Here is a 60,948-nt window from a genome sequence, read left to right as displayed (position 1 = left end):
GATTCATTTCCATTCAATCATCCTTTTAAGTGCTAGTCGTGAAAGCAAGCACTTCATGAGCACTTAATTTTTGGTCCTGCTTTCTTATTAGAACTTAGCTTTTAAGGGACATACGATCGTTACCAACCCCTCCAAACAAAAAAACAAAAAAAAAAAAGGACTGAAAGTATATGTGCTCTTTAACTGTTGATTATGAGCTCATGTGTATCTTCAGTACCTAACCTTCTCTCTATCTCCCAAACAAACCAAAAAAGAAACAAAATACTGAAGAAGATAAAGCAAGATAAGCTTTCCAGATTATCACAAAGAGAGAGAGTTCTCAACTCAATAGGTCCTTCGCTCATCTACCAGAAAACCCCACTTTTCTTTTTCTTTTTTAACCGAAAAAGAAAGAGCAGAATATGAAGAAGATAAATTACCTTGAATCTTTAAAATTCAAAATTTAGGTGGATTTCATATTCTCCCCCTCTGCACACAGTGAACTAAATCTCGCAAATAAAAAGCACAACAAATGAAAAAATGGGGGAAGAGGGGGGGGGGGGGGAGAGAGAAAAAATAAAGCAGATAAAGAACCCTTCAGTGGTAGGAGATTCTAAAAAGAAGGAAAACACCAAAACTAAAAAGTAGAAAAGAAAAGAAAGGGATATCTGGAATCAAAGAAATTTGTCTTTGTAGATTAGATACCATCACGCATGGTTTTGAGAGCTTCTTGAAGTGGATAGAGTTGAATGCGACATTAGTGGTAGGTTTCAGGGTATTTGAGATCATTTAGCTAATCTCCATTGTTTTTGTCTTTAAACTTAAAAGGAGTAAAAAAGAGAGATTGTGAGAAGAAACTGACACCCATGAAGATTTAAAAGTGACTGAACATAGATGATTGTAGTAAGACAAGTAAGGCACTATATTCCTCTATCCCCACGGCTCTATGTGAAGAATTGAAGATAAGATATCATGTTATGCACTCTTTTGTGGTCCACATATATTTAATATTTTGATCAAACAGAGATGGAAAGCACACCCCCCATGAAACTAAATCATTTGAAGCCAGTAGGGGCGGCAGCAGACTTGGTTGACTATTGACCAGTGCTAGTAGGGGTAGCCATAAGTTGTGTACTACCTCATTCATTAATTTTGTGATTTGTCACTAATCAAGTATAAAGTAGCCATCATGATCTGATTATCCAAAATATCAAGTTTCTTTCATGTATAAGAGCTAATATTCAGCCTGTAATGAAAATTAATACGAGATTTCTGATGGAAGTCTATAAAGAAAAAGGAAAATTAGAACCAACATAAATGAGATTTTTCTTTTAATCCTGCAACAAGCAGAATTGTAACTTCATCTGCTTGAGCATCTGTGCCGGAGCTACAAAACAAACTGCAAATGGGTGAGAATAAGTGTCAGCAGACAATCTTCCTTAATTCAATGGTCCTTTCTACTACAAAGTCTACACTACCAGATTCTGGATGATCAATGACCTAAAACCAGCATAAATTCTTTAACAGATGGCCAGACCAAAATCAAACATTTGATTTCTAAAGCTAAATTGCCTGAGTTGGAGTGCAACTTCTGTGAGATATTCCTACTCAGACACAATCTCTTTATACATGGTCTCCATACTGACAACTTTACAACTGAAAACAGAATCCACTACCAATCTTCATTAAGCTGCAGAAATAGCTTATCCAGAAAAAGAAACATCAATTTTCACATTTCCTGTCTTCCCTACAGTAGAATTCATGTCCTAAACAAGAACTACCAAGCAACCCTTTTCTCTTGTTAATGATAGCAATCACTATGTTCAATCTTGGCTACACCCTTGGTAGGGGCAGCATTCACCAAGGTTCTAAGTGTGAATATGTTATGGTCCTGGCATATGGGTAGGTCCTGGCATGTGGGTATGACCATTAAGATGGTGAATTGTTACGGAATATCAGGATAATTGAGGGTAGAATGGCAATTCGAATAGGAAAGAGTTTAGCATAAAAATGTAAGTGAGTGTAGCAGTGGAAAAGTGAATGAAGCATATTATTCCCCAAACTCCTAAGTCTCTCTACTATGCATTTTTTTTTCTTCCCCAATCTCCTATCTTTTGATTTCTACTCCCAACTTCCTCTGAAATTCTTGTGGTCTTCACAGCAGAATATAAATGGTCTGTCTTTGATACCAGTTCCATATCACGGACACGGCATGGACAAGGATGATCTAGTCAGAAAACTCTTCTTTTTCCCAAATTTGTTCTCTGGCTCCCTGTGAACCTTGAAGGAAACCCCTGGTCTCAGACTCTTGCACAACTTGAAACACAACAATTCATGGAGGCTTTAATTGAGGTTCTACAACACTCAAGTTTGCATCCCAATAATGCAGGTCTCAAATCCCATTGATCATTGATAAGCATAGGCTTGACACTTCCTTGAAGTTTGTGATACTCTTAACATGAGAAGGAAGAATAAGAAATGTAGTATAGTCTCCTAAGGATATTAAAACCATGAACATTAAGACTCATCGATTCTTCTTGAGCAGTAAAAGGAGGCTCCATGAATACAATAGGCTTCTCAGATGCTCCAAGAGGCAAAGAAAGTGGAGGCTGATTCTATTGTCTGTCCAAGGTAAGACTATATTAACCAAGGTGAATGAGGGGCTGGACAGCAAAAATCCACCGAGGTCCAAGAGCAGCAGTTGGCGAAGGCATAGATAATCTCTGCTGCGAAGAATAAAGAAATCACCCACATTCAAAGAAACTCCGAGACACAAACTCTGAACTCAGACACCCAGGCAAAAATACTTGGTTATGCACAGGAAAAACTGCCCACGGTGTATTGAACTTTTTCCATTTGCTCTGCAACCGATTAAATAAACCCAATTCATTACAGTTTTCTTATACTACAGCTACTCGTAGAGGAGGACACATAGCTACTTCATACTGATTCCAGATGGAACCTAATCACAGAAGTGCAAATCATAAGTCTTCACCAAATGAACGAATAACAGGAATGACAAACACAGGATCCCTTCTTGGTGCACTTTTCTGCCTCGGGGAGGGCTTGTCAAGTAATTCTAGACTTTTTAATAATGACATGCCAGGTAACTTCTACCAATCTTGATCGGAGGAAGCCTGCTAATTGTCACCTGGTAGGTGTTGAAAAACTTGTCATGAGGACTGGAATACAGGTACAATCGCCACAATACCAACTAAACAGAGAGAGACACATTTGATCTATTATAAATGTTATCCAATACACTGTAAGCATGAGGAATAAGGATGAAGGGGAATAGAATGAGAAGCTAAAAGAATTATGTGGGGCTAAAGAAGATCTACCACTCCCCACATGATTATTGTTTTCCAGTACAAATTGAATCAGAAAAGAAGAAAGTACAATGTCAACCACAGATGAAGCAGGCTACACTTGTGAGGTCTATCGTCTTGGCTCATTCCATGTCTTCCCCTCGAAAAATTCGCCTAACATTCGATCAAGATCTTCCGGTGTAAATTTTACATACTTCGAAGGGTTCTTGCCATTATCGACCAGCGGTCTGTAATGCACGGAAATCCCGTTTCAATCACTGCAAGTCAGGGAAATAAACGAACTACATGGCCAAAAAGTTCAAATTGAAACATACCCAAAACGTTTAACGAAAGATCTGTATGCAGGCAACAAAACTTCAGCAACTGCTAGCCTTAGTGATTCTCGCAGCTCGCTGTCAGGCACTGTCCACTGGCATTGTTTTTGATGAAGCTCCTCAAACATAACGTTAAATGTCTTGAATCTGATAAATTATATGGCTCCCATTAATATTTCTAATCACAGAACAGACAATTGAATAAAGTTTCATAATGCATGCAGACTTTAACCTGTCTTTCACCACTGCTCTTGAAACCCCACTCCCACTTCCCCCATCACCTGCCCCGCCGCTACCACCCCCTTGAACAGACACAACTTGTAAAATCTGCAGGTAAAACAACAATTTACAGTCCACAAAAATCTCTGCATTATTTGTTCTTAATGGGCAATAGATGAAGCCTAAAGTTAAAGTTACTTCTTAGATGCATTCTGGCATATAGCAGTAGATAAAGAATTCAACTATGCTCATCAGCTATAGTAAAATATTTTTGAGAAATTAACGTTTGAGTCACTTGTTCTGGACTGAAACTCATGCTTTGTCACTGATGTGCCCAAAATTACGTGCGTTTGGATCACAAGGGAAACTAGTGTTGTTAAGCCCAGTTAACTTCAACGGTTAAATGACCAAAATAGCCTCCTATAAAATTAGAAGAGATAAATATACTAAAATACCGTTGTTTCTCATACCATACCCAGCTCTTAAGGTGGGAGAAAGGACTCCCCTTCAACCATCTTCCTCCTACACATTGTCCGAACTTACCCACCACCTCATTAACCAACCCCCTCCCCCAGGGAAAAAAAGAATCCGATGGTGCTCACCACCTCTACTGGATTTATGTTTATTGTTTGGCTTCAAAAGTTCTGGCCAAAAACCAGAGTAGAAAGGGCTTAGCAATTGATCAGTGACTCTGGCAAGCTCCCGCTGAATCCATTCCCAGATAGATTCAGTAACTCCAGATAATCGGTGAAGGTGAGACATCCTTTATATTGGATCTAGACATTTCGCAGATAATCAGTGAATGAATAACATATCAGAAGAAGAATATCAGAAAACAAACAAATTAGTTATTCAGAAAACCATAAGGTTATGACAGAAAAAGCATGACTAACAAAAAGCTGTTACTGGTTCAATCAATCATTCAAAGTTCATTTACTTTAAAGCTGTGTCTTTCAATTTGGATTCAACAATGTTTCAAAAGAAAATGCAGATAAATGGGCTGAGACTAAAATTGCTGTTCTTTGTTGATTGGTCCCAAATCTGAATCCTCCATCTTTTCTTCCTTCAAACCACATTTAGGATTGACGATCGACTGCAAATTTAAGGAAAGAAAACCAGGAAGGGAAAGACGAGAAATTAGAACCTTTAAAATTGTAAAGTGAATAGTGGTGAATTGACGACTATTTTGGTTTAGGGTGAACAATTTGCATAGGTAAACACTAGAAGAAGAGCTGTGGTGGAAGAAAGCAAGAAGAAGAACTATGGAATTGTGAAAAAACCCTAATCAAACAGAGGTGGTGAGCACCATTGGGTTTTTTTTCTTTATTCCCCCCCGGGTGGATTAATTCCTCCAACTTGGGAACAAGCAGATTTCTGGAACCATGGCCACAACTTGATTAATCTTAAAATTTTTATATTTACAAGAACCCAGAGAGAAGTGGGGAACCTGTTCCTTCACACGGGAACAGGCCTGACGATGTCACCAGAAAGAGATGGAAGAGGAGTTGAGGGTCTGTGATGGTTTAGGGTTTTGCTTTGATTCCTAACTTCTAATCCAATTTCTCAGTATCAATTTATTTTTTTGTGAAAAGAGAAATAAGCCCATCTTATTTTTCTTTTAATTGGTGGTGCATGGTTTTTGCAGGGGCCGGTGATGGTTGATTTCCGGCTGGGTGAAGAAAGAAGATGGGTGAAGGCCAAATCCCTTCACCCACACGAAGGGTTGGGAAAGGTAAGGGTATTTTGGTCAAATTGCATTTATCAAACACTTGGGGTATTTTGGTCCTGAGGATTATTTTGGTCATTACATGGTTCAAGGGGTAATTTCATCCTATTAAATTCAAATTTTGAATTCTACAAACGGTCTTTAACTCCAACTTAACGGTTATGACCCAAACATAATTTTGGGCACATTAGTGACAGAACAAGTAATGAGTCCATCATAAGTGATTCAAACATAAATATCTCAATATTTTAAATATGACTAAGACAATGCCAACATATAAGAAAAGACAACATAGTGTACACAATCATATCCACAATAACACAACATATTCAGACGCTTCTCTCCACTTCTTATTTGCCTTCTCTTGGCATGTTTAGCATTCTTGCTTAATAAAGCTAGAACAAGTGTAGTCACATCACTTTAATATATGATTATAATTTTTTTTTCCTAATTCCATCTCCACAGGGCCATAAACAAAGTCATTCTAGGTATGTGCAACTAAAATATATCTGTTGAAGCCCAGTCCCAAACTGAATGAAATTGTAAAAGCGGGTGCAAAATCAATTTAGTCGGGGAAAGCTCAATTGAGTTCATCAGATGGGTCAGAATGAGCGTCCACACTCACATTAATGTCAAAGTAAAGCAAGGTTCATATGAGTTTCAGCCTAAAACCTCAGTAGCAGTTAAACGGTTAAAACCTGAAATCTACTTTGTCAACAGGAACACCCAGTTCTGATATATAAAATAGATGCATCTAACCGTTTCACTACTTAAACAAGTTAATTCATTTGGACTCACGATCAAAATCCAGCAGTTCTCATACTTAGGTAATTGGGCTAAACCCAGGATTGAGAACCAGGTCGATTACTATGGGTTGGCTCAGATATACCGCAAAATGCAGCATGTCATCCTAATCCTGCATTCCTGCTTGTCCACAGTAACCTTCTTGAGATGATTCAGACGCGGCTACGCAAATAGATTACTGGATAAATTTGTCATTTATTGCCCATGCACAATTGAACTCCACCAATGTTAGCTGCTGGTCCCAAGCGCGAGGAAAGGAGGCTTGATGCATCAGGTCGATGGCCAGCACCTGAAAAAATATAGGCAAACCCTTTTACATCGATTTGATCTTATATGATAAATGCTACGATTGGGTGTTGGACAAAAGAAGCGACACACTACACTATGGCCCGGGTTAGTTAGGGAGTCCCCCGCAAGCAACGCGCTTCGTCGGAGCCCCGATGCGGTGATAAGTAGGCAAAGGTTCCTGCACCGTGGACGAGCGTAGGTAAAGAAGCTGGTCTAGAAACGTACAATTAGATTAACACCTTGGAAAATATGATCTTTTAATAGATAAGAGCTTAAAATTAGAAGATGTTATGAGAAAAAAGTGATTAATATAGCTTGCATTCAAGAGATTAAATGAAAGGGTAGAAAAGCTACAGAGGTGGATGACCATAAAATTTGTTTTTTACTGGAGATAAAAGTAATAAAAGTGACGTAGGTATAATAGTGGAAAGATTTAAAGAACGATATAGTGGATGTTAAAAGATTAGATGATATGATTATTGCTATCAAGCTTGTAATGGACAAAAAAATTATTAATATAATTAGTGCATATGCACCTCAAGTAGAAATCAATGAAAGCCTAAAGTTAGAATTCTAGGAAAATATAAATGGATTGATGCAAGGAATTTATCAAGGAGAAAAGATTATCATAGGCGGTTGTCTAAATGGACATACTGGGAAAGATCAAATAGGCTATAAAAGTGTACATAGAGGATATGGTTTTGGAAGAGGAATGAGGAAGGCCTCTCAATTTTAGATTTTATTGTTGATTTTGATCTATCTTTCGTAAATACTTACTTCAAAAAAAGAGAGGAGCATTTAATTACCTTCAAAAGTAGACATCATGGAAGCCAAATAGATTTCTTCCTAACTAGAAGGTCCGTTAGATTGTTGTGCCAAGATTGCAAGGTGATACTAGTGGAAAGCTTAACGCACAAGTATAGACTAGTGGTATTGGATATGTGTCTCACTCCATAAACTCATAAAAGGTGTGAAGTTAACTATCCTAGGATAATAAGATGGTCAAATTTAAAAGGAGATTGCTTGAAATCTTTCACCAATGAAGTAGTCAAGCAAGGAAAGTGGAACCTTGAGGGGGACTCTAATGCAATGTGTAATGAGATGCCTACGTGTATTAGGAAGGTGGCTAAAAATGTCATAAGAGAGTCAAAAGGAAAGTTCCATTCCTATAAAGAGACTTGGTGGTAGGATGGTGAGGTTCAAACAACCATTAAGAATAACAAAGCTTGCTTTAATACATTGAAAAGGATTAAGGATGTAAAGGATCTGTAAAAGTATAAATTGACTAGAAATGAAGCTAAGAAAATTGTGGGAAAAGAAAGAGAGAAGACGTATGAAGATTTGTATAATAAGAAGCTAGGCACGAAGGGGAACAATCTATTTATAGGATAGCTAAAAATAAGGGACAATAAGAGCAGAGATCTAGAGCATGTTAGGTGTATCAAAAGTGAACATGGTAAAGTACTAGCACGTGATGAGAACATTAAGAAGAGATAGGAAATCTATTTCACTAGTCTACTAAACGAGCATATTTCATGCATTTGTGATTCGGAGGACTACACCATTCACCATGGCACCAACTCTCAAAGATATATACGGAGCATTTTGATGTTCGAGGTAAAAGAAGCTCTAAGGCGGATGAAAGTAGGCAAGGCACAAGATCTAATGAAATCCCAGTGAAGGTATGGAAGAGCTTAGGAACCTATGGATTAGCTTGTCCGACCAAGTTGTTAATAAGATTATAAGCAAAAGAAAAATGGCAGATAAATATAGGTAAAGCATCATGGTCCCAATTTATAACCACAAAAAAAGGGGGAAAAAGAAGAAGGAGATATTCAAAGCTGTAATTACTACAAAGGCATCAAATTGATGAGTTTTGCTATGAAATTATGGGAGAGAGTAATTGACGCCCGTTTGAAACAAGTAACACAATTACAGAGAATCAATTTGGCTTTATGCCGAGAAGATCTACAATGGAAACTATTACCTTATTAGGAGACTCATGGAAAGGTATAGAGAGTGTTGGGAAGATCTTCAAATGGTCATTATTAACCTAGAAAAAGCTTATGATAGCATCCCTAGAGGGTTAATTTCGCAAGTACTAGAGAAAATAAATGTTGCAAGTAAATATGTGGACACATTTAAGGATATGTACAATGGATTAGTGACAAGTGTAAGAATGGTGAGGGGACAAGGTAGTGAATTCCCAATTAGAGTTAAGCCCATTTTTCGTTGCCCTTATAATGGATGAAGTAACCAAAGACATTCAAGATGAGGTTCCTTTAAGTACACTTTTTGCTGATGATATTGTGTTGATAGATCAGACACAAGTAGGGATTAATACCAAGTTAGAATCATAGAGAGAAACATTGGAATCAAAAGGCTTTAGACTAAGTAGAACAAAGACAAAATATTTAGTTTGTAACTATGGTCATGATTGGGTGAACTATGAGATGGTCAAACTTGATAATAAGGAGATTCCTCAAAGCGATTGTTTTAGTTACCTTGGTTCAATCATAATTCATAAATAAAAAAGGTGATATAAAGGATGATATTTCCCAAGGAATTAAAATAAGGTAGATGAAACGGAAAGGTGTGTTTGGGGTATTGTGTGATCGACATATTCCTTTAAAGCTCAAAGGGAAATTCTACAAGACCACTGTTCAACCAGCAATGTTGTATGGGGCAGAGTGTCAGGCTATTAAAAATCATCACATGGATAAACTCAATGTAGCAAAAATGAGAATGCTAAAATGGATTAATGGTAAAGCTAGGAAGGATAAGATAAGGAATGATCATATTAGAGTTGGTCTAGGAGTAGCTCTAATAAGTGCTAAGCTACCAAAAAGTCACTTGAGGTGGCACGGCCACGTTCAACAAAGGCATATAAATGCCCCTGTAAGGAGAAGTGGTATAATTAAGGTTGAAGGAATTATAAGAGCTAAGGGCAGAACTAAGATAACCTTAAGAAAAGTGGTGAGAAAGGATATGCATAGCTTAGGCCTTGTATCTAGCATGGTTTCAAAAAGAGCTAATTGGCAGGCAAGAATCCATGTAGCTGGCCCCATTTACAAGTACTGATCAGGAAAAGGCTTGTCGTTGTCTTTGTTGACTAACGTAGGATTGTGAAGGTCAGCTCATCACAGACCATCACTGTTGTATCTGGAACATTCAAATCTAAAAACCCTAGTACAAACCATACAGATTGTGGGTTTCATTTAAGAAAGGAACAACATAGCTGCTCCCAAGGTATAAGATAGAAAAATGTAGGATGCGTTTATTTGATGGAATAAAATGGGGTGGACAAAAAGGGGTGGGAAAAGTAGACTGTTTCTAATAAATCCCAAAACATGGTTTGGTACACTGGGGTGGAAAAATGAGCAAACAAGGTTCGTTAATTTAAGGATGTTTGTTTGTTGACATGGCGTCCAACTTTTCCCACCCCATCCGTTTAAGAAGTCCAACATCTTTAAAGTGGAACCTTGTGGAAAAGGGAGGGAAATGAAAAAATATATATTTTATTAATTGTGAGACCCACACGTTCAATTTTCCCAGAGATCATTTCCTCTCTTGTCCCCCCACCCCACTACTAGTGGGTCCCACCTGTTTATTTTTCTCACGCCTTTTTATCTTGCAAATAAACAAATTGGTAGAGAATGATTTGCATATATAATGCTAGTCTAATGTCTCTGCAAATAAATTTATAGCAATAAGCCTAGTTTTATTGGTACCAATCACCCCTTACAACATTCGTTGTCCTTGGCCACAGGCTGCCCCCAAAAACACTCACAAGATAACCGATGCCTCCCCTTATGTTTTCTCCTTTTTTATACCCCATCAAGTGATGTCAATTATGGTAACCACCTATCTCCTTCACATGTCCTGCTCTTAGGGGCCAATCATCATCACCCCTTTGAAAGTCACCTTGACCTCAAGGTAAGGTAAAGTTAGAAGTTTAATCTTTATATGCCACAGTCATGCCAATTCTGCATCCTTAAAAACAAACTTTCTGGGAAATGTCCCTTCCCAAAGCTTCTCCATGTTCAAGTGATGCCCAGTGAGCCATAACTACTATTTCCATAAGCTTTAAAGTCAAAGACACTAAAGCTACAAGCATGTTCTACACCTTCAACACCCACTATAAAATAAAAAATGCACTGAAAAATGTCATACACAAGCTTGGGAACAACAAATAAAAGCAACTATGGCGTAAGAAAAATAAAGACTATCTCAAATAACATCATTCCAATGTATTGAAATAAAGTTTCCAACTTCACTTTGGACAATCTGAAAGCACCGAAGATGCAAAAAAAGTGCTGTCTCTCTACAAAGAGAATCCATATTTGAGCCTGTAATCAGTGGTATGCTTTCCCTTGTGTTTCAAGCAGCGGTCTTGCTTTTTTTCTCAGAACCATCAAGTACAACACTTGGATCTTGAATACCAGACCTCAAACCTTGAACAGAAATTCTTGTCTTCAATACATGATTCTCTCTGAGACTTTGTTAGTCGTCCAACCAACAGCTGGAAGTGAATCAACCCCTAACTTCCTCACCCTTGGATTCGAAGCATCTTGGACCCATGCATCATAGAGGATGAATCGGTTATGGTAGAGGCCACGCCAGATTATAGGTGTCTTTCTTTGTAAACAGCAGCAACCCCCGAGGCACCACCATGGCCTGAAAATTTTCAGCTTGAATCCTGTCAGATTTCCGTCAAGGAAATGCAGTCCCCAGCTGTTGGCGTTAAGCCACTGTTCCCTCCCCCGTCGGTTGCGCTCTGTGGTGCACAGGTTTGGTCGAAAGGATGGAGGTAGGGGATGAGTGAACAATGTTTTCCCCTAAATGCCCCTGGTCATAACTTCTTAAGAGTAGACATATGCTTCTAGGCCCCTGTTTTCGAAACCAATAAACCACCGGCTAGGCTGGGTCTATCAATCCTCTATAGAGCCCAGTTAAGGGATCCTATTAAATAAGCCAGATGCAGCAACTTTAGGTGGTAGGCTTTAATTGGGCCCCTTAGGACCCATTTCCTTGTTTTATTATGTTGGACCAAATATATCGATGAGCACAAGATTAAGGGTTCAACTGCCCCTGGTTCTTCCCTGTTTCTTTTGTCACTCCTCCAAAACCCTAATGGTCTCCCTAAATCTCTCCGCCAACTTTGATGTCACCAGTTCTTTTTGGTCATGGGATAATGATGTTGAAGCACACTCTTTGGCTACTAGCATGATGCAATAGGATCCTTCATTGTCACCCTCAGCCAAGGTGGTTTGGCCAGAGTTCTCGCCACCCAACTACTCTTTCTCTAGACCAATGAGATGTCTTCCACTCTACATACCAAATGTCCTCCATAATAGCCTCCATCGGTCCAAGCAGCCATGTCGATGGATCATACTCTACCAATTCACCTCTTCTAGACGGCTTTCCTCTAGACAAGAAAGAACTTGGGGAATCATTTGAAGAAACCAAGCTCGATGTATGGGGAAGTTTCACTCATGTTGGAGTGGGACTTGGTGTTGGGGGCTAATTTATTCTCCCACTATCCTGAGCGGAGTCTCCAATGTTCTAGAGGGAATCTCCAAGAAGCAGCTTCATTTTTTTAGTGCTGAATGGGAAGGGCTTTCTCTGTTATCTCAGTCATATCTTCAGCCCCTACCTCTCTTTCTTCTCTGTCGTTATGCGTGGGATCCCCGTGCATGCCCTGACGTTGCACCCCACATTTCACCTCCTACGTAACATAGGAGATTGAGAGTTGATTACAATTGATCTTCCTCGTGCCTCCTCATACACCCTTAGTTCATAAAAAATTCAGATCATTCTAGTCCCATTTCTACTTGTTGCACTAACGAACCAAATTTTGAATCAAGAGCCGTGACTCACCCCTACAAATGCTGTACAATCCCTTGTAAGGCTTGAACATCCCTTTCCAAATCCTCCACTCTTCCGTCCATTTTTGTACTCACCATTCTCCTAGGATTGTATGTCTTCCGATACCAACTTGATAGGAATGTCATATCTGATTACCAGAATAATCAATGAAGAACACAACAAGTTTACGTAACAAGGAACATAAGCAATAACCCTGGTTTTAATGGTGCCAGTCACCCCCTACAGCATTCACTTTCCTCAGCCACATGCTGCCCCAAAAAACACTCACAAGATTACCAATGCCTCTCCTCACGTTTTCCCCTTTATATCCCCCATCAAGTGATGTCAGTAATGGTAACCACCTCCCCCTCCACAAGACCTGCTCCCAGTGGCCTATCAGAAACTAACATAATGAATGAAAATCAGCTGTGTTAATAAGGTCATGCTGCTATCCCACAAATGTCTTTGACAGAGTAATATCATTATGAAGAAAAATGTTTCTCACACCAGCTAGCTACCAAGACAATTTGAACATAATCAAGGATTAAGACAGTGAGATTTCCTGCAATGTTCCTCCATTGTTTCAACGTTGAAGCCTAGAATAATTAATTTGGAAGTAACAGGGAAAAGGAAAAAGATGAATGCACAATACAGCAACACCGATACGAAAGAATGAATGTAATTCACTGCTGATATATGTATGTTTGTGCTCATAAGTTCGGGTATGGGAATGTAGAGGGAAACAAGAAGGTAGTGGTGACTAGTGAGCATGGTAGAAGATATTGATCGAGATCTTGCTTTCCCAAGGCCTTGAGATGAGACCAAGGCAATACCAAAATAATACACCAACTCGACCGAGATCTCAGTCGTTTACAACCTCTTGCTCGAGTTGAGACAAGATAGGAAACGTTGTCTCGACTCCCTCTCACTCCTCCCGGTTCTTCTCTCTATAGCAACCTGAAAGACCCTTCTACGCCATTTTTTTAGTGTGCACCACTCCTAAGGACTCTTTAGCACATATACATCAAGAAAACAACATCAACCAAGGCCATTTGAAGGTGTTCTTCAATCAAGGTGAAATTTTTTTCCAAATTCTATGTTCTAGAGGTCTTTGAGTGTGGATTAGACACATGATTAACATCTTTGTCTAATCTACACTTTCAATGGAAAAAAAATTAATTTTTTGCTACTATTTTATTTTTTGAATTTTCGGATTTAAAAAAATACATTTCTAAGAAACTAAGATTAAAAAATATTGAAAAATACTTAGGTTATAAAAGTCATTCTAATATATGTTAGACTCCATTGGAAGGGTTGCAAACTCATTTATATCAATTAATGGCTCTATTCTATACTTCATGTTTTATAACATTGCATATTCATTCCTACAACATCTTGGTTTTAAATTAAGGGTTGAATTGGAACCCATACATAGGGTTGTTTTCTCACAAATCTAAGCCACCAATGTGTTTGAAGGCCCAAAATATGATAAATACCAAGTTTATGCCCAGTTTGACCCTCAAACCCCCCCCCCAAAGATGGGCCCTTGAGTTTACTCAAGTTGAGCCCCAAAAATTAAAATATCTCGACCAAGATCTCATGTTTTGCAAAAGCTCGAGTTTGCCCTCAAAAATGAGATCTCCTACCATGATAGTGAGAAGGTTTCAAAACACCTTAGACTGAATAGATGGTCTTCAGCCTCCGCAAAGATTGAAGGGACTCTTGTAATTATCAGATCTAGTTGAACTAGGAATGTGCTAGGACTTAAAAGGATAACATTTTAATATGTCAGCATTATCAATTGGGTGTTTTCTCAACCCTTGGCTCCATATTCTTATTTTGGTGCAATCCTATAGTCAGTAACCTATGATTATACCAGCCTATTCCCATATAAAGAAAAGGAAAGCATGAGACAAAAGAAGGAAAGTCCAGAAAATGGTCATGGAGGAAAAGAATTTCAAGGTAACTTCAGTGAAACTTCATGACTGAGACAGCGGCATATCCCAGTTGGGTGAAATTAGCACCTTAGTAAAATTGCATGTTCAAGAAAATGCACCAAGAAAGAGATAAAATGATAAAAGAACTCCCCTTAGAAATGACGGATGAAGTTCTGGGAAAAAAAAAAAGTAAGATAGTGTCCCCCACCCCACCCCAAAAAAAAAAAACAAACAGAAGAAATTGCGACAATGGTAACATAGGAGGTATACCATAAGGCTCATCATAACCCAAAGGTGAATTTAGATAAATTTAAAGAGATAAACCTTTCCCCAAGCAACTCTTTTGTATTGATTCGCATGCTGCTGCACAACTCTTCGGTGTCGTTGCACCCAATCATCTCCTAACAAATCCTTTGCTTCTGATCTGACAACAAATAACATATTATTGGTATCATTATGAATATCTCATAATAAGCCTGCCATATTTCAATTACCTAAACGAAAATATACATACCTTCGGACAGATCTGACCATATAGTGAATATTGTTCATAAGAAAAAGTTGGGTCAAAGCAGGATCCTTATATTGCTTGGATTTTCCATCCAGATTGGTCATAAGAGCCTGCATTATACGCATTGTAACAGATGCCAGCTGAGAAGTTGCTTCATCACCACTTTTAAACTCCTCAAAAAGTTGTGTCAGTGTTGATTGATAGCTGCACATTTTAAGTATAACAAAGTCAGACCAATTATACTTCACTGAGCATGATGAATAAAACTTATAGAAATGAAAAAAATAGATCATGGTATCTTTCAACATTTGATGCTGTGGTAGAAAGCAAAGTTTACACACTAACCAAAAGCTAATTATAGGTCATTAATAAATGCATCTAGAACCAAAGAAGTTTAAGAAAATGCAAGATAATACACGGAATCCCTAGAATTGGTTAGACTCAGACCAAACATTAGTGAAAATTGCAGGAATAATGAAAGAAAAAGAAGAAGAAAAAAGGGCCTGAAAGGAATGGTAGAGAAAGGTCTCACTCAAACAAAAACTTCACATAGTTGATGACATAGCTTGTCAAGGGATGCACAGTTCCATCCAGGACAGCTGTTTTTGTAGCATCTTTTTCAACTGCCTCTTCAAAATCACCAAAGGTCTCTTGTGCTGTCTGGGCAAGCCGTTTCGTCAAAAGCAATGCTGATTCTCGCATCTCCATGCAAGCTTTTCCATTAAAAAGTATTTGCATCTGCTTAACAAACCAGTAGTTGTGTAATACAGGCAAACATACTGTTCAAGTGGGTTAATATTAAAGCAATGAGCAAGAAGTTAGTGGAACAACCAATAGACAGGTACATCATTAATCAAGGAAATAAAATCAGAGGTCCAGTTCATATGTTACTTTCAGATGTTAGACAGGAAAAACTAGCTCCACATAAAGCTAAGTCACATTGCGTATTTCCCAAGAGGATTTTTTAATTCAGACAGGTACAGGGAAATTCCCATCCACTTGTCTCTATATATTCAGCAGAAAACAAAATCTTAGTCAGCATGACTCTTTCCAACCACCTAAGCCAAAAGCTTGAGGCACACAACAATGTATATCAACACAACCTCTCCACCCCCACAAATAAAACACACACACACATCCAAGCCCACACACAGCTCTGCATGTAATACCAATAAGTGATGGCACCACTTTGTGGCTCTGAGGTACAAGGTGTAGGGACACAACAGCACATAACACAAACCCATCACACATACTAGGGATTGAACACTCAACCGCCTAGCTCAAATACTTTGTTACAAGTGCTTAACCCATAAACTTGAGCCATTAGGAAAGGAAATGACAATATATCAAAAATTCTCAAAATAGAAAATTTAATAGTTGCTGCTGTACCCCATGCTCTAAAACCCAACAGCAAAAAGAGTCTAAATTAGGATTCTACAAGTATAGACCTGTTTGGAATCAGTTTCCTCATTTGATTATGAGAAGCCAATGAAAAGAAAATTGCCATTCTCTTTCTCCAAAGTTGATGAATTCCTTGGGTTCAAACAAGAATCTCTGTGGGTTGATCAAGGCTGGTTGGTGTTCAATCCTACCAAACCACCTTGTGGTATTGAAACCTAGGTTTTGTTCTTAGTCTTTCTTCTTTTCCTTAAACTTCTCCATTAAAAAGCATTGCTTCTAGAAATTCCTGAACTTCACTACTCTAAATAGGAATTTAGTTGCAAGCCCCACCACTCCACCTACCCACAAACCCTTCCTTTTTTTTTTTTTTTAGGGGGAATTTGACCTAGAAGAATCCAACCAATAGAATAGCTTGAGATTTTATGAATCAGTTCTTTACTGTAGCAATGATTCATTTAAAACCTTCATCAGATCTGACCTGTGGATATAGAAGAAATGCCTATTTTTTGTCACTTAAGTGAAATTCTGTTCCTTTTAGCTATCATCCGATTTACTGGTTTCTCTTATCTGACATTCTGAGATTTATGGTACAATCAGATAGATTACATAGTGCTGAAATTACCATTCAGACCCTCTCCTAGTCCAACTGGAATTGTTTCATATCTTTTGACAGCCTTAGATTGATGCAATATCACTAGATTTGTTGGACCCACAGCTCCACTGTGAAGGCCCAAACCAACCCAAAAGAACTAGTCCCAAGGGTTTATGGTCCAACAAGGGTTATGACTAATTATTTTTCTTTTATTTGCTTGGGTTACCTATGGTAGAGGATGGAGTTAGACTTTTGAGTTACATAATTTAACTAGGAAAGGTGTAACCCCCCCCCCCCGAAACATAACTCTGGGGGTTCTGTTAGTAGGATTGGGAGGGTTTGTAGAGGGTGGTCTGGGTTTTGGTTTCCCAAAGAAGGAAAGGGCTGACAATAACAGCAGTGTTTTGTTTTTTGGTCGCAGAACTATAATGGAAAAGAAGGATAAGGGGAGAAGAATGCTGATGGGGAAAAAGAGCATCTTTCTGCTCTAATACCAAGTTAATGGTGGGCCTACAGGGAAAAGGGGACAACAATCACAAAACTGCACAGGCTCACACACTCAAAGAACTAGCTTGTAGGTCTAACCAACGTAATGATACTGCAGTCTGGATTGATCTAAGTTTTTCAGAAAGCAACCATTCCTATATTTGTTGAACTCTATTAATACATGTAAAAGTAATTGGGGATTCCCCACATTGTGTTTTCTTTTACTGCATTACATCCTTTGTCATTAGTGTTCTAATTTAAGTAGATTTTTCCTTTTCAACTTTAGGTCTAGTTAGGTAAGACTTATACTACTTTAGTAATTCTCTCACTACCTGGAGAGCTTTCACCCTTTGTCTCACCACCCAGTCCTTTCTTCTGAACCGCCACCTTAATGTTAGCCCCACCTATGTCCTTTGTTGGAACAACCCCGAAGATGTTAACCACCTCTTCTTTCTTTGTCCCTCTCTCGCTCCCTGTGGGCAACTACCATTGCCTCAATTTGGCCCTGCTCCAGGCGCTCCTTGGGCTTCTCTCAGGATTGGACTCGGTTTCTAAGACACTTTGCAGGTTCCTCTATCCGTGATACTGCAGGTAAGTTGGAGCTCAATGCATCGATCTCTCACCTTTGGTGGAAGCTTAATTTGAGAAGATGGACCTCCAAACCTAGATAATTAGATGCGATTTGGCATGCCATCTACTTTGATGCATCTTCTAGACTCCAGTCACTTCCCCACCCCCAAGCTATGGATTCCCAAGGAATAGGACTACTGTTGTCTCCTGGGGATTAAGTTCCACATTCCTCCCGGGCAGTAGATTGTGATTGCTTCCCCCCCCCTCTCTTGCATCTCTCTTTTGTACATTCTCTTCCCCCTGTTTGGGGTTTTTGGTTAATGATTATTTCATTCATCCCCGAAAAAAAGAAGTTAATGTAAATGTGTTGGCTGGCATGGTAAAACATACATTCTATCGTCCCAGCCTTATTCCCAATTGTTCTCTTACCCTTCTTCCTCAATTTCTCCCATTCTATACTCTTTACCAGGCACTGGTTACAAACTATGGGATTGTTACAAACTTAACTAGAGCTTAGTAGTCATCAGACAAGATTGCTTCAATTAATTATTCTCTTAATCTGGTTTCTATTCTATTCTCTGGGAGAAAGTCCTACTCCGGTACTGTTTTGATTACTAAAATACAGTTCTACATTAGCCTCATCCAGTTCTGATTTCATAAACCTCGTACCAGTACTTCTCCAGATTCTGTTTTCAATTTCTGAATCTGTTAACTGACATGCTCCTACCGCAAGACTCAAGTGGGATTGATCATTGTAACCTTACATGCTGAAAAAGATAAATGCTAATAACTATTCTGTTGGTTTTACAATTTATAGCCAAATTAATATGCTGCCAACAAGGATCCCTATAATTTCTGATCCAAATCAATCTGACATTTTCAGCTAGTTTTAAACCCCCCAAGAGTAACTTCACCACAGACCTGTTGATTTTGTTATCAGTGTGACCAGATCCAGCTACAAATTTGGCCTTTTGTCCTAGGAATACTCCTAAGTTGACCCACATAGCGATTAGGCTTTTGTTCCATGGTTGTTAAGGCAACAAGGCCAGGCAAGGCAATAGAGGGCAACAAAAAACAAGGCAACAATGCGTCGCCTAGGCGACACCAGGTCGCCTTGACCCAAAAATGGGCCTGGGCACCTAGCTGGCCACCTGGGCTTTGACAGCCATGCTTTGTTCCATGGGTGATGGGTCTACTGGGTAATGCCCCCTACATACCTAATACATGAGTCCAAGGGTGAATACAAATTTAGGTCCACTTAATTAGTTTAGTTTCTGATCTGGAGGTTGACCTGGTTAATTCTAGTTCAATTTAAGTCCTCTTTTTTTTTTTTTTTTTTTTTGTGTGTGTGTGTGTTTTTGTTTTATATAGAGGTCATGTGGTCTAAACATCACATAACTTAGAATGTGAATAGGACACTCACACCCCCAAATAAACAACAAAGAGGTGGTGTGAAGTTTCAACTTTGACTATTAGTCCCCCTTTTTTAAACTGGGACTTTGTAATTAGCTGTTACAGTCCCATTAAGTACCTCCCACCATTGGACACATAGAATTAGATGAGATTAAACAAAAGCAAAGCTGCTGCATGAGAATGTCTAGTGTTTAAAATGTAGGCTGAAGCTCGGTGTTTAGAATCCAAGTTGCATGTTTATTGGTACTTCAGTCCCAGTCGCAGGTTTGGTGTTGGTGTTTAAAGCCAGCTCCTGAATAGACCGTGAAATCAGTCTTCTATCATCATCGGTACAAGTTTCTGTGTTGAAGATCATATCCTAGGTCAGCCTGGAGGTCCATTCATCCCTTCCCTCTCTTTTCTCCCTTAAAGTTCTGGCCTTCTTGAACCCCAATTCATTCCCCAAGCCCCGGCCCAAATTCCAGACTATACAACCACCAGTTTAGTTCTCAAGTTCAACAATAGCATGCTCCCACAGTGTGCTATATTCTCCCTGTAGGTCACATTGGAACGCTATCCTCAATCAAAACCTAGGGGGCAAAATTGATGCTGAAGGTTTCCACACAAGTCTTTGATTTTTTTTTTTTTTTTGTGTGGGGGGGGGGGGGGGAAGGAGGGACGAATTTTGCTGAGGCCCACCCCTTCCATCAAACCCTAGAATCCTTCTAAAAACCTACAACTTCAACTTCCAGCAAATCTTCAGAATTCATCAACATTTTGAGGATGTTATTCTTGCAATGGATCCTAAACTCAACTCAACATTCAGCCTCTAAATCTCATTTATCTAAATCTCATTTAAACCAATTGACCAACTACTCCAAAACTTTTCTTAACTGTGCTAAATTTTAGGACTTTCAGGCATCAGATTCAACTCTGATCAGGTCCAAATAAAATTCTACATCCCTCACCCTTGATCTTAATGTGCCTGCCCAATTCCTATTACCACCTTATCTACCCAATTCCCCCAAATCCAAAAACCTAACCCTAGATCTGTGCTACCTGGGTTGGTTCATTTTTTAAGATTCCATTTCATTGGTCCTTGGATGATACTTATCAATTATCAATCCGAGGCTAAATCAAGGCGCTTTTTCCCAAATCTAGTTCTTTGTCTCTCTAATTTCAATTCTCTAGTGGTTTAACCCTTAAATCAGTACTACATTATCCAGGCAATTACAAACTCAGTAAGTAATATATATTTCATGAAAATAGGATACATACCTCTGGCTGAATCTCTCGCATAATCTCATACATGTCTAAAAGCACAAACAACTTTTCTGGTGACCTTTTGCTTTTGGCAATAGCCTCTCCAAAACTTAGTAGCATCGCTACAGAGTTTCCAGTAACTTCAGCAAAACATTGTTCCCTGAGAGAGTCAAAGCCATCAAGTATTTGGTCACAGACCTTACGTTCCCCTGCAAATAGCAGTTTCACCTGTTTCAAGCACAAATAGATGGTTTAAAGAGCAGCTTTTAAACAAAAAATACTAACAAATGCCTAATGACCCTTACAGCAATTCGCATGAAATGGATCCAGTTCCCAATCTTGGCCTCCAAAACCTCCCATTGCATCTTTTGTACATCATCTTTACTAAGCCTCTCCACACCCAACTTACGAAGGCTTTGTTCCAAAACAGAAGCACGGGTATCCCTGCTTGTCAATGAATAATGATACAGTCATATAGTTACAAATAGTTCTGAAATTTGGGAGCATGAATAATAATAACTACAGAAATACAAACCACTGTACCCCTGTTCTGGGCCCATATAGGAAAGTCCAGTACAAGATTAACCATGGGATCAGGGGTCCAACCCATACATATCCCATCTATCCCTAGGCTTAATCCACTAAAAAGAAGCCCAAGTTGGTTGTGGATCTGCACCACACTGTCTATACCCCCATGTATCTTAGTAATGGAGATGTAAACCATGGGGTCAACCCAAGAGATTTTTTTTATTTGGTAAAGAACCAAAGAGAAATGACACCGAGAGACATTAAGTTTCCTAATCTAGATAATAAATCCAGGACATGGTGGTACGATTATTATAATTAACTAGAGAAAACGGGTCAGATGTTCCTATGAGCTTTTCATTTTAACGAAGTCATAATGAGCATATCAAGCAACAGAATATATATATGACACCAAGGGACATTAAATTTCCTAATCTAGATAATAAATTCAGGACATGGGCATGATTATTATAATTAACTAGAGAAAATTGGTCAGACATTTCTATGAGCTTTTTGTTTTAACGAAGTCATAGTGACCATGTCAATCAACAGAAGAATATATATACCATCCAAAGCCAAAAAAAAAAATTACCAAGTCAAGCTTGATGAACTAGGATTTCTGCAGGCGAATCACACAGACTGGTCAAAAGCCAACTATAGCTACAAACCTACCAAAACTCCAGGGTAAAGTCATCAACAGACTGAGGTCCAAACCCCATGGCTGAAAATGACAATCTGCCCTCAGTTATAGTCGTACGACACTTAATTTAAGAAAATTTACTATATCACTTGCATATTTTCTAGTTCGAAATAGCATAATATATTACATGGACATGGAAGTCAAAATAAAATAAAACATGCATAATGAAACAAATTTGAGTAACCATCAGTCAGTAACTAATGAAGTGAAGATGGTGAAAAGCTTGAACCCTTTTTTATGGAGGAAAGCTTGATCAATTCTTCTTTACTTTGGTATTCAATTAATAACCGTACTCCAATTGGTGTTTCATAATTTTTACAACGGTAAATAACTGAAAAAATAAACCATGCAGATATTGATTGAAGTAAAGAGAGGGAGCTCATTACCTGCAAATTTTGAGTAACTGCTGTTGGTGACCAGCTTGAATCATTTGTTGGGCTAGATCATGCAACAATGGTAGAATCCTTGGTGGAATAAGAGTTGGAGGTTTATATATAGCAGTTTCTAAGCTTTTGTTTGGGTGTGGAGATGGATTCTTCCCACTAGAATCAACGTGTTGCCCAGGTGAACCTGATGAAGGCCGCAGTGAATTGGGGAGACAATCAAAGAGACGATCAGGTTCCACAGGTTTGCTGAAAAGAAATAAAAATGGAATTCACTTGGAGAGAAATACAGTCAAATATCTTCTGTGAATGATGTAATATCAAAGCATAGTTATCTTGAGCCCTTTTTAGGATGGATGCCTTGTTGGTAGCCTGCTGTGTGATGATGTAACATCTCCATAGCATAGTTGTCCAGGTGTCCTTTTTAAATGGGCACCTTGTTGGTTTCACCTTATTTTTCAAACCCCAAAGCCAACCCAACCCTCTCCCCCCCCCCCCCCCAAAAAAAAAAAAATCCTTGACAACCATGACCCAGAGCACCAAAACAGAGTAAATACCAATAAGCAATTATTTGACTTTCAGAATAACAGGGGAAGAAAACACAAATAGGACTGGACAATGGACCAGCATGGCCTAAGTAGGCTCGCTTCACCAGGGACCACGCCATTCAAACTTCACAGGCCCAATTCAAAAGTGAACTCTTTTTCTTTTTAGGTGGATAAGATATTAAGGAATGCAACTATTATATAATAACATAAATAACATAATTTAAAAAATGCTATGTTGTAAATGTTAAATAATTTAATATAACCTACATTCACATGGATATTACTGAAGCTTATTATACAAGAAGGTAATCTTAGAACTATTTTTTTACACATGACAATATGACTTAAATTATTACAGACCTTTAAACAGAGATCTAGTCCAGCAAACTAAAATTTAAGGCTGGCAGATAAAATTCCAGGCTGGACCAGATCACACAAACCTCTATGCAAATACTTTATTAATAACCTCAAGCAGGGTATGAAGTAGGACAGGGAAATATAGTTCCAACAGTGAGTGCTTTCACTAGTATATGAACCAATAAGACCCGAACAGAAAATGGTAGATGTTCTGAATCTCATCATCTTAGACTACAAAACTAGATATCAATGCACATCAGGTCAAAATTAATCGCCAATTACCAACTAGATTTAAGACCCAATAAAATGTTGAGACTTTTCAAGTTTCATTAAGATATGGCCATACGGGATACTTCAAATTCTGAGGTACCAAACTTTTGACAAATTCAGAGAAAGAAGAAAACTCTCCACTGATTAAAAAACCAGAGTCAAAATATCTAGATGCACATCAAGTTTAAACCGAGAAAGAACTTGATGCCAATAGCACAAAACTGAGACAACCTTTAATTTGAGAACCAAATAAGTTCACATTAAGGAGATTCAAAAAAGCCATTTAGGAGCTTTTTATTCCCTTTTATTTCTTGAAACAGGAATTTCCCAGTGCAGGAACTGCTATGATAGCTAAGCGTAGAGTTTTCTGTTTCATTTAAGACATATATTTCGTGTATCCAAATACAGCAGCAACAATCGCATTGAATGAACATATAAAAAGACAGGATTAAAATCCTTTGCACTTTCATACGAGTGAAAGTGGCTATAGAAATTTGCTTCCTAGAGAAGGTGTTGCCGGAAGATTCTAATGGGAACGATAAATCACATGAACATCAAAACAGAAGTCACCCTAAGAAGCAAACCTGTAAGATGTTAAAAGCTGCTTAAACTCCTCTTCTAGCTTAAGAATGGCCTTCGCAAGCAGATTATTTGCATGATTCAGCACCCCATCACTACTCTTAAAGGTTTTGTTGTTGCTGAAGAAGCGAATATTACTTCTGAGTTGGTCAACTGCTTCTAGATAACTTTCAAGGTCCTCATGTGGCCCTCTAAGAATTTTAGCCTCTGCCTACATGCATAGAAGTTATTTAAATAAGTATCTGATAATCCAGACTTATAAATACCCTAGCCTGCACAGTTCCATTGTAGAAGTTGCAGATGCATCATGCATGTACGTAAAAATGCTTCAGAATGAAGAAGAAAAGGAAAATTTGGAACCAAGATAACTAAAAAGATTCATATCTAGACTCATCTTGACAGAACTTACAAAGAATTTACTCATGTAGCCAGATTCTCTTTGGAGGAATGAAGAGACCATAATTTCTATAAGTTAAAATAGAGGGCAGAGAATTTTTAAAATATATCTTCTTCAAATAAAAGATGTGGCAAGATAAGTTCTTCTTTAGTGAACACAATTATTCACGTTGTTTGAAACAATAACCATGGGAATGTTCTCTTTTGGCCCATTGGCTGATGTTGGGAGCCACACTAGCGTTAACTAAATTTTGTATAGTTGGAGACCACAAATTCCACTAAGGGATATGAAATTATTTGTGACTTTATATTGGAACTATGAAACTGCTTTATATATTGTCAGTGTCAGAAGCTGCATGGGCATGAGTTAACATAAGCAGTCACCTAATTTCCAGAATTCACCCTTTTGGCTTTGAAGCCCAAAGCTAACCAACTTGAAGCATCAGCTAACCATCCCATATGAGATTAATGGGACTTTTCATCTAAAATCATCTTCAACATTAGTCTCAAATCCATTTCATATACCCCGTGGATCCAAAAAAAAACCTTCCGTAAGCCCTAACCAAACCTAATAAACCTACCAATTTTGTCCCATAAGTTGGTTGTATCAAGATCTTGGAAGAACTGGCTCTTACTAGGATTATATCATACTATCGACTTTATGTCAAGTTTTACCCAAACCAGGGTGACTTGGCTTACTGTATGTTAATGTTGAGAGGCATACTAAAACGGTGCATTCATAGCTTTGACCGAATTAGGGATGCATATCACATTTCTGATTTGTTCTTCAGGGAGGTAATCAGGTTGGATGGCATTCCACTCAATATGACTTCTATCAAGGACATTAAGTTTGTTGGTAAGTTTTGCAGAATTTCTGAAGGCTATAATGGGTACACTTTAGCAATGCTTACCACCCTCAGACAAAATGGATGAACAGGTTCAGGTGGTCAATTGAAGCCACTTGGTTGGGATGATAGAGTACCTAATCCCATGATTTGAGTTTGAATGTTCAGTTTTCTGTAGAAAAGTTCGATCAGTGTGCTCAATATATTTCTCTTGCTTATTTTCATTTACTGAGTGGCCATCTTAAATGAATACTATGGCTTCAATTTGCTAGAAAGTTGACTGGAGTTAGATCAACATTGAACAATCTGCATTAGTTTAACTTCTTACGTGGATTAAGTTAATTAGCAAGAATAGGAATATTTGCTTGCCTCACGTAACCCTATTGGAACCCAGGCATAGCATGGAATTCTTACTTTAATTCTCCACAGGAATATGCCAGAATTAAAGGGGACAAATGCAAAAGCAGATCAGAAGCCTCTTGTGTAGAACTTCATTCTAGGTTCTCTAACTTATTTTGTTGTAATTACGTTATAGCATTCATAGCCCAAGTTCAGGAGAAGGGAAGTTGAAACCCCAACATTTTTACTATTGATTGAGTTTCTGTTTGTTGTGTGCATTTAACTTTAAAATCCCTCATTTGCTTCTTGTCTTTTCTTTATTAGTTTGTTAATCTAAATATTTTCGTTGATTTTTCAGTAATTAGTACTCCTTTTATAATTTTCTCCATGGGAATGATCCTCTTACTCATACTTTATTACCTGATGGCAACACATGTACTTGCATAGCATTATGAATAGCAACAAACAACAACCAACAACTTGCATAAGGTTAGGTGTACTTTCAACAGGTTCATGAACAGCTCTACCAGGTTCAGCCCTTTTGAGATCTTATAGACAGAACCTTCAACGTGTTTTAGACTTAGCACCTACCATGCTACTGCCTATAAGAAACCCTGAAGTTGAAGGCATGGTAACTTGATTCCATGACATTCATGAGCAAGTTTACACTAAGCTCTTCTCCTCCAACCAGCAATAAAAAGCTCATGCAAAGCAACATTGCCGAAGAGTTCTGTGTTGATGTAGGAGATTCTGTGTGAACAGTGCAACTAAGGACAGATTTCCAACAGGCAAGTACACTAAAATCCAAGAAAAATTGGGTCTAGCAAAGTTGTAGAAAGGAACAATGACGATGCCTATGAAACTCCCAAGTCACATTCAAAGACATGCCCACATAGTTCCCCATCTGGACACCCATCCTCCAATGAGTCCAATCGAAGACTGAATCTCTCCAAAACGGGTGGTATGATAGTTCAGGAAACTGCTGGAAATTTCCTAAGGGCCTTATTTGGTTACATAAGTCTGCAGATTTCAAATCTGTGGAGTCATAATTCATAAAATTAACTGTTTGGTTAACCTTAATCTGTGGAATAAAATCTGTGGATTCATCATGAAAAACTGTTTAGTCGACATGATTTTTGTGAATGTGCAAATGTTTAAGCACTTTTATAGTCGGGGTGAAAAATTGTTTAGTTGATGTGATTTTTGTGAATGCGCAAATGTTTATTTTGGATTTCACCCCATTCCCATAAATCTACAGATTTACATGTTTTCAATATAAAAAGATGAATCTCTAGATTTCATGAATCCAGAAATCTGAAATCTCTAGATTCATGTAACCAAACAGGGCCTAAAGCTATTTGAGCACCTGAAAGTAATGCAAAAGTCGAGATCCCAACAACCTAAACGCAACCAACTCTTGAGCGTCTGCAATCTAAGTTGTTGTTTCTTATTAATTTTTATTTGGATTTAATTTTCAATAGCCTTTATTTTGAACTGTTGGAAATTATATATCAAAAAATTGAGAGACCAAACATAAATTATTAGAAATTTATTATTTGAACTTTGAATTATTTGAACAAACATATATTCGAATTTGAATTTTTATTATTTGAATTCCAATCTGCATTAGAGATAGAGTTGGATTGGTTAGGAGTTTATCCTAAACACATTTGAAGGGATCTAGTAATTAAATGCACAATTACTAGGGGAGCCAAGGAATGTTCCATTTTGAAGGCTGATTTGTAATATAACCACTTGCATCACGGGTGGCATCTACAATCTTAAGGACAATGTCAAGTGAGACGACTCAAGCCAATCCTGATTTTCTAGTAATTTCTGTCACAGGCTTCCAGAAAATCAACTAAGAAGTCGATATTCTCAAAGCCGCTTTCTCTTCAAGGCAGGAGTTAGGTTTGATCTCTCAATATTTTCACAAAAAAAGTTCCAACAATTCTTTAAAAAATCCAATAATGAATCAAGAAGTTGCTTTATTTTGTGTCTCTAATTTTACGTACGTTTGGATTTGAGTTGTGATGTCTACCCCTCTTGTGTATTGAGGATTTTGATTTTTTAAGTTATTGAAAAAACTTCTTTGTTGGAGAGTTGCAGAGAACGAAAGTTCTGAGTTTGTTCTTGGGTTTATTCTGCATCAGGAAGTCTAACCACAATCACATAAAATCATATCTTGAAAAATACACAATGCTGACATCGGAATTTTTTTTTTTAAATAAGCTGAATCAAAAACGGAAAACAATGAGCAGGTTGGTGCCACCCACATTATGTAAAGAAAGCTCAGAAAATAACCTATATAGCAAAATTCAGCGTCAGAGCCATGATTACAAGTGACCAACCAACCTGGCGAGAAATATCGAATTGTGCCAAAATAACCTCCGCAGCCTTCAAAGCCTTGTCAATATTCTCGTGTGCTCTTCGAATAGAGTGTGTCCTAATCTGTCCGACATGCGTGCGTAAATCAACAGAGAGGGAAAGAAAGAGCAACCATATGAACACAAATGCCTTCAGAATCGAACTTTTTTTTTTTTTTTTCAAATCAAAGACGGACGGTGGAAAGATCCCTGAAATGTGGAAAAAGGAGACTCTCCATACCTGGGTTGGACGCATTGCGGTCTCAAGAGCGGAAAGACGGTGATCGAAAGAACCAAGAATGGCAACCATGTTGTCGGTGATGGACTGGCTCTTGTGGAGAGACTCTCTCATGAAGGACGCTCGCTCGCTTAGGGTTTCCATGTTTAGAGGAACCCCCATCTCTGCTCCTTCCCTCGCTCAGCCTCAACAGAACCTTTGCTTTACCTTCCCGGACGGGATAAAGCCGGTGAGAGTGTATGTGAAATTGCGTATTAAGGAGGTGTCACGCCACCACCTCTTCCCTCGTTCTCTCTCTTCTTTGCATGTAGAGCGCTGTGGGCCAAGGAATACGACAGAAATGATTTTCTACAACACGATTCTCCGCATCGTTTGAATCAAACGGGCACTGCCCCAGACCGATCTGCTCATGAACCTAAATTACACCATTCTTCTCTGATACAATTTTCTGCTTCTCGTAAGAAATTTCTTGAATCCTCGGTAGGTAGTCAGGCATTTAGTTCAAAAGATACATTTGCAAGTTTCCATGGTTGGTGTATTTTGCTGTATCTTAATATCCTTTGGTGTGAGGGTTTCTTGTAAGCTAACCAGGACGACAAAGTAATTAAACTTGGAATTGGGATCTAGATCCGGTTCATCTGATTTTGGTTTTGATTTTCGGTTGAAATTGTCCTGGCCCTGGGTAGATAGGAGTTACATATTGGATTGCTCACGGAATGAAGAAATTAAGACATTAATTAATTAGGGCATGTTTGGTTACTCCTCTCTATTTTTTCCTGGAATTGGTACTACATGGGATCTCTTCACTAAGAGATGTTAATTAATGTCGACTAAACAACTCTTCTATGATCAGATTTTCCTTTTTCTGACAACAAAGTCCCCACATTTGTTTAAATTTTGATTCGAAATAAGTTAAAACAAAATAAAATAGAAAAAAATTTGTTTAGAGATTCAAAATTTTAGTACATAATTAAAAAATAAATTCATCAAATGAATACAAATATGAATATAAACTATTAAAATAATTCATTTTGAATTTAAATTATATCAACAAGATGTTTCCATGGTCATCGATTAGATTAATTCATATATTATTATTTGACAACAATAAAATATTATACTTTACTAGACACAATAACTTGCCAATATATATATATATATATACCTTTCCTCCTAGGGGACTTAATAAAAATGAAATTTGAAAGTATTCACATCCTTCTCGATTATCATTTGTCATCCGTACAAATTTAAAGTTTACCAATTTTTGGATACACCATGAACTAGTAAAATGTCTTTGTCAGATGCAATTAGCAAGTGTGTTGGCCCTTTATATTCTCACATAAATAAGGTAGGAAAAAAACATCCAACGAGAGGACAATGTATATATGGAAGGTTACAATCAAATTGCTTGGCCCTAGTTCAACATTGAAATGGTCCAGTTCAACTGAGGTGGCTGGAATGAGTGTTGTCACTTTCTCCATAATTTGGAAAACAATGCTTTAGGTAGTAACATGAATAATAGGTGATTGGTTTGAACATATGAGAAAATATCTTTCATGCCGCCGCCAAGTTTTTTATGAAATTGAATTATGGGAAATATTTTTAGTCTGATTACTTTTGTATCTAACGCTTAAGACTGCCACCATTGTGTTAGAGGTACATATAGATTGATTAGAATCTTAAATACTTAGTTTATGTATTTCTACTATGTCCATAAAATTTGATTGGATCATGAATAGACCAACCGAATTCAATTCTCATGTGTAAGACAACCATCTATAAATCTAACAATTGAAAAATAAAAAAGGATAGAGAAGAACGGTGAGAGACCAATAACTTGGGCAGCAAGTTGAGAAAATATCTCATTTTCTACTTTCTCCTACCTAATGTTGATGTTACTTTGATGTAATTACTAGTAAATCTTATGGTTAAAGGATTTATGCCTTTCGGTGACTATACATCCACCATGTTCTAGAAGATGATTAATAAGTTTTTTATAAAAAAAATAATAATAATAAATCTATTTATTGACATAGAGAGCTAAATATCTATAAAATTGGCCAATGCAGCCTGGTTAACATTTGTGTGTTAACATGAGTTGGCTCTAGGTGAGGACCATATACCTTTTTCAATCACTCTAGAACTATTTTAGCCACAAAAATTTGGCCACATATGGTTGCTACTTGCTAGTGGGCTATCAAATATCCAATTGGGGGGGGGGGGGGTTTTTGTTTTTGTGGTGGTGGGGGGGGGGGGGGGGGGGGGACGTAATAAACCCCCCCCTCCCACCAAAAAAAAAAAAAAAAAAAATCAAATATCCAATTTCATATTTCTATTTTAAAATTATAAATTTTCAAAAATAATAGAGATATAGATAAGGTCACAATCAATCAAGTTGTCTTTGTTTCACATCGAGGTGGATCCCACTTCAACTATGGTATCATTGCACCTATAATGAAAACCAAAATTTTCAACTGCAAAAGGTTGATGAATAAGAGGTGGACACGTTGCTCCTTGGGTGGAGAGAAACACCCTCCACCGCATATTTTATGTGGGAAATTATTTCTTCTTACATAGTGGAGTGCACTTTTTAGCAAGTGGTTGTAGCATTTCATCTTCATAGAATTAAGAAAGTCTTAAGTTTATATTCTACTAAAACCTAATTAGAATTTTTACCTAAAAAATACAAGAAAATTAATTAGAATCATAACCCAATAGGAAAATGCATAAAAATAAATAAAAAAACCTAAATTAAGTAATTTGATTGTTGAATTTAATGGACACACTTGTAGCATTTTTTATGTCTTGTCATCTCACTTGTAGCCGTTTCTATGTTTTCTTAGTATTGGATTAAAACTAGTTGCATAAGGGGGGGCCCCACAAACCATTTTAGTGTGGGAAAAGTGGGGGGGGGGGGGGGGAAGAGGGGGGGGGAGGGAGGGGGCCAAAAGGGAAAAATAAAAAAAAAGGACCCCCCCCAAAAAAAAAAAAAAAAAAAAAAACACTCACATAAAAAGATAAAATAATATTATTAAAAAGGGTCAATTCAAGGGGGGGTTTTTTTCACGCATTTGAAAGTAAACAAATGGAGAACGCATTCTTGGAGAAGATCTCCAAAATAGTAGTCAGCGAGAGGCACGAACCTTTCCAATTAGGTCAACAATGGAGAATGCATTGTTGGAGAAGATCTTCAAGTTGTTGATGATCAAGGAGATGGCAAAGGTGAAGGCACAGAGCCGTTGGAAAAACCTATCCATGTCATATCTAAAGTTGAACCATAAAGGTTGTGTGAGGAACTAAAAATGCATTACCATATAGAAGGGGAAAGAAAAAGAAAGAAGAAGAATAAAAAAAACCTAAATTGGCAAAGCTAAATTAGGGTGGAGGATCATGCCAATGATGGCAGAGAACTTTCACGCTGCAAAGGCGGAGGTAACACTACATCGTGAAGAAGAGGGGACGTGCTGGTCATCTAAATGGAGGTTGGAGGTCATGACGAGCAAATAGAAATGCAAAAGATAGTGTTAGGGTTTTCTTCATGAGAAAACTTTAGAATAACGACAATAGGCTTGAAACTTGAAAGCATAAAAAAATTCACCTAGCTATGCTAGAGCTCAGATTAATTACCCACATTGGTGCTTATGGAAACTAAACTTTACATCTCATGGGTTGTAGGATCCATCTCGTAAGGGTTGTTTATATTACCTGGCCGTGCTCATGCGGATAGCATCCACAGTCTAAAACCACTCCTTCCTTTGATCATCCTCCAAGACCTAAGATGCCATGATGAAAATACTGTTTTTTTTTTAGGTAATGGAACTTGTTATATATAGTGAGAAAGGGGATGGGAGAAAAGGGGAGCGGACTGTTATGTATACCCCCAAAATTTTTTTTTTTTTTCTTCTCTCCCCCCCCTCTTTTTTTATTCTCTCTCCTTTTTTTTTTTTCCCTTTTAAAAGAAATAAGTACAATAATGTTATAAAATAAAGAGAAAATATATTAGATACAAAGAAGAAAGACAAGATGAGTTCAATCAGAAGTGATTCATTCAATTGAGTGTATTACATATTTATAGTAGAAGGAACATCTACTCTGATATGGAAATACAATATATGATTCTTGCACACAATAAAGATATTCTTGATATGGAAAGATAGATTGCCGCCCAAGATAGAAGGTACATAGAATGGAAATATTGACTGCCAATATTGTGTAATGAGATGGTTGTGATCTTCACCAATATTGCATCCCGAGGTAATTGAGATCTTCAATTGGAGTACAATCTCTTTGGGGTAATGGACATCCATAATAAATATTATTTATAACACTCCCCTTGGATGTTCATCAATAGATAATGTACCTCGTTAAAACCTTACTAAGAAAAACCCTGTGGGAAAAAATCTTAGTGAAGGAAAAAGAGTATACATATCTAAATAATACGTATTGGTAGTCGCCTCATTAAAAACCTTACCAGGAAAACCCGTGGGACAAAACCTTGGTTAAGGGAAAAGAGTGCAGACGTATTTTACTCCCCCGATGATAACATCATTGAGTATCTTTGAATACGTACATTCCATTATCATATACCAACTTCTCAACATTTGAAGTAGGCAACGCCTCAATAAATAAACCTGTCAAGTTATCACTTGAACGAATTCAATGAACATATATTTCACCATTTCATTGAAGATCAAGAGTGAAGAAGAATTTCGGTGAAATATGCTTCGTTCTATCTTCTTTGATGTATCATCCCTTCAATTGAGCTTTGCATGCGATAATCTTCATATAATATTGTTGAAATTCCTTCTTCTAGTAGAAGACTGCATGCTTCATGATTGTGTTGTATCATTGATCTTAACCAAATATAAAATAGTTAACATTCACTTGAAAATAAATAGCATGTTTGAGATCTAGTTTTATGTAGATCAGATAAATATCCCGCATCCGCAAAACTAGTAAGTTGATATCCACATTCATAAAATAATATCATGTCAATAATTTCTCGAATATACTGAAATATATGTTTTATAACATTTCAGTGTCTTCGTATTGGAGAATAAATAAATCTTGTTAATACACTTATAGAAAATGCTACATCCGATTGTGTATTATCAGCAAGATATATTAATGCCCCAATAGCACTAAGATATGGTATTTCAGGACCAAGAAATTCTTCACTGTTTTCTTGGGGTCGAAATGAATCTTTCTTTATATTGAGCGATCTCACAACCATTGGGGTACTCAATGGATGTATTTTATCTAGATAAAATCTCTTCAAAATATTCTCTATATAAGTTGATTGATGAACGAATATTTCATTCGTCAAATGCTCAATTTATAAATCAAGACAAAACATTGTCTTTTTAAGATTTTCATTTCAACTTTCTTAAAATAATCTACTACTTTTGGAAACTCTTCAGGAGTTTCGATGATATTTAAATCATCATCATATATACTTACTAAAATTAGATCCATATCCTTTAATAAAGGCACAATAATAAATTAGATCATTTTTATGCTTTTCATTTAGTAAATATCCACTCGGAGATTACCATATATGCCTTGATAATCTTTGAAGCATTATTGAACAAACTTCCTAGGAATTTTTATATGCTTCAGTCATTTTGAATCCTTCGGGATTTTCATATATATTTCACACTCGAGTGAGCCATATAAATAGGCTGTAATAATATCCATTAGACGCATGTCAAAATTTTCATATACTGCCAGATTAATAAGATATCTGAAGGTGATTGCATCCACCACAAGAGAACATGTTTCCATGTAATCAATGCCAGGCATCTGCGAAAATTCTTGTGCCATAATTCATACTTTATATATCACGATTTCATTATTTTTCTCATTTCATTTTTTGCGGAAAACTCAATTGTACCCCACTGCTTTATACCTTCGATGTTGGACTACAGGTCTAAAACTTTAATTTTCAGCGAATTCAATTCGCTTGAATTGCGTCTCTACATTTTGGCCAATCATTTCTTGATTTATATTCATCAACAAATTTATATTCAAGATCCTCGTCTTGATGTATTATTTCAACAATAACATAATATGCAAAAATGTTGTCGACAACTTTATCTTTTCGGTTCCATCTTTTTCCCGCAATGACATAACTAATCGAGATCTCTTCATTATTTTCAGTGTACCTGAACCTCTTCCGGGTTTCATAGAAAGTTATGTCTTCGGGATTTTCATAATCAATTGTCTCCATTTTATGATCATTTTGATCATTTGCTCCTTTCTTTTTTCTAGGATTTTATCCTTAGAACCGATTGATCTTCCACATTTAAAACGTGGTTTAATTTCATTTGCACCGATAGATTGTCCTTTGGGACATCAATTCTAATTGGAGCATTTACAATGGAATATGAGATTTAGTAACTCTTAGCAGTCAGCAAAAATCTGGCAATTGATTCACAATATTTATTGCATTATCCTTTGAACTTCAAATTCACGATTGCTCGGTCTGCGAGGATCTAATGAGATAGTGATAATGCATTACAATCAATCTCTTTTTCCAATTGTTTATTCTCTCCCCCTCATGTTGGAAAAACTAATTCATTAAATAAATCTCCTATCATTGGCAATATATTGCATTATATAAGGAGATTTATATCCAACATATATTCCCAACTTTATTTGGGAACTCATCTTTGTGCTTATTGTGGGTGGAGCAATTAGAACATAAGCCGCACATCCAAAAATTTTAAGATGAGAAATATTTGGCTTCGACCATAAGCCAATTGTAATAGGGAGAATTTATGACAACCTTTTGGCCCGATGCGTACAAATGATGCTTTGTTCTCATAAACAATGGTTTAGCAATTAATTGGAGACAATTAATAAATAATTTTACCAAACCATTTTGGATATAAACATGAGTAACAGGCTATTCAACCGTGATCTCGGTTGTTATACAATAATCATAAAGCCCGAGATGTAAATTCACCAAGATTATCAAGACAAACTGTCTTTATCTTATAATTCATAAATTATGCTCTTAATCTCATTATTTGAGCAAACAATCTCGCAAACACCAAATTGCGAGTTCATAATGAACATACATGTGACCACTTTATAGATGCATCTATTAAAATCATATATTATCCGAATGGTCCACATGATGGGTGAATGGGCCCATACATTTCACCCTCTATACGTTTCAAAAACGTAGAATGTTCAATCTCAACTTTAGCTGGTGAATATTAATAATAAATATTTCTTGAGAACAAACAATACAAGAAAATTCACTTAATTGAAGAATCTTCTGGTTCTTCAATGGATGACAATTGAATTTTCAATAATTTTTCGCATCATACTTGATCCGGTATGGTCCAACCGGTCATGCCAAATAATAAAATTATTGGAATCAATATTCATTTGATTTACCCAAGCATGTGTTTCAACCATGCGATATTCGTGTAGTACAAATTGGGAGAAATATCTAATAACTTTGTATAGATATTTACTTATACCATTATTTGTAGTCTCAATCTGATAATAATTTTGGCAAATAGCTTTGAAACTTAATAAGTTTCTTTGAGACTTACTACAAAATAATGAATTATTTATAACCAATTTTATCTCCCAGATAATAATAGATTAGCTCTTCCGGAGCTTCCAATCAATGTTGTACTACCGATTTTATATGAACATTGGCTTCCGTATCATCAAATAAGAGAAATATGTATATTTTTCTCTCAGTATAATATGCGTCACAGCATATAAGAGAATATTCACATTCTTCATCAAAATGAAACAAAATATATTAAAAGATATATAGAAAGTCAATAAAAAAAAATTTATAGAAGAAAAAGATTAAATTTAAGATAAACTAACATATGAGATGAGATTTGAAGAGAAAAAATATTACATAATCAAATCTTCAACTATTATCTTCAAAGAAGTTTGCAGCATCTAGATATGTAGTACATGTGAGGCCATCAAAATCATTCCTTTTATAGGCAAAAATTGCTCAAGTATCATGATTTTGGAAAATCTAATTTATCTCCACATTATTTTTATTTCTTTAATTAAGGCTTGACAAAGCTTAATTAAATATTGTGGAGTATGATAGATATATGTCTAATAGCTTTCATACCAAATCGGTAAAAAATATTATCTTCACTTCTTGAATTGTTATATTGAGAATCCTTATTATTCTCTTATTTACTTCCATAATAATGACGGTAATTATTCCGTCTTTTGCCTCATCCTCTTCCACAGTCATGACCATAATTTTAATTTTGCCTTCTTTCAGGCATATCATGAATTGTTGCATTCACTTCAGGGAATGGAACAGAACCAATAAGACGAGCTTCATGACTTTTCATTAATAGTCCATTATTTTACTCAGCCACAAATAGGCATGATATCATTCAGAGTATTTCTTAAAACTCCTTTTACAATATTACTATTGTATCAACAAATCTGAAACTTGAAAATTTGCTGGGATATTTTCATGAATAATATTTTCTCCTTATAATTTCAAAAGAGAATTAATTTCAAAAACTACTGAATCAGATTTATTTACAGTTTCAAATCTTGCAACTTCATGTGCATCTCGTTTTATTTACGTTTAATCTTCAACTTCGTGCATCTCTCGTTTTATTTACGCTTTCAAATCTTGCAACTTCATGTGCATCTCAGAAACTGTATTTATTTACAGTTTCAAATCTTGCAACTTCATGTGCATCTGCAGAACTGTATTTATTTACAGTTTCAAATCTTGCAACTTCATGTGCATCTCCAGAATTGTATTTATTTACAGTTTCAAATCTTGCAACTTCATGTGCATCTGCAGAACTGTATTCATTTACAGTTTCAAATCTTTCAACTTCATGTGCATCTGTAGAACTATATTCATTTACAATTTCAAATCTTGGAACTTCAGATGCATTTAACAATCTTTGTGGTGCAAAGCTAGCAGCCACTATATACAATAAATAAAACCACAATCATTAAAGCAACATAATATCTTATTATTTGATTGATTCTTATATTCAATAAAACACATACCTTTTATCATGATGCACTTACATTTCAAGATGGACAAGGTAAACTCCATTGTTTACAAAAACGTGCGAGGAGATCGATCATTATTTTCACTTTGGAATAGAAAACATAATGATACATTGTCTACTGTCTTTCTTCTCAAAACGCAATACTTCGAGCGGATTCGTTCTTCGAGCGGAATCGTGCTGATAACGTGTTATAAAATAAAGAGAAAATATATTAGATACAAAGAAGAAAGACAAGATGAGTTCAATCAGAAGTGATTCATTCAATTGAGTGTATTACATATTTATAGTAGAAGGAACATCTACTCTGATATGGAAATACAATATATGATTCTTGCACACAATAAAGATATTCTTGATATGGAAAGATAGATTGCCGCCCAAGATAGAAGGTACATAGAATGGAAATATTGACTGCCAATATTGTGTAATGAGATGGTTGTGATCTTCACCAATATTGCATCCCTGAGGTAATTGAGATCTTCAATTGGAAGTACAATCTCTTTGGGGTAATGGACATCCATAATAAATTTTTTTTTTTTAAAATTTTTTTTTTTTTTTTTTTTTTTTTTTTTTAAATATTTTTTTAAAATAAAAATTTTTTTAAATTATTAAAAAAATATAAAAAAATTTTTTTTTTTTTAATTTTTTTATTTTTTTTTTTTTAAAAAAAATATCAAAAAATACGGGGGGGGGGTTTGGTTTTGGTTTTTGTGATTTTTAATTGTATTTTTTTGAGCGTGCTTTTTTTTTTTTTTTTTTTTTTTTCTTTTTTTTTTTTTTTTTTTTTTTCCTTTTTTTTTTTCTCTTTTTTTTTTTTAAAACCGGAGTTTTTTTTGGAAGAAAATCACAAGTAGAGACAAAAGACCACAATTTATGAATACGTTTTGTCACTAGTGTTGGTTTCATTTTTTTGTCATCTTCACTCTATTCAGATTCGACTCAAAGAACATTCCCAAGTCGTTGAAACCCAGAAGCAAGGATCCATCGAACCGTAGCAGCAACTCAATCGATCTACTACCATCGCAACACCAGAACCATTGCCATCGCTAGATCTTCTTTTCTTTTGCCACCCATCTGCAACTCAACCTACAACCTAAAAAAACTATTGTTTTTCCATATTTTCTACCAATCGGCTCCAGATGAGAGGGAAAATGAAAGATTCAGCAATTGACTATAAATCAAAAAGCAATTTCGATATTGGGAAAGAGTACAGTTAGGATTTACCATCAACGCGTCGATTATAACTAGCAATAGAGAGATTTACTTCTTTAAATCCACAGAGACTCATGATGAACGACGACTACCCCAGCAGCAAGAGTAGCCATATGTGAGAAAAGATGGAAAACGTATGATTGTTATAAAAAAAATAAAATGTATTGACTGTTTTACCCTTGTCTTAGTTTTAAAATTTCAAATAAACCTGCGCATAAATTGTGAGAATGGATTCTCACCCATAATCCACAGCAGACAAAAAGTCTATTATAGATTTTGGAGGTTTTTCTATAATTTTAAATAAAAATAGAATTGATAATTAACATCAAACAATTTAAAATAATGAAAAATCCTCATAATAGATAATAACATACTTGATAAAAAAGAATTCAATCTTATATTATGATCATAACATAACAAGAAACTTTTTGTCTTCATATAATCCCTCAAACTTTTCGTTTTCATATAATCCCTTGCTCAACCCTTAATTTTTTTAAAAATCTGGGCATATAAGCATCCTAATATTAATATTAAAGAATCTTCCATAAGAATAAGAAAAAACATTGAGTACCATTTGTTGGGAATATTATCTAGAATAGAAACAAATAAAATTATTTCCAAATATTTAATTATAAAAATTTCTCGTAGTTTTCTAAGAAATAAGTAAATCTTACGTATATTGATGTACCTGCGTGTTAAGTGTTAACCTTCCATGGCTCGGTGTTATCAACAATTTTTTTATATTAATTTTGAAGAAATTAAAGTTTTTTTATATTAAAAAATAAAATAAAATCCATCCCGCGATCCCACGAGTATCTTTGAATTAAGGATCGGATGTACGTGAATTAAACACGTGGCTCCTATATTATTTTGAAGAAATTATAAAATTACTATAGAAGCGGCCAAATGTCAATTGCCGGCAGAATTGTAGTCAATAAGAGGGCTCCATTTGTGGAAACAAAAATATCTTGCGACTTTTTTTTTTTGGAAAAAAATAAAAATCTTGCGACTTGCAAGCTCTATGTGGGAGCGAGTGAAAGAGAAAAGATCCGTGCATCCATAACCACACGATACGTGTTCCTTTTCCTCATTTATCTAATATGAGCTCACCTTTACTGACGTGGCAGATACCTCTCCATCGAAAGATATTTTAGCGAGTGGTCGGTGGCCACAGAAATGTCACACGTGGCACTATAGGGTCACTAGCCAAAGATTTTTCTTTTTTCTTTTTCTCTCTCCCACTCGTTCTGTTCCTGGTTTCTTTCAGATTTTTTTGGCTTTTCATTTTGTTCTTCTTTTCAAGATTAATCGTTTCTTCGGCTACCGGGCTTGCAGCGATGGAAGATTGCCAGAGAAGACAGGAGGCGGCTGCCGTCGGTGCTGAAGAAGAAGGTCGAGGGCTGAGAGATCGAGCTTCGAGTGTGTTTGCAGTAGAGGTGGTGAAAGATGAAGATGTGTCATTGTTGTCGAAACGCGGCGAGTCGAGCTTGAGAGTGAGTGTAAGAAAGGAGGAGAAGGTGATACGGTGGGAAAGGTTTTTGCCTCGGAAGTTCCTTAGGGTTTTGCTCGTCGAAAACGATGACTCTACCAGACATATTGTCGCTACTTTGCTCAGGAAATGTAGCTACCAAGGTATGCTCTGTTTTCGATGGACCCCTTAGTTCACTGAAAAGTTATGTTCTATATTTGTTATAAAGATACGATCCCGAAGCAAAATTTGCATCCGTTTAAGGGGCACTATTACGAATTCTGATGGTGAATAATCGAGGTGAACTTGTTTCTGATTCCCTCTCTTCTTTCCCCTGATTTGCGCTTGTTTCAGACAGTAGGCTCTACAAGGTATCAAACTTCACGCTATGCTCTAGAGCTTTACGAGCTCAAGAACGGCTACCACTTGGTGTATCAATTCGTCAGAAACTCCTGCCATCTCGTAGACTTATGAGTTTTGTTTTACTGGAAAATTGACTTGTTTAGCCAATTTCTGTCTCCACACGGTTCTCAATTACAGTGAAATTCAAAACTTCAGGGCGTAATCTTCAATTTTTTTTCTTCTAATTTTATGTTAATGATCCTCACGAGTCACCAGAACCCGCAGATGTGGGGAGTCAGAGTAGGGTACGCAGGGTACGCCTTATATTTCATCTGAAGGTTTCTGAATCTTGTTGGAAACTTAATTTAGGAGAACTGGAGTATAGAATCCCAAATTGGGAACGCATTTAATATTTCAAACAACATACGATATATGTTGAACTTTCCCCATACTTTAATAATGGTGTGATTTAATTTGGATGAATTATCCCTTTTTTTGGGGCAATTACCATTACTAAGTTAAAAAAATTCAGGTATTTTCTATTTTTTAATATATTTTTGGGTCTATCCTCAGAACCTTACTGTTATTGAGATGCCAGGATCCCATCCATGCATGTCTTAATTACTTATTGTGTCTTGGACCAGCTAAGTTGGTAATATTCTCATGCCATTATTTGCCTTTGATTGGGTGTCCGATTTGTGGCTTAAACAGTTGCTGCGGTTGCGGATGGGCTCAAAGCTTGGGATGTGCTGAAGGAGAAACACTACAATTTTGACCTTGTCTTAACTGAAGTGGAGACGCCTTCTCTCTCTGGGATTGGCCTCCTTTCTAAGATAATGAGTGACGAAATATGCAAAAATATTCCTGTAATCAGTAAGTAAAACAATTCAAAGTAGAAATTTCTGACCCTTTCCTTGGCTGCCTTCTTGGTTTTGTAACTATTTTGAGTCTTAACATTCATGTCTCAACAGTGATGTCTTCAAACGATTCCGTTGGCATAGTCTTTAAATGCATGCTGAAGGGTGCTGCAGACTTTCTAGTGAAGCCGGTTCGAAAAAATGAACTAAGAAACTTATGGCAGCATGTTTGGAGAAAGTATTGTGTATGTTCTGACACCCTCCCCCTTTGCAGTGGGTGGGGCCCTGTATCCTCCATGCATCTCACAGACACACAAACACAAATTAGCATCTCTTTTAGCTATTCAGTCATCTCTGTTCCTAGAAGCTTTGCCCAATCATGCATATGGTTCATAGTGTTGCTCTCTTCCTAATTAAAAACATCTTTTTTCTGCAGTCTAGTGGCTGCGGGATTGGATCTGGGAATAGGAATCTGAACCTGGCTAGACTTGAGACCATGTCTGACAATGTTGCTGCTATTAATCATGGAAAGTCAATTGCTGATAATGGATCTAAGACCGCATCTAGTCCTGATAAAGATAGTGATATGGAGGTAAGTTTCCTAATTCCTAGCATATAGGTATATTTTTAAATCTTTATTCTGGAACATGTGGCATACTTTCTCTTACTTCTTTTAAATGTTAGCATGTGTGAAGAACTGTATTGGACGTATTGAAAATTAGTCATGTTTGAATGCGTAAGTCCGAAAGTGCTGTGTGATTTATCTATTATAATAATTCAGCCCTCACAGTAATTTTATGCTCTTATCTCACCAATCTGTGACATACAGTCTATAGAAATGATGAATTGCACCTAAATATTTGGTAGTTCAATATTAAGTGTGGATCATTGGATTTGAACTGCAAATTGACAACTGATATATGACTCCTCTTTGCCATTCAACTGGTCCAGTACCCATGGAAATTTCGAGTCCAATAATCAAAATGGCCATAGTAATGTAGGATTTATCTCTGCCTATTAAGGTGACTTCTTCTTCTTTTTTTTTTTTTTTTTTTTTTTTTTGGGGGCGGGGTGGGAACAAAAGAGGCAAAATTTCTCCATAGTTCATAAACTGAAGTACTATTTGTTAACACCCCTGTTACTACACTCCTCCCACAGCACCTCATTCCTGCATTCACGCTTCATTCACAGATCACACACACGCACATATGCACACCAAGCAATACCCACAGCACACGTAGATCTTAATAGAATCTGCAAATGGCTATTTCATCAATTCAGCAAACTGCAAACAACTATCTCATTTATTCAGCAAAGCTGTATTTCAAAACTCATTCTCAGAACCGAATACGTTCCTTTGCTCATACCTACCCAAGAGTCTTTCTCTCTCCTGCAAGCACAGCTTGCCCTTTATTTATTCAAATATATTTATTTTTTTTTTGCCTATCCTGCTATCTCTCCCTCCTCCCCCAATATGACAGCAACATTCCTAACTAACTCCTTTCCATGTGGACCACATTCTTCTATAAAATCTCAGGTCTGTGTCGCTTCTCCCCAATGGATCCTGCTGCTTGTCCCTTGCTGCTTCTTTTAGTTGATTCTGTCCCCTACATGTCCAGCTGGGCTTGATTCCCTTTGGCAGCAGGAATTGATCCCCTGTACCCCCTTCTATTCTTGCGAGTTTACATCCAACATACTAGGGATCTATGACTATCATTTTACAATCTAAAGCAACTTTGTAATTTGATAATTTTGAATGAGAAATTTTGATGTGGGTTTGATTATTATATGCAGAGCTCTTGTATTAGACCAGAGGACGGAATTGGAGGTTTGCTGAAACTAAGGGAGGGTTCTGAGCATGAATATAGGAATTTCACACTGGAAACTTACTCAACATCAAAGAAGCATGAATGTGATGAATCTCATGAAAATGGAAAAACAAAAGGTTGTTCTTTTCTTTGCTTGATTGCAGATTGTATAAAGCCAACAACTGTTTACTTGTATATATGATAAAGCTTAATTTTGCAGATGAGACAATGGGGATAGAAATCAAAATGTCATTGCCCATTCAAGCAGGAGCTTCAACCAGAAGTGTATTTGAGGCCAATGGTTTTTATAATGGTTCTCCATGTAGAGAGGAAGACCTGGTTTCTGCCAGAAGTAAGGAGGGTGCCATTTGTGATTTCGAGCATCTCAATCAAATTGAGAGAAATATCAAACAGTCAAAAGAAGTATTTGATTTCATTGGCGCAGCAAGTACTGAACAAAGCAAATTTCCCATCTCAGAGGACAAAGATCAGGCAGAAGATAAGTCATGTAAAAACAGCGAGATCCCAGATGTAAAGAGAAACACAAATTCTGTTCCCACACAATTGTGGGAGCTTTCTTTGAGGGGACCACAACATAAATTCAAGGGTCATGAAGTTTTCCAGGAGAAGCATTTGCTGAATCATTCTCATGCATCAGCATTTTCAAGGTGAGGGTCCTATTGTTGAATCTGCCTTCTGAACCATTCTGTTTTGTTGATCTGACTGAATGATGTGATTTTAGGACATCATATAAAGGGGAAAAGAGGGTGGCTGACAAGTTTTGCTTGTTCTTGTGGATGAGTTACATTTTCTGTGTCAAGTTAAAGTGATGGTATTTCTTATTCTAGAAATACTTGGAAAGGAACTTGCAGAATTTTTTATTTTGAATGGATAGTCTCAAATGATTTCACCTCAACCTATATGTATATGAAAACTCTTCAAGTCTTTGGGTGTAAACTTGGTCTGCTAATTGTGTCATGATCATTGTGTTTGTTGATTAAAAACTACAAAGCGCTCTGCATTAGCTGGAACTATGAAAATACATCATCAAAACATGAAATTAAGAAACCAATATGTAGATCATTGACTGGTACAATATATAAACTTCTTGTAGAACTGACACTGTCAAACCACAAGTCTTACACTGGAACTGGGTTCCTGACTAATGGTATAAATACTACCGTAACACCCAAAACCCATTAGTCATGTCAGCCTTGATGAGTAAATCAGCATTAAAAACTACAAAATGATCTCCATCAACTAAACCTGTCAAAGATATATCACCAAAAGCCAGAAGTATACCAGTGTCTGGATCCTTGTCTGATACAATATACACTCCAATGACTCATTGCAAAGATCATCTGGATTACTACTTGGCATGACTGATAATGGATTGCGGATGTACATAGAACATATTTGTATCTTATGCTCGTGATGATCATTCAATGCTACCCAACGATGGCATGTTCACATAATCCAACCAAGCATCTGTATTACTAGGAATAATCCCAGATTTCAGCGATAAGATCTGCTGATCAAACACACCAGTATAATTTAAGACTTGACCACCACGTCCGCCGTATCTCAAGATATATCGTACAGGGCATTGTCCACCAATACTCTGTCTGAACCTTAAGACCAACTTTATTGTGTCAGATACTCCATGTCATTCACAAGAGATTCTAGTTATGGAATACATCAAAGGCACAAGTAGTATTTTTTTTTTAATTTTTTAACTATTATGTTCATTAAGCCACCTCTACTAGTGTTTTTTGCTGGTCCAAGGCCTAGATAAAGTAGGAGGGTTGGTTTGTTAAGTTCGGCAGATGGCACTAGAAAAAAATCCAGCCAAACCCTTTTTACATGGATTCAACAACCTTACATAACAAACGCTATACTAGGGCGTTCTGCATGCTACACGATGGCTTGGGTGTGATGATAAGTGGACAAGGGTTAGCTAGGGCACCCCCATAAGCGATGAGCTGTGTCGGTGCTCAAATGCGGTGATAAGTAGGCAATCTGTGCCAAGTAGGAGTGCGAGTAATGAAGCTATTCCAAAAATGTAAGATTGGATTAACATCTTGGAACATATGATCTTTTAATAGGCAAGAGCTTAGGATCGATGGATGTTATGAATATAGCTTGCATTCAAGAGACTAGATGGAAGGGTAAAAAAGCTAAGGAGTTGCATGACTTTAAACTTTTGTACACTGGGAATAAAAAGTAATAAAAGTGGAGTGGGCTTAATAGTGGATAAGGATTTGAAGAACGATGTGGTGGATATTAATAGATTAAGTAATTAGGATTATTGCTATCAAGTTTGTCCTGGTGAAAGAGATTGTAAATATAATTAGTGCATATGCACCCCAAGTAGTACTAGATGAAAGCCTAAAGTTACAATTTTGGGAAAATATGGATGGATTAGTGAGCAGAATTCGTTGAGAAGAAAAAATTATCATAGGGGGTGATCTGAATGGACATGTTGGGAAAGATCAAAGAGGCTTTGAAAGTGAATGTGGAGAATCTGGTTTTGGAGAGAGGAATAAGGAAGGGATCTCAGTTTTAGATTTTGCTATTGCTTTTAATTTATCTATTGTTAATACTTACTTCAAAAAGATAGAGAAGTTTTTAATTACCTCTAGAAGTGGACATCATAGAAGCCAAATAGATTTCTTCTTAACTAGAAGGCTGGATAGATTGTTGTGCAAGGATTGAAAGGTGATAGTAGGGAAAAGCTTGATCGCATAACATAGACTAGTGTACTTGGATGTGTGCCTCAGTCCTCAAGCTTATAAAAGATGTGAGGTTGACTATTTTAGAATAAGGTGGTGGAACTTAAAAGGAGATTATTTAAAATCTTTCACTAACGATGTAGTCAAACAAGTAAAATAGGAATTTTAGGGGGACACTAATGAGATGTGGAATTAGATGGCTATGTGTATTAGGAAGATGGATAAAGATGTCTTAGGTGAATTCCTATGGAGAGACTTGTTGGTGAGGTTCAAACAACAATTAAGAATAAGAAAGCTAGCTTTAAGAGATGGCAAAGGACTAAGGATGCAGACTTGCAGAGAACCTACAATAGTATAAGTTGGCTAGAAATGAAATTAAGAAAGTTAGGGGAAAAACAATGGAGAAGTATGAAGATTTATACAATAAGCTTGGCATAGAGGAATGGGAAAAAGTTATTTATAAGACAACTAAAATAAAGGACAGGAAAAGAAAAGATCTAGACCATGCTAGATGTATTAAAGGTGAAAATGGTGAAGTACTATTGCGTGATGAGGACATCAAGAAGAGATGGAAAGCTTATTTCTCTAGCCTAGGAAACAAATATATTTAAGGTATTGGTGACTCGGATGGTTGCACCATTCGCAATGGTACCAACGTTCAAGCATTTATAAGGAGACTTGCTGTTTCTTAAGCAAAAGAAGTTCTAAGGAGGATGAAAGTATGCAAGGTATAGTCTTAATGAAATCCCAATAGAAATATGGAAGAGCTTAGGAACCTATAGGCTAGCTTTGCTGAGCACAAGAAAATTGCCTGATGAATGGAGGGGAGGCATTAGGATTCCAATTTACAAAAATAAAGGAGATATTCAAAGTTGTAACTGTAGAGACATAAAACTGATGAGTCATACTATTATGCCATTTAGGACAAGAAATCAGTATTATGGAGAACCAATTTGGTTTCATGTTGGGAAGATCAACAACGGAAGCTATATATCTTATTAGAAGACTTATGGAAAGGTATAGTGTATAAGAAAGATCTTCATATGGTTTTTATTGACCTATAAAAAGCTTATGATAGAGTTTCCCTAGAGTGCTAATTTGGCAAGTTCTAGAGAAAAGAATTGTTGCAAGTAAATAAGTGGACATAGCTAAAGATATTATGATGGTTCAGTGACAAGTGTAAGAACGGTTTTTTTTTTTTTTGGGGGGGGGGGGGGGGAGCAACCTTAGGAGACAAGTAATGAGAAATGATATGCATAGCTTAGCCCTTGTATCTAGTATGACCTCAAATATAGGTAATTAGAAGGCAAGGATTCATGTAGTCAACTCCACATAGTGGGAAGCCACTGACATATTGAAGATTGAGAATCCATGTATTTAGTAGTGTTTGTTTCAAGGAGGCTGAAACTTCTAATAGTACTTTGTGTGACAAAATCTGGATTTGAGACTATTAGTTGACATGGATCTATCCAAGGTTGAAAGGTAAATGTTTAATCATAGATTAACAGTGCAACATCCAACATGATTTGGGCATTCATGCACTCAGCCTTTGCTGCATCACATTGTAAGCTCATGAAATTTATGGATTCCATTTCTCTTATTGAAGAATGATCTATCAGCTGATCTCTTTCCACCATCACCCAAGCCCTCTTTATGAGAAACAAACATTTGTGCATTAGACTCAAGTATTAAGTATGATTTCAGGGATTTTTTTTCTTCTGAGTCTTCTGCTTCTCCTCTCCCTCTGTTTTTCCTACTTTCTTTTGCAGGTATGGTGGTGAAAAACTTCATGTTTCATGCTCAAGATCAGGTTCTTCTTCAGCCAGTTTATGCATAAGAACCAGTGACTCAAATGGTTCCAATTGCCACATAAATCCTACCATTGATAAAGCAAAGAGCATACATTTTCCTCTTTTAGGGAAATTAACCCCTCCTCATAGAAGTGAAGTTGAAGCCATAACATACTATCAGTTGTCATCTGGTAGCAGCAAGGAAAATGCAGGCCCTTCAGCATCAGTTTCTTTGAAAGAAAATGCTGCTTGTGTTGGTCATTTTTCCACTGTGAAACCGGTTATTCCTCATGCTCAACTTGAAGCTGTACCTCATTCCATTCCTGTTGGAGCACTGCCTTTCCAGAACTTTTGTGTTGGCTATGGTCCCATACCACATCCAATTTTCTGTCCCAAACCTTTTAGACCCCTGTGTGGTTCCTCTGAAAATGAGAAAGCTGCAGTTTTTAATCCATCTGCTCAGGATTGTAATGATCTTGTTAATATACATCATATCAATTCATCTGTTGGTTCTGAGGGCCACCAACTGCATATGTGGAAGAAAGTAATGGAGGAACAGAAATCCAATACCAAAACTGCGTACAACTCACCTATGCTCCGCACTTCTTATGAGATAGCCGATCAGGTTGGCAACTGTAACCAAGATATTGCCGATGCTAGTCGGTGCAATGGCAGTAATGATGATGTAACTGTAGCTGTCAATATGGGAACAATTACTGAGAGCGGTACTGAAGAAGGTTTTCGGAACTGTAAAGGGGACAATTTGGACCGTAGCTGCTCCCAACGAGAGGCTGCATTGAGCAGATTCCGCTTGAAACGGAAGGATAGATGTTTCGAGAAAAAGGTGATAAATATTACTAGTTGCATCCTTTGACTATATTTTATTCATATAATTTTTATGGAGTTTACTTCGATGGTTTTAGCTTGATAAATGACAAGCTACGAGAAAGTCGATTGAGGTGGCACAACCACGCTCAAAGGAGGCCTTTAGATGCCCCTATAAGGCGAAACAATTTAATCCAAATTGGAGAAATTAGAAGAACTAGGGGTAGACCTAAGATAATCTCAGGAGAAGTGGTGAAAAAGGATATGCATAGCTTAGGCCTTGTATCTAATATGACCTAAAATGGAGCTAAGCGAAAGGCAAGGATCCATGCAGCCAATCCCATTTAGTTGGGACGAGGCTTCTTGAGGTTGTAGCTTCAATGCTTTGACTTTGGTTTTTTTGGGGAATGCTGCTTTAATTTCTCCTGATAACGCTTCCATTGTTCCTTGGCCATATATTAGCATGATACCATTCTGCTATCCTGTATTCTAAAATTGGATTCTAAGAAGAAATAGTCATTTAGCAACAAAGTTTCCATTGTTTTGCTTGTCAGGTTCGGTATCATAGTAGGAAAAAGCTAGCGGAGCAACGCCCACGCTTGAAAGGGCAGTTTGTGCGTCAAGCAGGGGCTGAATCAGCCATGATTACTTTAGAGTCAGATTGAGTTGAGGCATTAATTCAATTTTGAATATTGTCAGAGGTTTAATTACAGGTCAGAAAGCTTAAAGGTATGGGATGAGGCTTCAAATTTTTCTGCATCAGATTACTATTTTGTTTCTTTCCCACATTTGAGGCTGCTGAAACAGTAGCCATATTACAACACAAAAGCTGCAAGTTGCTGTTGAAACCGTGGAAAAAGTACCATTTACGATATAAGAGCTGCTAGCATTGTGGGGGCCTGAATTCAGTGGTTTCTGTATTATATTCAATGGTTTCACATGATACATCATAATATATGTTTCAAAATTTGTTTTAATTTTTTTGGATAATCTGTTACTGACAAGTGTTTGCAGGGCAGGACTAACTTTACAGTTGGTGTTATTCCGTTTGAAATCTACTTACGAAATTGTGAACATGAAACTGGATTGGAGTGGGAAAATTTCACTTCTTTCCTCTTGGCCTTTTCCCATTTGTACAAGCATTTGCTTGAGCAGGACTCTGTAATTATGGGTGGTTGGCGTTGAGTTGGAAACAAGCAGATTACACTTCCAAGTAGAAAATGTAGTCTACCAACATGCGGTCGGGAGACCAGGACCAACTATAACAATGTCTAAGATTAAGCGTTGACAAGGTATGTTTAGATTTAAGTGTTGAAACTTTATGATTCTTCGGTTCAGAAACTGATGCTCTCTCTCTCTCTCTCTCTCTCTCGTGTTCTTCTCCTCTTTCCTCCTTTAAACTTGTACTCGTCCCCCCACCCCACTCTTGCTTTTGTTCTGTTTGTTTATCTTCTCCTTCATCCTTTTTAGTAAGGATATGAACAATCATCAAAATTTCTTGAAATCTCCATTTGGTTGAAAGTAAAGTAAAATTACTTATGAAAAGAAAAATCTTGTACCACTGATTGTGTAACCTAGCAAAATTTTTCTGCATTTAGTGAAGTATGCTTCTTGTAAAATTTGTTTTGTTTTCCAAATCAAAAGGAAGAATGATTGCAAACTAAAATTTAATGACTTCAGTATGTTGTAGAGTTAGTTATACCATGATGTGAGATGATGATTACAGACCTTCCGACTTTTGATTTGATTTAGCTTCCCTTTCATTTATTTTTCTTGCAACCAAAAGAAGCTGAAAGGAAGAATGGTAGTACAAGATTAGGATTAATGATACTTTGTGCCATTGTTTGATTGTAAAAAGGGAATTATTTTTTTCTTTTTCCGTTCATTTTTGGAGGTGAGGGGGAGAAATATTGTGATATTGTTACAATAATCTTTGTCCAGTGGGTTAAGTGAATCCATCTTCTATTTTCAATCCGCATAGGAGGATTAATTATAGAATTTGTGATAAACATCAATGGGTTGTTATTGACTTGCATGGTCTGGAGTCTTGCTTGACAGATTGGAGCGAGATGTGCTGGTGCTCTTTCTTGAGTTGTTTGTTCAACTTTCATCTGGTCTCGCTCTTTTTCTACCTCCATCGTTTGGTTGGGTTTGTCTACTAGTATTTGGAGATGACCTATCCTTGTGTGTGTTCGTTTAAATGTTTTTCATGCATATCTGCTGTCACATGGCAACGGGGTCCATGTCTTGCCAAAACGTACACAAGAATGCGCGAATCCAGATTGAGCTTGTGCATGATTGGGGAAGCTTAATATGTAAAAGAACTATTCTGCATCTTGTTTTATGAGTGTACAGTCAAGGTTTAAAGTATCGGTATCGTATTGTATCGGTCAAATGATTTTAGGGCGGGTCGCCTTGTATCGATGTCGCTGACAAATGTATTTTAGTGATTCAATAGAGACCGAGATTATCGTACGGTTGGGCAAATGGATCGTGGCTAGATCTTTGGACGGGAGATACAAACCTTGGTATATGGCAAAATCGATAAATTTTGAGGAATGAAAGTCTAAATTGGGGAAGAACTATTGTTGTTTTGTCATACATATTGTGTGGGTCCTTATAAGACTCATTGGGGGTCATACCTACGAATTATTTTATTATGCTAAGAAATGGAATGACATTTATTTTGTGAGGTTCACGAATATTTGAAAATAAATAAATTATTGATAATAATATTTTTTTACAAGATATGGGTAAATTAAAGCACTAGTACAAAAAAAAAAAAAAAAAAATTCAACCCTAAAAAGTCATATACAATTCAAAATTTTATTTGGTAGGAAATGCAAACTATTTTTTTTTTAAGTAAGAGATGCAAACCAATGGTAGGTAGTTACTTTAGTAACTATAGACACTTTATTCACAATATAAAATCAAATAACGAAAATTGTTGAAGAAATAAAGAAACAAAAAATATAAAATCAAATAAATAATAACAAAAAAAAAAAAAAGAATAGAAAGAAAGAGGAAAAGAGAAACAATAAATAAATTGAGAAAGAGTACTTCATTGTGGAGAAGATTTTTATTTTTCAATTTTTTCTTAACCCACACTTGTACAAATGGAAGAATAAATAGAAAGAAATAAACGGACAAGAAAAAATAGAAAGAAAAGAAGAGAGAATAAAGAGGAATTGAGTTTTTAGTTAGAGATGATATTTATATTCATTATTTTACATTTAAAAATTGTTCTCAATATTGAGAGGGACCAAATAGTGATATTTCACATGTGAGGAGAAAAAACTGCACAAATCCCGATGGAGGGGGGGAGGGGCCCACTGTAGTTCCGCCCCTGTGGCAGATGCGAATACTTGTTTGGAAAAATTACATGATTAGTTATTAAAATGAGTTTATATTTATAAAACTAAGTAAGATAGTGATTTTTCATCATTTGGACATTTTTACCCTTGAGCTACAATGAAAGCAATGATGTGTGGCCGGTGAGTCCGTTGGTTGAACTAGCCAACCCATTCTTACGGCTCTTTTTCCTGCCGGTGAGCCCCGGATGGCGTCGAGTCGCTTCACCAGTTACAGCGTTTACCTTTCCTACAAGCCACAGGTATCATAAACTAATGTCATCCATGTTTGCCCATTTCCACCAAGGGCAGTCACTGTATGTCCTCGGATATTCATTTTGAAATTTGTTTAGGGCCTGTTTGGTTACTTGAGTTTGTAGATTTCAAAAATTTAGAGATTTCAAATCTACAGACTTCAAATCTCTAGAGTCATGGTTCATAAAATTAACTGTTTGGTTAGTTTGAATTTTTTGAATGAAATTTCTAGATTTATCCTAAAATTTTATTTATTGAATTATGGTTTAAATGTTTACCGCTTTGATAGTATGGGTGAAATCTCTGGATTTCACCTCATACCCATAAATCTACAGATTCATGTTTTTAGTGTAAAAATGTGAATCTCTAGATTTCATGAATCTAGGGATTCACGCAACCAAACAGGTAAAAATCTCCCATTTGTGAATCCAGAGATTTGAAATCTCTAGATTCACATAACCAAACAGGCCCTTAGTTAGTTTCAAATCAATTAGTGTATAAATTTGAAGTTTGAATTTAAACGAAATGAAGGATATCACTTGATTTGAAGGGAATCCTTCTAATTCATGGTGGCTTGGGAATGTTTAGTCCCTACTGGAAGAACATCCTTGGTGCTCCACCTCATCCACTTTCACATTATTCATCTTCATCTATCGAAACCGACCATGGATGATTTAATTTCGCAACTCTCTAATCTGAGGTGGGTCTTTCATTTTTCCAGCTGGAAACCAATAAAGAACGAATGGTTGGAGTTGCATGAAGAAGAGGAAGGAGATGATTGTTGCTTAATATGTAAGTATAGTTAGTTTTAGGGATGAAAATGTCGAAATGAAATGAAAAATCACTCTTTTGATTAGTTTTTTAAGTTCAAATTCAATTTTGGCTAATTTTGTTAACTAAAACATTAAGTAACTACTTTGTAAAGAAAAACATAAAAGTGGCTAATCATATAATTTTTCCTAATTACTTTGAAAGAGGATGCAACAAATCATGGCTTGTACCTTGCTAGAAATCATAGAGCTGCATTTTGGGTCCTTAGCCTGTATATGTATATGGGTTGTGGACATGGAGATAGAATATGGGCTGCATTTTGGGTCCTTAGCCTGTATATTTATATGGGTTGTGGACATGGAGATACATACGGGCAAGCAATATGCTTAGTAAATGTCATTTTAGTTATTATATTCATCTCCATATCTAGTAATTTATTTTGGGCTAATTTTTAAGTACCTGTACATACTGAGAAAGGAGAAACAACCATCTTGTATTCTTATATATAAAATATATACCATTTACATGGTAACCATGGTATTGCTTGTGAAACTCATTTAATTTGGGTGTCCCTATGAAGCTCTTGAGGAAAGCTTTTACCAGGTAGAAAGGGAACCCAAAGATCATTTCAGAATTTTAGTGTTAGCACCATTACCATTTTTTTTTAAAACAAACTGTTTGAACTTTGGGAAGGTGGAGGCCATGCTGTTCCAAATGCAGGAGCCTTTCTTTTTAAGAGTGTTGGGGTCAAAAGGGGACAGTCGAGAAAATATTTGAGACCTGAGAGAACCAACAAAACCATCAGGCGATTAAGGCAATGTAATCATCCCTAAAAGCTTCTGTAGGAACATTCCTGGATATGAGAATACCTTTAACTGAATAATCCAATATTCCTGGATTCTACCCAAAAAACATAGACATTCCTCAATATAAGAACTCCTTCAAGTGAGAAAAATCCAATCAAAGATACTGGAGGGGAGATCAGCACAAGTACATCAGAAGAATCTTGACCTCTACAAGGACGAATTCACCACTTATTACATTCAGACCACCAAATACCCACAGGAGCAATCTCCTCATCCATGTGCACCAGAGCCCTAACAGACTATACAGAACTTTCAGTATGTACAGCGAAATCACCCGTTTGGATGAAATACAGGATTTATTTAACTATATGTATGCACTATGTACAATAACGTTATAATCTCCCAACTTGGAAAGAAAAAATGAAAGAAAGATTTACTGTGTTCTGCTCACAGTAGAAAATTGAACTTGGATGGCTGAAAAGCATGGCCAAAAAGGTTATGTATCAAGATTGTAGAGACCAGCAATATCAAGAAATTTACAGGTAGCAGCCAAGAACTATCGACACTCATAAACTGTATCCAGAATCCTCAGTCATCATTCCTTTGAGACTCTTAGCCAACCAGATTGCTGTCTCACGCGGAGATACTTTATCTTTCCCAAAAGGCTTCAAAACAACTGCAAGCTCATCCAATCTATTTTGCTGCAGCAACTCTGCAGAAAGCTCTAACAACCCTTCAAGAGCCTCTGACCTCTGCCTAAAAGACTTCACATCCAAAATTTCCTTTTCCAAGTGTCCCCCAGCTTTCTTGACACCAGCAACGGTTGCCTTAAAGCCTGAATCTGTTAATTGAGAGCAATCAAGTTGTTGACTTGATGCAGACGGTGCCAATGTATTAGTGATATAGGTTTCCTTGCAGTGGTACCTTTCCTTGATTTCCTTCACACTGGAGCTGTCTGAAATATTCAATTGTCCACTCATATCTTCCAGGCACTGTGATGATATGGAATCTGTTCTCCTCATCTCCACCTCTTCCCCTATAATATTTAGTGGCATTGCCACATCCATATTTTGAACCCCCACCCCCACAGTTTCCATCCTAGGCAGCTCACTTATTATATGTATGACTTCATCAAAGGCTGGAGTAACATCCACTGCAGTTGGCTTCTCAATCGCTGGACTTGGCATTACAGATACCTCTGGAAGAAAGTTCCTTTGTGTAGATAAAATGGGTGGTGTAAGTTCTGTCATGGATGTCAGGAGTTCTACAGTAAACTTGTCATTGCCAATCAGTGGAGAATGGTTTGACTGGGACATCATACCTGGTCTACTACTAGGCCTGGCTAGAGAGACATCATCTTTATAGACATCGTCAGAGCTTCGGAAGGAAGGCTCAAGACCTGAGCTTGAACTCAATTCACCATTACAGGGAGAAGCGTTCTGAAAGTCTAGTTTAGTCTCCGATGCCATCGAGTGTGATGTGGATCTATGATCATCTCTATAGATTTCCCCCAACTGATTTTCCATCCTGGCAGAGTCAAGAGATGAAGGAACCAAGCAACCAGATGGATAACCTTCTATGCTTTCATTCCAAGGGTGTCCAACTTCATGATGAATTATCACATTTGAAGAATGAGAGTGACTCTGTGCCTTCAAGTCAGTCGAAGGAACAATCGCTACCTTTTCATATAGCTCAAAACCTTGGTCCAGTTTCAACAAAGGCAATGAAGTGCTGTATTCCTTAGGGTGAGTCTCTGGAGTTTCAGTTTCAAGAAGTTCCTTGCAATGATTAGGAGGCAAGGTCGACGAATAACAGTTGTTCTGTTCCCTCACAAGAGTAAAAGGAGGAACTGCTACATCAGCATAAAGCTCAAAACTGTGAGTTGACTCTGATGACATCAATGATTTACTGTATTTATTTGGTAGAGACTCAGAACTAACCATTGGACAAAGTATCTTATCCTGATGAAGTATTGGGTTTGACAAACAAGAGCTACTTTGCTCCTTCAGATCTGTCAAAGAAGCAACAGCTACATTGTCACAGAGCTCAAAACATTCGGTCAAATTTGATGATAACAATGAATTACTGCTTTCCTTTGGATTAGGCTCTGAATTCTGAGTTTGATGGAGTCCCTCACAATCATGGAGTATCAGGTTTGACGAACAAGAGTTGCTTTTTCCCATTAAATCAGTGGGAACAGGGGCTACCTCATTGCACCATTTAAAACCTCGACCCGACTTTGATGATGAAACCGAGTTGCTGCCATCAGTTTGTCTACCACTGGATACTCCCATTATTGTATTTTCAGACAATATTGTTTGAGTGCCATGAGTCAGACCATCAGCTGCAAGGTTACAAGTAATTTCAGGCTGCTGTGTAGCCTCACTTGGGCTTGGTTTGATATCATGGTTTACAATACCTGTATGTTGAAGCCTATAGCAGTGTCGCAACTCTTGAATCAACTTTGATGATGAGAGTGAGTTGCTGCTATTAGTGTGTATGCCTTTGGATGCTTCCATTAGAGACTTTTCAGACGCTACTACAGTTTGAGGACCATAAAGCAGACCATCAGATGTCAGGTTACAAGTAGTTTCAGGTTCTTGTGTAGCATCAATTGTGCTTGGTTTCTTGTCATTGTTTACAGGGAGTGTGGTTTGGAGCCTATTGCATTGAGTCAACTTGTCTGATGAGAGTAAATTGCTGCCATCACTTTGTATTCCTTTTGATGCTTCCACTAGAGTCTTTTCAGGCATTATTGCAATTTGTGGGCCATAATTGGGACCATTTGGTGTCAGATTACAAGTCTTTTTAGGCTCTTCTGTGGCCTCAATTGAACCTGGTTTGATGTCATTGTTCACATCAACTGGAGTTTCCAGTCCAGTAGGTCTAAGTCGCCGCAGAAAGGAAGATTGTCGGGCCAGACTTGAAGGAGGAGTCTTTTGCCTTGTCTTAGCAGGTGGTCCATCTTCTGCAGGGCGTTTCAAAAGCCCTATGGGAGATCTCCCATCATGTTTAGCTCTTGTCTTTGTTAAGAACTCCAAGGCGGGTATCTGTAACAGATGAGAAAGTATCAAGTATAAGCTGCTTGAAACATGTCACAGAACAACTGAAGAAACAAAAAGGAAGAAAAGTCTAAATTTTTCACTTGATGCTTCGAAGGATGTGAACCACCCGCAACTTGCTTCACAGAACCACTGTTTCCCTTTACCGCCCCAATATCTGCTGTGTCTATATTAGGTTTGAAACTAAAAGGAACAGCATTGGATTTGAAAACTTTGGGTGGTGTGTCTATGTTAGCCTTTTGGTTCGATAAGCCTCCAGCCTTTAAACGGTTGACCCTCATTGGGGAACTGTTTTCTTTAACTTTTTCCTCTTCTTTCAGAGCCATTAGGATATTCTTGATAGTTTTTGGTTGCTTCGATTCCACTTTGGCCCTTTGTGCATCATGAAAAGGTTTCATCACCCCCTCATTCTTTTTGATAGTTGATCTGTCAGTATCATGTTCATTGCATAGCAGAGGCCGCTCATGGTCCATTCCATCATCAGTTGGAGCCATATCTGCATCAGGAGCCTTAAGATCACAGTTGATGATCAATTTTGTCATGCTTTTATCACTTGAAATTAGGCCATCTTGATCACTGCTAGAACTGTTGCTGCTTTGACTTTCAGCCATGTTTTTGTGAGCATGATATGCAATGGAGATTGGCTTCTCTGGTGCACAGGAGCTAGGGGTATTAGAAGATACACGGTATTGATCAACATATGGCTGCAAATACTGGTGCCTTAAAATCTCAGACGCCTGATCCAGGTTTAAATATTCATTGTTAAACTCTCAAAGATGAATATGCATTCTGAACTTCGCTAAGAATTAAAGTCTTACAGTTGGCCGATTTTCTGGTTTCTTTCTCAGCATGCTTTTGATAAGTGATTTCCTGCGGAAAATGACAATATAAAGATTATGATAATGGATTCCAAAGATGTGCACCAATCAGGCTATCAACTTCCCAACAAATTATTCCACTACAATGGAACATCTAAGGATAATACATAAAAAGAAAGAACCAAAAGTAGGCGTCTAGGTATCCCGCAAGATGGAGATGTCTCTAACAGAAATTAAGAAAACAAAATGACTACCAAAAAAAAAGAAAGAAAGAAAGAAAGAAAGAAAGAAAGAAAGAAGAAATAGAAAATCAGAGAAACTAGATTACTCAGACTTACAATGTAGAGGAATAGCATGCTGGCAAAGGACCAATCGAGGAATGATTTATCTTACTTATCAGTCCCGCCATATCCTGTGACCACAATGTATCAAACCAATATAATTAAAAAGTTCTCATACACTTTACCACAAACAAGACTGAGGACTTCATGAGGGGTTAAAGAAACAGACAAATGGTTCAAGTCATTGCACAATGGCATTTAGCATTAGAAGATTGAGAGAAAGACTAAAATCTCAATAAACAACTAATGATTATGTAATTAACAAAGCAGTTTTAAAATGAAATGGATCATATTGGTCTGTTCGAACACGAAAGACTCTTAGGTTAAAGACAAAACAGATCATCTTGGATCATGTTGTAGTAGGGTTAGAATCACCAACTCACATTTCCAACATGATAATATGATGCAGCTTTTGCCATTAAGGCTTAAGATCAGACGTGTAGTAAGTGTCTTGATATATTGCAAAGCCTTTTTCAGAACAAATCCATTTTACTTTATTCAAAATTATAAAACTTGCATGAAACAAAAAAGCATGCCACAGATCTTACAAAAGCTTTGAAGGCTGGGCGATGTGCTGCCATCTCATATATACAACACCCTGTTCAGCCATATAGACATTAGAGCCAAACCATAAGGGGGTGAAATATCACAAGTGGTAGTCAAGAGAAAAGGAAATGCTCATACCGAGAGACCAGATATCAGATTTGAAGCCATAAGGGATATCAGCAAGCAGTTCTGGACACATGTAATTGGGAGTGCCAACAACCTGATTACAACAGGTAGAGAGCCAAATGTTACTTCCTAGTTAAACTGCTATAACATGCTGTTTCTACCTCTACACACGAGCAAACCATTGATGAAAGAAGAAAAAGATTGGTGTGATTTCAGCAAGGTCAAAACAAGCATTTGTTGACCACTTGCAATTTGGACAAACATGACGTTCTTTTTCAAACAAATCTCTAGTTCAAATAAATTAACAAGACTATAGAATGAACACTAATTTCCATACAAGAGTGCAGAACTTTCAGAATTCCACCAGTAAGTTGAATGGAGAATCACTCATAAACAGCAATGATCAAAAGGATTGGCAAGCAGTGTTACAAATTCTCACTAAAAAGAAGCAAGGGTAAATAACAAGTGTTGAAATGAACATACAGAAGAAGCCAAATCATCAGCCCTTAAAGTTTTAGCAAGTCCAAAATCCCCTGAAATGAAAAAGAACTCCATCATGAGACAAAAACAAGCAAACTAGCATCAACAATCATTCAGGTATGGTGACATAAAGAACTCCACATAAAAAGACAGGAATCAAAATGCACTAACCAAGGCGGACATCCTGGTCCTTTGTGAGAAAGACATTGGAACTCTACAATGGTGTTGCTGAAGGACATCAGTCTAAAGCCTTGTGATGTGAGAAAAATTCTAACAGGAAAATTCTAACATTTACAGTCATACAGACCTTCAGATCTCTATGAAGAACAAATTTTGAATGCAAGTATTCAACCGCCAATAGCAATTGTGTGAACCACTTCAAGAGTTTCTGCACAGTGCAAACAAGTATCACGAACCAATGGTAACTCCAAATTGAATAATCAGCAATACAAAATGAGGAAAGTGACCGTACATCCTCTGGGAAAAATGCCCCATTTGATCTTTTCATCAATTCAGCTCTGAAATATGGTAATATAACCAACGTCAGAATAGAATTTATCACTTGCGCCTACCCTATGTCAAGCATCAAAGCATTTGAACGGAAAATCTGAGCAGGACTCACATGTCTCCTCCCTCACAGTAGCCGGTTACAATGCAAACATAGCAACCCTACAACACGCTATCTAATTTAGGAATGAAGGAGAGTTTCAAAGAAACCGAAGAAGATAAACATATAAGCGCACAAATTATGAGTTACTCTGACCTTCTCTACCCATGCTTCCTTGAATTCGACAATATAAGGGTGCTGGATTCGAGCAATAAGAGCCATCTATATTCGGAATGTCCATATAAGCTAAAAGACGTCATCCCGAAACAACTTTCCAAAGCCAGGTAACAACAAGATATGGTCTTTTGACATACCTCTTGATGAGCAGATCTCCTGCAACGATCCGTTTGTCTAGCAAGCCGGATTTTCTTCAACACATACCTGTAATTGGGAACAATGAGTAACAGTAGAAACAAAGCATCAATTACGAAAATTTAGAAAGGAAAATACAGTTAATTAAACAACAGCACGAAGGCCTTTACTTCTTCTTCTCCAATTTGTGATTTACAAGGATTGCAGCTCCAAAAGCTCCCCGGCCGATCTGCTCCATGATCTCATACTGATCCATCCGAGACTCCATACCTTGTTCCAGTGAGAATCGAAACCAAAAATGTCTACACGTAGACGAATTACTTCTCAGCAATTCGTAATGCACTAAATTACTTTTGTTGTTCCAAAATTTTCCATACTGTCCCCCGTTCAGGATGCCTGAGGGTTTCAACCTTTAAACCCTCAGTTAAATCCCCATACAGATGCTCGAACCTCAGATCTTGCCTAGCTCCAAGCCATTCGTTCGACAATCGCCGGTACTGTCTTCGAAGAAGCGAAACTAGTCTGCTTGCCCCATGATCAGTCAGTATGAACTGCAAACGGCAACTCAACACTCGAAATCTCTGAATAGTTGAATCGTCAACTTCTACGACTAAAATCCATCAGCTCTAACTCTTCAACAGTAAGCCGTCAGTCTTCTCCGACATTTGGAATCAAAATGAGTCTTATAAAGGGAGCGAAAAACCTCCTCTTACCTTGTACATTACGATTTCCTCTGCAGATTATGGATTCCTTCTTCGATCTCATCCAGAGAGAAGTATCAGATAAGCTTAAGATAGTTTCCACCCGAACTCCCTCAGTTACTCCTTGCGATACACTTTGCTTTACTCTTCTCTTGTTTTACTTTTTCAAAATTTCCTGTCTGTGTGAGTTGAGCTTATGTTCTTGTCTAGCCTCCTCTGCCCTAGATTCTCCGAGAGGAGGAAATGAGGAATAACGAGAAGCAGAAGAGCCATTAATGGAGCTTGATAATTCATGGGATGATGATTCATGAGCATGCTTTGTTCCACGCCGACAATCCTTGGCCGTTGGTCCCCCTGCCCTGCAAATGAGGAGAGCGAGGCCACTCGCGTTCCGTCCCTGCCACGTTTCTACAAGTGCACGTAAAACGAGGGTATTTTCGGAAAGAGAAATCTACTCAAAATGCTTTCTTATT

The 60,948-nt window shown here is 37.1% G+C and overlaps 3 protein-coding genes across 3 annotated transcripts; 1 reads left to right on the top strand and 2 right to left on the bottom strand.

Annotated features, from left to right (window-relative positions):
• Positions 1–1,107: 1,107 nt before the first annotated feature.
• LOC149028067 (exocyst complex component EXO70A1-like) lies at positions 1,108–28,789 on the bottom strand. The gene is made up of 12 exons (XM_089168307.1): positions 28,229–28,789; positions 27,977–28,072; positions 24,047–24,252; positions 22,291–22,536; positions 20,985–21,123; positions 20,695–20,907; positions 15,508–15,713; positions 14,979–15,179; positions 14,789–14,888; positions 3,855–3,949; positions 3,623–3,769; positions 1,108–3,535 (listed from the first exon to the last, which is right to left on the bottom strand). Exons 1-12 carry the CDS (start codon positions 28,385–28,387, stop codon positions 3,418–3,420), a joined length of 1,926 nt encoding a protein of 641 aa, XP_089024433.1. The 5' UTR covers positions 28,388–28,789; the 3' UTR covers positions 1,108–3,417.
• A 10,906-nt stretch (positions 28,790–39,695) lies between these two features.
• LOC149028066 (two-component response regulator-like PRR95) lies at positions 39,696–50,697 on the top strand. Its single transcript, XM_089168297.1, has 8 exons — positions 39,696–40,110; positions 41,000–41,161; positions 41,260–41,390; positions 41,582–41,737; positions 42,940–43,090; positions 43,174–43,621; positions 47,455–48,319; positions 48,855–50,697. Exons 1-8 carry the CDS (start codon positions 39,816–39,818, stop codon positions 48,963–48,965), a joined length of 2,319 nt encoding a protein of 772 aa, XP_089024423.1. The 5' UTR covers positions 39,696–39,815; the 3' UTR covers positions 48,966–50,697.
• A 2,788-nt stretch (positions 50,698–53,485) lies between these two features.
• Positions 53,486–60,849, bottom strand: LOC149028065 (serine/threonine-protein kinase Nek5-like). Its single transcript, XM_089168285.1, has 14 exons — positions 59,945–60,849; positions 59,777–59,843; positions 59,619–59,684; positions 59,478–59,524; positions 59,328–59,373; positions 59,163–59,243; positions 59,027–59,069; positions 58,859–58,908; positions 58,388–58,469; positions 58,252–58,301; positions 57,701–57,774; positions 57,363–57,414; positions 56,628–57,281; positions 53,486–56,532 (listed from the first exon to the last, which is right to left on the bottom strand). Exons 1-14 carry the CDS (start codon positions 60,040–60,042, stop codon positions 54,049–54,051), a joined length of 3,894 nt encoding a protein of 1,297 aa, XP_089024411.1. The 5' UTR covers positions 60,043–60,849; the 3' UTR covers positions 53,486–54,048.
• Between the last annotated feature and the right edge of the window lie 99 nt (positions 60,850–60,948).

Source organism: Hakea prostrata, chromosome 1, assembly GCF_041222555.1.
Source record: "Hakea prostrata isolate BN-2017 chromosome 1, UWA_Hpros_2, whole genome shotgun sequence".
NCBI lineage: Eukaryota > Viridiplantae > Streptophyta > Magnoliopsida > Proteales > Proteaceae > Hakea > Hakea prostrata.
The sequence above is the reverse complement of the archived record's forward strand: the minus strand, read 5'-3'. Positions and strand labels throughout refer to the sequence as shown.

Bases quoted from the DNA above. Each gene is read 5' to 3' on its own strand.
- LOC149028066 (XM_089168297.1), top strand. From the start codon at position 39,816: ATGGAAGATTGCCAGAGAAGACAGGAGGCGGCTGCCGTCGGTGCTGAA. The intron at 43,622-47,454 runs GTGAGGGTCCTA...TTTCTTTTGCAG, and splicing joins CATGCATCAGCATTTTCAAG to GTATGGTGGTGAAAAACTTC. The intron at 48,320-48,854 runs GTGATAAATATT...TTTGCTTGTCAG, and splicing joins ATAGATGTTTCGAGAAAAAG to GTTCGGTATCATAGTAGGAA.
- LOC149028065 (XM_089168285.1), bottom strand. From the start codon at position 60,042: ATGGAGTCTCGGATGGATCAGTATGAGATCATGGAGCAGATCGGCCGG. The intron at 57,775-58,251 runs GTAAGATCTGTG...TTGTGGTCACAG, and splicing joins GCCCAGCCTTCAAAGCTTTT to GATATGGCGGGACTGATAAG. The intron at 57,282-57,362 runs GTAAGACTTTAA...AACCTGGATCAG, and splicing joins AACCAGAAAATCGGCCAACT to GCGTCTGAGATTTTAAGGCA.
- LOC149028067 (XM_089168307.1), bottom strand. From the start codon at position 28,387: ATGGGGGTTCCTCTAAACATGGAAACCCTAAGCGAGCGAGCGTCCTTC. The intron at 28,073-28,228 runs GTATGGAGAGTC...CATGTCGGACAG, and splicing joins CCGCAATGCGTCCAACCCAG to ATTAGGACACACTCTATTCG. The intron at 24,253-27,976 runs GTTGGTTGGTCA...CTATGCATGTAG, and splicing joins AATTCGATATTTCTCGCCAG to GCAGAGGCTAAAATTCTTAG.